The sequence below is a fragment of the Mesoplodon densirostris genome, chromosome 16 (genome assembly GCF_025265405.1).
Source record: "Mesoplodon densirostris isolate mMesDen1 chromosome 16, mMesDen1 primary haplotype, whole genome shotgun sequence".
Lineage (NCBI taxonomy): Eukaryota > Metazoa > Chordata > Mammalia > Artiodactyla > Ziphiidae > Mesoplodon > Mesoplodon densirostris.
The window spans coordinates 55,419,736-55,491,824 of NC_082676.1; the positions used below are offsets into that span (position 1 = coordinate 55,419,736).

At 40.5% G+C, this 72,089-nt stretch overlaps 1 protein-coding gene across 2 annotated transcripts; it reads right to left on the reverse strand.

Annotated features, from left to right (window-relative positions):
* Nucleotides 1-2,265: 2,265 nt before the first annotated feature.
* ERCC4 (ERCC excision repair 4, endonuclease catalytic subunit) lies at nucleotides 2,266-37,964 on the reverse strand. 2 transcript variants are annotated; one of them, XM_060078216.1, is made up of 11 exons: nucleotides 37,714-37,964; nucleotides 36,201-36,381; nucleotides 27,175-27,370; nucleotides 26,083-26,290; nucleotides 23,682-23,862; nucleotides 22,545-22,673; nucleotides 20,895-21,005; nucleotides 17,736-18,333; nucleotides 15,887-15,979; nucleotides 8,695-8,807; nucleotides 2,266-6,391 (listed from the first exon to the last, which is right to left on the reverse strand). In XM_060078216.1, the coding sequence occupies exons 1-11, from the start codon at nucleotides 37,918-37,920 to the stop codon at nucleotides 5,658-5,660; spliced, it is 2,751 nt and encodes a 916-aa protein (XP_059934199.1). In that variant the 5' UTR covers nucleotides 37,921-37,964; the 3' UTR covers nucleotides 2,266-5,657. The 2 variants fall into 2 exon arrangements, with proteins under 2 accessions (XP_059934199.1, XP_059934198.1); XM_060078215.1 differs by having other exon boundaries at nucleotides 20,895-21,026.
* Nucleotides 37,965-72,089: the final 34,125 nt, after the last annotated feature.

Genomic DNA, 72,089 nt, shown 5'->3' on the forward strand with positions numbered 1-72,089 from the left:
TTAAGAGTCATCTTGAATTCTATCTTCTCTCTGAGGCCATCCCTGCTCCCTACCATTGGATATGACATCTTCCTCTGGCCCCTGGAGCACCCTGTCTTGTGGCATTTTTATTATTCTACTTGCTCATGTTCTTCGTTTGACTTCTCTTTACTGCACGACTGAATGTCCTTGATGGCACGGACTGTTACAGCACTGAACCCAGAGAGTGCCCTCTGCCTTATGCAATACACGCTTTATGCCAAAACCAAACCTGCCTGGTCACGCTTCCCTTGGTCTACTGAGCTTTCTTCTTCCCTAAGCTTCTGCCGGGTGTCACTTTTCCCAGAAACAAAGTTGCACAGGGAAGCAAATCTCTTACTCAGTGAAAGCCATTCTCTCATTGACACCAAAATTATGGAGCTTATCATTACAGGAAAATTGTCCCCAAATATCATTTCAAATATACCGTGTCACCATTTCATCAGACCTAGTTTATTTACTATTTTCATGAACCCCAGGAAATTCCCTTGTTTGAAATCACAAGTTGATTTTGTTTACCTGTCTCCCAGGCCCTCAGGGAGCACTGTTCTTTCCATGTAGAAATACCTGCTTCATGCAAATGGATCCTTGGGAATATCTGAAACTTCTCTTTTTTCTCATTCATGAATCAAGTCTCTTTAACACTGATAATGTGACACAGAAAAGGAATTCAGATTAAAGATTCCATTGAGGTTTTATAAACAGAATGAGAAAGACAGGGCCACTGAACCAGCATCTTAAAATGTGTCTATAGTTCTTAAATATTTAATCAATTTATAGTTTTTAATATTAATGTCTTAGTTCCAAAGTACAGTTCTTAAATATATATATGTATATATATATGTAATAAAATCCACCTTCTAATTTACAAGGTTTCATTTTAGGATGAATGAGGCTGGAAATATGGATTCATCATTACATGGGAGCTCATGTTGGCAACACCATTTGCAAAGTACAATTTCAAAAGGTTAAAAACATGACTCTCATACAAATAGAAAAATAACAGAAGTCAAAGATTTTTTTCAATTCAATTAATGAGGAAACCAGTAAGATGTCAAGACTGATTCAAGAGAAAATTCAAGGACCTGGAAATTTGTAGTTGGTCAAAGGAATGCTGAATAAATCTGCTAGCAAATGCAAAACTGGTTAATGTCCCACCAGGCAATATTCTTTGTGGTGTTACTGTACAAGAATCATTTGTAATGTTATCAGTTTTCTGCAAATTAACCCCTATTCTTATAAGCTTGCAAAATAGCCTTCCTAATCAGTCAGCAAAACGTTCCCAGCCCTAGAAAATCAGATAATCCCCGGGGAAGCAGAGATCACTAGGCAACATCCAGGGCTACAGAGTAAGGGTACTCAGTACTCTCTTGGACCTCTTTCCAAGTTTTGCATACCTGCTCTTGACACTCTTCTCTGACAGGCATGGAAACAAACCAATCTGCTTTTTCTGTATTTGTCATTAGATTTATGAAAGGGGACACAAAGCACAGTCTCCCACTCTCCACCGGCCCTCCTTTGCCTCCCGTTTTTCATCATGGGCTGTGGAGTCAAACTGCTTGAGTTCCAATCATGGTTCCACCATTTACTACTGGGTGACCTTGGAAAAATTACTTAACCTCTCTGTGCCTCAGTTTCATCGTTGTAAAAGAGGATTTTAAGTAATAGTACCTTTATGGCTTTACCATGAGGATTAAATGAGATAAAGCACAAATGCTAATAAATGTGAGTTATATTACTACTGAGTAAGGGTTCATCATTCTACCAGAGTATTCAGACATTAAAACATTTTGAGAAATAAACTGTCTGACACCTTATGTTAAAGAGGGTTTCGGTTCTACATTTCAAAGCAGAAGCAAAATACTTAAATCATTGAAATGAGTCAATTAGTAAACTAATGATTAACTTGTTTAAGAGGCTACAATAAATTTGCAATGTGTTAAAAGAGTAATTTACTTCTTTTAACTTTAAAAGGAACGTTAAAGGAACAAAAATGTATGAGTCAGGGGTGGCAGGAAATTAATCTTTGTTGAGTTAAGGTGTCCCAGGCATTATACTTGCCCCATATTCATTACATTGACAACAAATGAGTATTTTCAGAAGGAGAATGGATTTCCCCCCTCCTTAAGGACACATGCTACAAAATGAAAAACGGTAAAGGAAAATAACCAAAAGAAAAATACTCCGATGCCTTAGAAACCGGGTTTACCAAGCAAGTCAAATGCCAAAGCAGTGGTTCAAAGCGCATTTCAGCTTTAATCGTTTACTCTGCGTAAAAAAAACCAATTAAATATTCTCTGAATTTTAAATTATATTTACCAACACACTGGTAACTATAATGTACTGGGAATATATTCCCTTTCACTATACATGGTTATTTTTATTTTGCCCACAGAATGCTGAGAATACTGAATAAATACACGTTATTAAAACACACACAAACAACTCTGTTACAAATTGATGTAAATGGTTAGGTCTCCCTCCCATACAAATTTTGGCTTATATACCCTTACATCAAAAAAACAACAGTGGTGTAGGCCACCAAATACCCATGGATAAAGATGGTAACTTAAGCACTGAAGTCCAGAATCAGACAGGAAATAGCTATAAACCAAAATAGAAAGCAAAATAATGAAGAGAAGTGACAACTCATATCAAAGTCTGGGTAAATTTTAATATGCCCAAGCCTGAGAAAAGAATTTTCCCAAAATGTTGGTTCTTAAGGGGACATTTGTAGGTTAAACTGAACAAAAAAGAAAAGGGAATTTCCCTAAAGTTTTCTGAGCCAAAAGAATATCAAATTATGCTTGAAAAACTAAAGCAAAGACTAATAATTCCTGTCTTTCTCCCCTCACCCACTTCTCCAGATTTGCTTCAGTGTAGGTTTTCCTGCTGGAGGCCATTTATTAACTCTGTATTCTGTTATCTCAACACAACTGAATCTAGACTTAACCCTCTGTGTCTCAGTGGGTTGATAAATGAGACAATTATTTTCAGTCCCTCATGAGCTGGGAAACTGCATTCTGGATGTGCCCAAACATACGTAGACATATAGACATACTAAGCCTCAGATTAAAGAAACAGTAACTACTGCCAAAAGGATATTATTTACGGTCACTATTAAAAATGATTTCTTCTTATATAACTTTAAGAAAGTATCAAGAGAGACACTGTGAGTTAACACTGAAAACGACTTCTCACAATATTTCATATGCTCAAAGTTTTATGCAAAAAACTTGTAACCTAGAATAATGTTGGTCTCAAGTTTTTAAAAAAGGTTTTTAAAAAGCTAAGCTTGAGTTCATAAGTAAACTGGATGTTCGTGATTTTGAAAGAAAAAGGCAAAGTTAATAAAATGATGCTAGAAAATAAAGTGATATAGTTTTTTCAACTGCATGCATTTCTAGTTCTTTGCCAAAGATTCTTAGATTGTAAAAATTTTAAAAGAATTTGGCAAAAGTAAATACATGATGGTTGTATTAAAGGGTTTCCACAACTGGAGACACTAAAATATATTTATTTAGTTGGGAGAGGAAGTGGCAGTGAGAGCCTTTCAACTATAATGACCATTTTAGAGTTCATTAGACACTATCATTCATAATTCAAACACACATGAGCTGGTGCACTGTCTTAAGATGTCTAGTAGGTACAACAGGAGGTAAGAGAATTTGGGAGCCAGAAGACACTGGCTCTCTAAATACAACTAAGACTGTTTTCTATGTTGTAGCAGATAACAAGGACTGTTTAAGATGGTAGCTTTGAGAGCTTATTTTTGAAAACTTAACTTGGAGTGAAACCCTTATCAAAGAACGTGCTCTGTTAGGATTTTCCTCTTACGTAATGAAAGAACAATAAAAGGCAGGTGGAATTATACCAGGAGAAAAAAACAGAAATTACATCTCTCAAGCAGAAGTGCTAGGATAGAGTGAAGCAAAATTATAATAACCATTACTATTTGAGGTGGTGTCTATTTAAATGTACTTTTAACTATGACTGAATGCTTAAAGAAAGAAATGTATACAAAAGTGAAAGTTAACATATGAGCCTGACATTTTTGTTTTCCTGTTCTCAAGGGTATATTTTTAACCCTGGGACAAAATTAGTAGCCCAAATCTTTATTCTGCCTTAAACTAATTTTTGTTTCTTGTCTTCTTCTCTCCTCTCCAAGTCACTCTACAGAGTTAGATGATAACAAATATGGTTCCTTGATACCCCTTAATTCATTCTTGTGGTAGCCTTGTATAGAGTTCAAAAGCCATACACTTCAACATATGTCGACATACCAAGAAATCAAGATGAAAGGTTCGGTTTGGAGATGACAGTTGAAAGACTTCTGTTAAAGTTGAAGACCATTTTGCGTTATATGGTCCACTGTTGACTCTGAGTTCCAACAGTGTAACAAATAAAAACACGGCCAACAAAATATGACCCTATGTGATGCAGCCAGCGGAACTGATGTCTACAGCAGCTCTTGAGGTAGAAAACTTACTACTCATCATTAAATATGTGAATAATACCTAAGTTAATAATGTTTCAATATAAAAGTTTAAAAATTGCACAAAGATGTTGTGAATGTCCTGTACGTATACTTCAGTAAGGACCAGAAGGTTTGGAATGAGACTGTTTTCTTTATGGATTTTCAAATATATATATATTTCTTTAGGATTTTTATATATGCTATGCATTGATCTTCCATCTCCTTACAACCCTTCTGACTCAACTCAAGGAAGGAAAATCAAACCTTAAAAGCTGTGGGTCCCTCCTTTGCTTGTGTGCCAGTCCCCACACAGAGGTGCAGGAGGCTGCTCTGGAACAGGGACGTGGCGGGGCAGAGACCCGGGGGAGGACCTGAGCTGGGGGTCCCAGGACAGGTGAGGAGAGGCTGGGAAGGAGGAAGTCTAAGAGACTCTGCTGGGACTTAGGAGGATAAACAGCTATAATAACGGAGCATTTTCAGGGCTCCTCTTCACCCATGCCATCCAATTCTGTAAATCGGTAATTCATTTTATGTTTTAAAAATACTGGTTTTGAACAATCCAGTTATAGTTATAGTACGTGCTACATATCTTCAGGTGATCAGAAGACCGATCGGCCGGTTTTAGAAGTGGCTGCCTTTCTTAAATTAGCAGTAGGAAGTCCCCATGAATTTATCCCCGAGGCAGACAGGTGGGAGAAGCATGCAGCTGAGGAAAACCTGGAGGGGAGAACAGGTCGGGAATGGCAGAGATGTTCCCTTCTCAGTGTCCTGGGAGCCCCTCTGTAGACAGAGGGTAAGAACACGATGGTGCGTTTTCAGTCTGTGGAGGAAACCTAAGTTTCTGCATGTTTCAGAAATGGCCTTCTATAAACACTGCAGACACTTTCCCTGATCCTGACAACACCTCATGTAAATGGAACATACTGGACCTGGCATGGATGGTGCAGGGAAGGAGGAGAGCAGGCGTGGGAAGTAAAAATGACTCCTGAACGCAAAGTTCAGAGCCCAGCCTTGGCCTCTGGTCCCCTGACCCAGGAAACAGCCTAATCATTCAGACTGGCAGAGAATAAGCTACTGGCCTAATAATTAATAAAGACCTGTGAGGGCAGGCAAGGAGCAGCTGAGAAGCATAGTCACGGGATAAGAAAACAGGCACCACCATTCATTTTCCCATTTTCCCTTTGGAGATGACCTCTGCGTAGGAGGTGTGAATGAAGTCATAGAGCTGCCTGGCGTTTGCCGCATTCCCCAGCAAGAGCACCAGCTTGTCGAGGGACAGGCTTGCTAATTCGGCGATGTTCTTAATGTTGGTCATCAGGGAGCGACAGTTTTTGGCATTTACCCCTGGCATTTTTAACAAGAAGTCCTGGGGACCGGGATTATACTTCTCTGCTTCGGGGAGGGTCTCGGAATCGGCTGTCACGGCCATGGCCGTCGCCGCGTCCGGCTGTGGCTTGTTCTGCTTCAGCCCCTCAAACAGCTCCGCGGTGGCGTGTGGGGAGGGGCACCAGAGGATCCGGAGCCTGGGGAAGTGCAGCGTAAGGAGCGTGAGCTTGGAGCTGATGTCATTGCCGGAGATCTCCTGATGGAAGGCACCTCGGGACATGAGAGAGAAAGGCTTAGTGGGGTCGAACTCGATCAGAAGCACCGGCCGCTTGTAGTAGCGGGACATGGAGATACACTGGCTGTAGAGGCGGCCATTGTTCAAAGAGCCGATCAAATCGCTGACGCTCTTGCGCTCCACGCACATTTCTGGAGTCAGAACGTAGTCTCCGACCTCTAAGGTCACTGGCTCAATGTCGATGCCCCGACGGTGGATCAGAGATGGGAGTTCGCTTCGAAACTCGCGCATGTCCACAACGATACTTTGCTGGGTACCATTCTGTTCCTGGCCGCCTATGAAGAAAAAGAAGCACTTTAAGTAATGTCACTGAGGAGTAACTCTCAAAGATGGAAGAGCACAAAGTTAAAAATCTATGTTTCTGCTGTTAATCTCCGATGCCTGGTTACACAGTATGACATGTTATTCCACACTTTTCCGTATTATAAAAAGGTTTATTTACAGTTTAAGGCTATTTCCCTTAAACTAAATAGAGCTGGTAGGAAGTTGGGGTCTCTTGGTACTTCCTTACTTAGAATTCACAAATACCAGCATTTGCCATCATCTTCCCTCTGTGGTTCCTCTATGGCAGCGGTCCCCAACCTTTCTGGCACCAGGGACTGGTTTCATGGAAGACAGTTTTTCCACGGATGGGGGTGGGGTGTGTGGGTGCTTGCGGGGGCTGGCTCAGGCGGTGATGTGAGCCACGGGGAGCCATGGGGAGCGGCAGAGGAAGCTCCACTCACCTGCCGCTCACCTCCTGCTGTGCGGCCCAGTTCCTAACAGGCTGCAGACCAGTATCGGTCCGTGGCCCAGGGGTTGGGGACCCCTGCTTTACGGTCCCTCACTGTTGCACTGACCACATTTTACTGATCATCGTCGTCCCAATTCCTAGGACATAGTAGATGCTTAGAAATGTTCTCTGAATAAACTGCCTTGTTGACTGCTGTGAAAAAATTTGGAGCTTTTAGTGCTTGTATCAACAAGTCCAGAGATGGGAAAATGGGAGAAGCTGGGAAAAACAAGTGCACAGAGCTTCTCCCACTAACGTGCATATGAATCACTTGGGATGGAGTTAAAGTACCTATTGTTTCTGTAGGTCTGGAATAGGGTCAAAAACCCTGCATTTCTAACAGGCTCCCACGTGATGCCAACACTGCTGGTTGAAGGACTCAAAAGTGCTGTTGTAGGCAGAATAGTGGCCCCCTGATGATGTCCATGTCCTAATCCTTGAAACCTGTAAATATGTTACTTTACACGGCAAAGGTGACTTTGGAAATGTGATTAAATTAAGGCTCTCAAGATTGGGAGATTATTCTGTATTATCCAGGTAGGCCCAAGGGTCCTTATAATGAAAGAGGGAAGCAGGAAGCTCAGAGTTGGAGCTGTTGACCTTGAAGTGGGAGGAAGGAGCCATGGGCCAAGGGATGTAGGTGGCCTGGATAACCTGGAAGAGGAAGGGGTTCTCCCCTGCAGCCTCCAGGGGGATCTCAGCCCTGCACACACCTTCATTTGAGCTCAGTGAAACCCATTTGGACTTTGGATTGTAAGATAATAATTGTTAGATAATAAATGTGTGTTGTTTCCAGACACTAAGTTTGTGGCAATTTGTTACAGCAGCAAAGGAAAGCTAACACAAGCGCTTAGAGGACTGAACTCGAAAGGGCAGATTTCTGTGAACAGCTTTCCGTGTGGTACCTACTTGCTCCAAACTACCTTATTCATATTGCCTGACATCCTGTTGTTCTGCATGACATGTCCCCAACCTATTTGAGTTAATAAGAATCTTCTTCAAAAGATACTCTGAGGCAGTGTTTCCCAATACGGTCCAAGGACCACGTCCATCAGACGCTGACCCCATTTCAGATCTATTGATTTGGAATTTCTATGGACTGGGGTCCGTGAATCTACAGTTTTAACAAGCATCAGAGGCTATTCTTAAGTACGCTAAATTCTGAGACCCACTGCTTTAACTGCGCTAGACCCCACCAAAGGAGAAAAGGGCTCAACTGTATTGTTTTTCCCACGCCTCTTGGCTGAAAGCAGCTGCTGACATGGGGAAACGGGGCCTGGGGCGCGGGACATGGCTAACCCTGTACCATGGTGCACGTGGCATCCAGCAGGTCTTGGTGGAAGCCACTGCTGGGATGCTGCATGGCAGTGAGAATACCACACACCTGGGATCTGGAAAAGCACCAAGAAGCAACCAACAAACACAGATATGGAAGTGGGAACGCACCCCAAACAATTCTGACTCTTTATCTATGGGCAAACTGGCCTCTTCAGGTAAAGGTAAGAACCTAATCACCACTTACAAAAGTTTCTTGGCAAAAGTACATTCTGAATCTCAACCAATGCTGGAGTGTAATTGATTTCCAATGCCGGTGCGTAGATCACAACCCCACTTATCTTACAGGTGAGGAGCCCGAGATCCAGGAAGGACACGTGGCTAGTAAACAGCCAGCTGAGACCAGGGTATGGGAGCAGACAGCCACGTTTAAGAGCTTATTGAGAAAAACCAAGCTTCTGCAGAGAAACTCTGGAATCTCACAGCCTCCTGCACAGGCAGCAGGAGTGTTCGGCAAAGGGCAGGACTCACCGGCTTTGCGTGTGTCGGTGGGAGCACCTGCAGATACACAGCCTCTTACGAGGTCGAGGTTCGTTTCATCTCTGCCTTCTCTTTCTTCAGGGACAACCATGCTAGCCTTTTCCCTGTGGGTGGGAGAAAAACATCTTCAACATTTCTGAGCTAATTTCAAAATTCCAGATTTTAATCTCTTGTAAATTATAATATACAAAATGATCTATGTAACTGTAGTGGTAAAAGAGAATACAGGAAACATTAGAATATGCACAGTCAAGTGATGTGTAAAGGAAGCAGAGTTTCTTGGTTGGGCACTCCTGCTCATCTTCCAGAGTTAAAAAAATACTGTTATTTATTTTCTATTCTGTATGTCCTCTAAACACTTTGCAGCATGAAATAAGCATGTGAAAAATGCCACAGAGAGATTACTGAGACTTTTTATAAAAATGTGCTAGGGCTTCCCTGGTGGCGCAGTGGTTGAGAGTCCGCCTACCGATGCAGGGGACACGGGTTCGTGCCCTGGTCCGGGAAGATCCCACATGCCGCGCAGAGCGGCTAGGCCCGTGAGCCATGGCTGCTGAGCCTGCACGTCCGGAGCCTGTGCTCCGCAACAGGAGAGGCCACAGGAGTGAGAGGCCCGCGTACCGCAAAAAAAAAAAAAAAAAAAAAAAAAATGTGCTAAATGTGTTACTGAACATTGAAAAGGATTCAAATAATTTATATCCCAATATTTTCAGAGTAATCATAAATAGGATCGTTAAAAATCAATGATTAGGGACTTCCCTGGTGGCTCAGTGGTTAAGAATCTGCCTGCCAATGCAGGGAACACGGGTTTGAGCCCTGGTGCAGGAAGATCCCACATGCCGCAGAGCAACTAAGCCCGTGCACCACAACTACTGAGGCTGTGCTCTAGAGCCCATGAGCCACAACTACTGAGCCCATGTGCCACAACTACTGAAGCCCGTGTGCCTAGAGCCCGTGCTCCGCAACAAGAGAAGCCCCTGCTCGCCGCAACTAGAGAAAGCCCATGCACAGCAATGAAGACCCAACGCAGCCAAAAAAAAAAAAAAATAATAATAATAAAAAAATCAATGATTAAAAAAATGAAAACAATACATGGTTAAGCTTTGATTTAAAAAACTCCAGGTGGGAGGCCCCATTAAACACCCGCGGTTTTAAAGGAAAATCAAGATTAATATTAGAAAGCAAATTCCCAACAAAAGATTTAAACAAAAAAATCAACATCTCAGGTTATGCAGTAGAGCAGCATCAATTCACTCACTTGTGCGTTTACTTAAAACATTTACAAGGGCTCCCACATGCTGTGCGAGGTGTTTTGGATACAAATATGGTTACCCGATAATTCCTGTCTTCAAGGAAGCTCAGTATCTTAAACCCGGTAGATGACAAGCCTGTACAATCCTAACTGAGATTTGTAATCAAGAACCAGAATCATGGCAAGATCCTCAATAACCACAGGAAGAGTAGGCCAGGTGTGCCGTAGTCTTATTTTTCAAAACCAGTAAAAGATGCTATAATCAGTTCAGGAAAGAGCAAGCACTGTGTGTTCCTCTGTGCCAGGCTGACAGAAAAGATGTATAAGGCTGGGTCTCTGCCCTCGCTGGGCTTGCAACTGAGTTTCACGGCAACGTGAAAACCGTGGAGCTGACTGACTGCAATAAAAGAGGCTGGGGAAGGTGAAACAAGAGGAATCTTCATCAGCAACTAATGATTTCAACAAGGGCTCAAACAAAAAGGATTTCCAATGAAAGGAAATAAAATCAGATGGAGCAATTCCCCAACCACTCTGGATATGTGATGTTTTAGGGCAGGGTACCATGAAGAGATTCCACCAGAGAACAGAAACTCCAAGTTTAGGGCTTCCCTGGTGGCGCAGTGGTTGAGAGTCCGCCTGCCGATGCAGGGGACACGGGTTCATGTCCCGGTCCGGGAGGATCCCACATGCCGCGGAGCGGCTGGGCCTGTGAGCCATGGCCGCTGAGCCTGTGCGTCCGGAGTCTGTGCTCCACAACGGGAGAGGCCACAACACTGAGAGGCCCACGTACCGAAAAAAAAAAAAAAAAAAAAAAGAGAAACTCCAAGTTTAAATTCTTTACTATTTGAAACAACATACAAATGCAAAGTTATTATCAGTATAACATTTTATGGATAGACCGCAAGGAGGCAGGCAATAGTTCCAGTTCCGTGCTCCCTCGTCATTCTCAGTACCGGTGTCAACTGTTGCTGATGAAGGATTCTTTGCAGTGACAATGGCTCTGGCAGCCACTCATTACTGCCCCGTTACACCTACTAGACTCCAGCTGGGGGTAAGGGGCAAACCGTTCAAAAAACTTACTGCTCTTAAATTTCTTTTTCTTTTATATTTGGGATCAACATGGGGGATTTTTTTTCTTCATCTCCACTTAACTTACTGGCTAAGCTATCACACGTGAGGGCATCCTCATTTCCTGATTAAATTGTAACCATGGCTGTAGAGCACAGTGAGTTAGAATGCAGACTCTGGGCCCATGTTTCGTGAATTTGAAACCACTTGCTGGCTGTGTGACTTTAGGCAAGTTGTTTAATGGTTCTGTCCGTCAATTTCATCTGTAAAATGGGGATGATACTAAAATCTAACCTCAAAGAGACTGTTACAAGGATCACATAATATATGTAAGGCACTCAGAAGAGTGCCTGGCACATAGGAAGCACTATATAAATGTCAGCTGTTATTATAACCGTACTTTTCTTACATGTAGTAACCTCATCCCCTAATTATCCACGATTATGCTAAAAAACAGAAGATTTTCTTTCAAATGATTCCACAACTGTTTCAGTTAATACTGTTAAAAAACAGCTAGTTTACTATGAAATGTTATAACTGCAAACTGAATCTGAGAAAAAAATATACTCCTGAAATGAAACCAGGGTTGTGAAGAAAATAGCTAAGTCTTCCTAATCAGTAACTCAGATTAGTTTAACAGAAATTTGCCATACTTATATTCAGTCTCTTGCTTTCAACATTTGCATAATTTTTCAAGTTACTCTATGTGATAGACACAAAATAATAATTCAACAATTCAGGTCCCTATTTCCACTTCAAGTACTGTGGTTTCTTAATTTTGCTTTAACATCTTCAGTGATATTTGAATAGCTTGTACAACGTGATAACACAGGGAGGAGACACTGGACTAGAAGTCTCTTCAAATGGGCGTTTATTCAAGCCCTCATGCTAACCCATTTTGTGATCATATTTTCTAACTGTAAAATTTCAAATAAGCTAATAACCCTTTTCTTTGAAAAGTGGTGACCTCTCCAAAACTATGTATACTCAGAATGTTATTACTAATTTTTTGACGCAAGGAGCATTTTATTAGCAATACTTACAAGTGTAACCTTTTTTCTCTTTACTTGTCATTTGTGATCTACTGATCTCCGGTTTAGTCAAGCAGTCCTTTCACTGCCAGTTCGCCTGATTCATCCCTCTCTGGTTATTTTAAATAGTAGCATTGCTTTTGTTCTTACAACATCACTCATGGAGGTCCTGGCAAAAGCACATTCCCTCGGCCTCACATTAAATTTTTCTCTAAGTCCAGGCTTAGTGCAAATGCTCTTTCAGCCAATGCACCTCACATATATTTTGCTTTTCAAAACAAACACTTCTCAAATTCCCCAAGTTTTCTGGGAAAGTAAATATCTTAAGATTCTGAACGGCATAACTATCTGTGTAATATGGGAAGATCTAATATAATAAGTAGACAATCACCACTGAGAGGTTATAAAATTATGCCAGACCATAGATAAAATGACATCAAAACCTGGTATGGAAATTACTGTAGAGATTGAAACATAGGAGAAAGTCCGTATCCCCGGTTCTGCTGAGTGAAGTTTCCAGTATGTGCCAGGCTTACCCGAGCCCTGGCACTGAGCCCTTCTAGTGTAAAATCACTTGTATAAGCCGGGAATGGCATGTGGTCCCCGATACCTGTCTACAGTCCACTGACGGCACTCTTTTTCTAGGCCAGGTTCTGATGCCCCGGAGAAGAGGCAGTCACGGGAAGGAGGCCTGGAGCATAAAACTCACCTACTCCGAGCCTACCAGACCCCCTTGGCTACAACACTGTGCAGGAAACGGTTAAGGGAGCAGGCCTGGGCTGCTCAAACCCTGCACATTCCCAAGAAAGGCCTGTCTCCTCAGCTTGTCTTCCCAGAAGCCCTTGGCCAGCTTCTGGGAGTTGAGGTCTGAGCTCTTGGAATACAACGCCTGATAAGAGGGTTTTTATATGCCTGGGGCGACATGGCACCAGTGTGATCAGATGGTTTATGCCAACAGTGTGATTTCTAGTGAATACCTGTTTTTGCTCCAGGGAGCTGGAGTCTGTCACTTGAGTACTATGTCTATGTGACTGACTCCCAATAAAAACGCTGGACCCCACGTCTCGGGTAAGCCTTCCTGTGGACAACACTGAGCGTGTGCTGTCACACACTGCCACTGGGAGAATTAAGCACGTTCCTGCGACTTCACTGGGAGAGGACACTCGGCAGCTTACGCTGGATTTTCCTGGACTTGGCCCCATGTGTTCTTTCCTTTTGCTGATTTTACTGTGTCCTTTTCCCTGTAATAAACCGTAACTGTGAGAATACCAGTTTTTCTGACTCCTGTGGGTCCATCTGGTGAATCACTGAGCCTGAGGGTGGTCTTGGGGGCCCTCAACATGAACGCCAACAACTTAATCTGAATATTTTAGCTCCATATGCTCTTTTGTGATTTAGAGACAGTTACTTTAATCAGAGAAGCCTTAGGCAAAGGATATTTTAAAAAGAGTGAAGGAGCAATTAGGAGGTACTGGCCCACATCCAGTAGCACCAATTCTTTGATGCCATTTCCTCAGTATCTCTTAAATCTGTCCCCTTCTCTCCATCAACCTAATCTTGGCTGCCACCGGTTCTTATCAGACAATTGCAACAGCTTTCCTGACTATTTCCCTGCTCCATCCATTCCTCAGTTTGATGCCAGAGACAGCCTTTAAAAAATACTCTATGTCACTTTCCTAATTAGAACTCTTCAGTGCTGTCTTACTGGCTACAGAGTCAAGTTCTAAATCCTTAACAGGCCTTGTGCACCTCAGAGCTTTCACACACACCCGTGTTCAACAGAACCCCTGGCCCACCTTGTCCACTTAGCAACCAGCACACATGCTCCACGGGTCAGCTTAAAGGTCATTCCTTCAGTGATGCCGTCCCAGACATCCCACACTGGGTCAGATCTCTTTGACAGACTCTTGTAGGATACCCTTTTCTTTTACCTTGGCAGCCCACCGCCCTCTGCCCATGTCTATTTATGATATTATTCATAATCATTCAATCATTGTCTTTTCCACTAGGAGATAAGCTCTAGGAGGCAGGACAGAGTCTTTTTCTGCACCACTGTAACTCCAGCACTTTAACATTAGCACAGGGGTTGGCTCATAATAGATGCTCAAGAAATATGTTGACTGTTTGAGTCTTGGGAGATGAAGGTCTAGGAGACACAGAGAGGCGCTAAAAGCTCTAGACAAGAAGAGGTAGTCTGCATAACACCTGGTTTGTTATAACACTTTCTGGAATACTTTTTCAAAAAGCATATGTACACACATATAAACTATCCCACAGAGCACATTAATAAAAAATACATATCTATGAAATGCAAACAGATTCCCAGACATAGAGAACAGACTTCACAAAGGGGAGGGGGCTAGGGGAGGGAAGGATGGGGAATTTGGGATTAGCAGATGCAAACTAGTATATATATAGGATGGATAAACAACAAAGTCCTACTGTATAGCACAGGGAACTATATTCAATATCCTGTGATAAACTATAATGGAAAAGAATATGAAAAAGAATGTACATATATGTATAACTGATTCACTTTGTGTACAGCAGAAATTAACACAACATTGTAAATCAACTATGCTTCAATCAAAATTGAAAAAAAATATACATATTTTCATAAGCTGAAAGGACTGACCAATAAATGCAGGACCAATAGCTATAAGAATCCATGGCTAAGGCATGCCACAATCACAGAGGATAGAAAGGGAAGGGAACTGCCCACGAACCGTGCTGAGTTTCTTCAAAGGGACTCAATGACACTGATTCAATAAGCACTCCTGTTTCTGGGAACGCATGCCCTGGATGAACTGGGGTATCTGCATATTTTAAGCTTATACTGAGAGCCCACAGCCAGTGTTGAAGGATGGCCGTCCATTTTGAAATTCTGTCTAGGTCCTGGCTGGCTAACTGCCACTAAAAATGGTTTCTGCCCTCTGGCTGTCACTGATATGTTACCAATGTCTGAGGCTTGAAAGACTGGTCTGGCCCAGTCACTGCCAGGCCAGGCCATGGTCTCCTCCCGTCTAGCCTTTTCTCTGGCTCGGATCAAGGATGCCCTGTCCAGCCCCCGCCCTGGCTTCTGGGGCTCCTTAGAGAGCTTCTGATCCATCTTCTCTCACCAAGCTGCCATTTCCTTGATAACATCCCTTGGGGGAGGCTATTAGATTTCTCAATTGCTTGCAGGAGTAAGATGTAGCCATGTAGTCTGTGAATATCTCAATTAGAAACATTTTCCCTACATTAAACCAAAAGCTTTTTCTATTTGGATTTGGAACATTAAAGGCTACTCATTCTCAAAAAACACACATCTGTTCAGACCAATGTCACACCTTTAAAAAAATATTTTTTCCCAGAGTGATTCTATGGATCTCAACTGACCAGGTCATAAAAATATTTCCCAGTAAACAGTAAAGCAGTCACCCACCCATGGACAATGGAAATTTTACAAGGGAAAAAAAAATCATGATTCCAAGGGAAGGGAGAAATCTTGTACATGGGGGAGGGGGAGAGAGTGTTTCAGTTCTATTGCTGGTGTTTTATGTTATATTTCTTTATTAACATAAAAGCAGTTTTCTTCATATTTCTAATATTCTATTAAACCCCTGAAAAGCACCTGAAGATGGTAGAGAAGCAGGGGAAGAGAAAAGGAAGTGTGGATTGATGTGCATAAACCCTGGAGTGAATCAGACTACAGGTGTATCTTGATGTGACCCTCCCCAGCAGCTTCCTCTCTCCATCTTTCCTGAGGGCTAGTAGATATTCCCCCACTCAGAGAAGCCTCTGGATCTTCAAAGGCCTTTGAGTCCTTCATACTGATCTTCTACGTATTTACCTTATGAGTTTTTCAAAAGCTTCCTTTTCTTTCCGCAAAGCAGTGAGATAGCGTTGTTCCTCGGTTGAACCTCCGTATATAAGAAAGTAAACCCTGCAAGTTAAGACAGAACTCTTTTAGGCTGCAAACACATAATTTTTAATCCCTGGAAGGAAGAGCATGGCATTTGAAATCAGCAACCTAGAGTGTTCAAATAATAAATATTTGACTGAGAAGAAAAGGTTCCATTAATCACACACTTATTAAAATTAAGCAGCCTAAACCCCACCTGTTAAAGGTCTCATTACCACATGGGTTTTTTTTCCTTCTTCTTTCATCAAAAGGAGGAACAGAGTTTAGGTAAACACTGAAATATAACAAAGAGGGATAGAATAATTCTTTCTTCATAACTATAAACAAATCAGAAAACACAATCTTAGCGGCTTCTCTTTTTTCAATTTTTTCTTTGCATCTCTGCCAAACAATCGTTTAAAAAGTTGGATGGTGGTTATAAAGGCCAGCTTATGAAAGTTCATGTTAGTGAAAAATAAACAAATGAAATCTATATGACCTTTATCTTCCCAAGTAATTTCTCAGTTCCTTTTTATTCATGTCTTAACAGAACCGAGGCATCACACATTTTATATAAACACACACACAGAGAAGACATGGATTATATCAAGCTCCTCAAAAAATAATTTGACATATTCTCTTCTCTTAGAAAAGGCCAGCTTTCCTATCTTGTTGGTTGCTAAGAAGCTGAATGAAGCACCTCCTCTGCCCCTTTTCTTCACCTTCTATCAGAGACATTTTCCCTTTTTAGCCCTCGATTTTTCTTTTGGTCTTCATTTTCCTAGTTTATATTTCTTTGAAGTGCGGGCAGGGAAAAAACCATTGGCCAATGAGTCCAGAGACCTGAGCTCTTCCACGAATGTATCATGTGGCCAAGGGCAAGTCATTCACCATTTCTGGGCCTCAGTTTCCCATTGATGGATCAAGTGGTTGAACTCTGAGGTCCCTTCTTGTTCTGACCTTTTGTTTCTAAATATCACACTATTCCATATTCAGGCAACAGAGAACTTTTGTGCACACAAGCTATCTCCAATGTTGATCAACAGCAAAGTATGAAAAATTTATCAGCCTATAATTATTTCACCAGCTTTGTCTCATCTCTTCATCCTGCGTTATTTCTGGTCCACCTCCTCCATTCACCTCTACTCTGAAAGGTTGCATTCGTTAAACTGGCTAGAAAGGTTTCTTTTGGCTCTGCTTTTGGTTCAGGCTGAGTTCAGGATATTAACTTTGCCGTTTATTTCCCTCAGATAATTGGAGAGCCAGAACACTATATTCTTTGGGAGGCATCATTTTCTCATCTGATATTTCTTGAAACTCAAGAATACGTGGTACAATAATTCCCCAAATACTTTAGTTTTATGTGGCTGTAACTTAGAGTCACTTTTTCGGATTTACAAGAAAGACGTTTTAGAATTATGAAATTTAGCTGAGTCATAATTACATTAACATTTGGTAGAAGTTAGGATATTGTAAATTTCCTAGGCTTGTTCAGAGACGGTGCCCCATAGGCTACAACCGATGCATAAAGAATATGGCACAGAACAGCAGAAGGGCAAGTAACAAGAAGGGGGGCATTCCCTCAGATTCCTGGATCCACTGCAACATTCGACCTCCTTCCCATGCGTACTTCCCAGACTGATCAGAATGCCAAATAAGGTTTCATAAACTCAACCAACATCATAACAATGTAACGTTAAAGATAAGAAAGCCCATGGGCAACTGGTCTATCTGTGCTAAATCCTAAAGAACTGAAACTGAAGCCCAGAGATCGCAGTTCATATTCCTTACAACTTGCCTCAGGGGTTTCCCGGGCCGACTTGCCCTGTAAATTTCAAGCTGACGCACGAAGGTCAGCTCTGCGTCGTACAGGACCACGTATCTTGGCTCCACCTCGTGGAGCACCCGTGTCAGAGCGTAGGGGTCGCTGCAGCCCAGGAGTGGGTGGATAATGGTGAGGGGGTCTTTCATGATTCCGTACGCGGCATCTGAGGACACGTTTAAATCAAACTCCTCGTGTTTAATTTCTTCTAAGCAGCTTTCAGGGCTACTGCTTAGGTCTCTCGGACAGCCCTCCTCGACACCCCCCTCCTCCTCCAGTTCTTCCGATTGTTCCATCATCTGAGTTAAAGTCAGCCTTGGTTTCTTCTTTTTGAGAGCCCTCTCTTTGGCAGAAGCCCTGTCTTTGTTTCGGAGGCCTTTGGGCCTTCTGTTGGATTTCATAATTCTCTTTGAGCCATCCTCCTTCCTAAACCTCATCCACACGTCTTCAGCTTTGCTGTCCTTCTCAAAGGTTTTCCTGTAGAGCCTCAACAAGAAGGCCTCTGCTCCGACAGCGATGTACTCTCGCAGCTGGGAACAGGTCCTGTCGTCACTTGCGCAAATGAGAACGTGTCCTAAAATTAGAAACAGCGTTATGTCCTGATTACCTCACTTGTCGCCCTACCTTATGCGACCCCTCGTCCCTTCCCCCCAAGAGACACAGCTCACCCCTTGGCGCTAAAGATACTTTACAGTTTGTTTAAAAAGGGTCTCGGATACTCATCAAAGGCTTTCGCCTCTCTGGCAGGATTACTTAAATCTTCTGGGTAAAGGTGAAGCCAGAAATATTTAGTCTTAAGAAAGTATAGCTGTGGTATAATGGAGGCTTTAAAGAAGCTCTTTTTAATTAATAATTTTCCAGAGGATCTGGAAATAGATCTGGAAATACCAAAATAAATTCCAAATGGATTACAGTCAAATGTTAAATGATACATCATGAAAAAAAAGATGACTATTCTCCACCTCTCCATATGAGGATGATTTTCCAGGCTTACAAGCAATGGAAGAAATCTCAGAGAAGACTGATATCTGTGAGAAGATATCAACTGATCAATGAATTGACTGACTCTATGAGAATAAAAAACTGCATTAAAAAAAGCTAAAGACAGGCTGCTCCCAAGCCTTTTGAGATGGACCACATTTTGTCTATGGAATGTGCATCTCTAAATAAATCCACTTTTTCCTAAAAAAAAAAAAAAAGCTAAAGACAAAAAAACAACTTTATGTAACTATGATAAATGTTAATATCTTTAATATATAAAAAGCTGATACAAACTGAGGACATACTCTAAACCAGCAAAGGAAACTAAGACAATTCACAAAAGAAGAAATGCATCGGAGAAAAAACTGAGCTCCCCAAGCATCAAAATTTGAAACAAGATAACATTTTTCTCCAATTAAATGAATAAGATTGTTATACATATGTAATATATGTAGATACACACACAAATATATACAGAATCTCCAGTCATTGCTAGCTGGGTGAAAAAAGATAAGCTCTTATACTTCCAAAAGAAATGAAAATTGATAAAAACTTTCTATAAATCAATGGGGTAATATGTCTTGAGAACTTTAAAAATGTCAGTATCATTTGGCTCATTAATTCTATATCCAGAAATTATATCTACACATAACTTTAACAATGTGAAACAGAAAATACATGGAAGAAAACCAGGAAGGAAATATGCCAACGTTAACAGTGGCCGCTAGATGCAATTTTTTCCCCTTCTTTATTCTTTATGCTTTTTTTCTAAGTACACATGTATGACTTTGGGTCTTAAATCACAGCACCATAAGTTCTGGGATAATATCACAGCATAATTACTCATATAAGGATTATGTGCTTGCCTTTATTGCTTTAAAGGAGTTCAAAGTCTCAAAAGATTTTTTTTCTTAACATCTTCACTGGAGCACAATTGCCCCACAATAGTATGTCAGTTTCTGCTCCACAATAAAAGTGAATCAGCCACACACACTCACATCCCCTCCCTCCTGCGCCTCCCCACCACCCTCCCCATCCCACCCCTCCCTCCAGCTATCCATCTTACACTTGGTGGTGTGTATACATGTCCATGCCACTCTCTCACCTCGTCCCAGCCCACCCCTCCCCTTCCCCGTGTCCCCAAGTCCACTCTCCATGTCTGCGTCTCCACTCCTGTCCTGTCCCTAGGTTCCTCAGAACCACGCCTTTTTCTTTCTTTTTTCTATATTCCACACACATGCACCAGCACACGGCACCTGCTCCTCTCCCTCCGACCCACTTCACCCCGCATGACAGACTCGAGGGCCATCCACCCACCACAAACAGCTCAACTTCGTCTCCTCCCGTGGCTGAGCGACACTCCATTGTGTATATGTGCCACATACTCCCCTCAATAGATACTTTTTAAAATTTAGTTTTATTTTCTATCTGGTTTTATTTTTAAAACTTAATTCAGGTTCAGTCTACAGTTCAGGTTCAGTCTACTAGTATACTTGTGTTTGAAGAGAGTAGCCCCAAAACTTGAAATATTTTTAGCACTAAGTCAATGTCATTCCATAATACAGTTGAGGCTTCTTTGAAAAGACACTTGCTAAGAACCTAAAACTTAAGCCCATTAGCTTTCTCCTTGAGGATTCCAAATTTAAAGCCTGGTGAATACATATGCAGAGATTTTGCTGCAACTTTTTTTTTTAATTGAAGTATAGTTGATTTACAATGTTCTGTGAATTTCTGCTGTACAGCAAAGTGATTCAGTTATACACACACACACACACACACGTATTTTTTTTATCTTCTTTTCCATTACGGTTTATCACAGGATATTGAATATAGTTCCCTGTGCTATACAGTAGGACCTTGTTGTTTTTATCCATTCTATACATAATAGTTGATTAGTTGCATCTTTAAATAGAAATCCTGAGAACCCAACCAGTAAAACAACCTGCTTTCATGGATATACAGTGATTCAACCTGGAGAAAATCACATCGAATGAACAGATAGGCGCTTGTCACTAAGATTTCAGTGTTCATGTGGCATTTACTCTTCTACATTTGATAAAGAAGATAATAGTATAAATTATTTGTAAAGAGCTAATCAAAAAGACTCATTTGCTAGATTTTGAATGCAAATAGCATCATCTCCTTTTTTCCTACCTGGACCACCAAGGGCTTCACTCTCCTTATTCTCTGCCTCAATTTCTTTCAATACTTCCGAGAGTGCCTCCCATTTTGGGTTGCTTTCTAGGACCAGTTCCTTTCTTGTTTCTGTATAGAAATAAAAGACAACTTCATTCTATGTGATAATATTTATCTATAAAGTGTTCCAAAGGCTTTTAAAACAACGGATAACACAGGCATCATTCCATAAACCCACTCCTTTGAGCTTCCTTCATAATACTCTATAGATAGAATCTGCTTCTTTGAGAAAGGTCTCCTTATGGTCTAAATGAAGACGCTTCAAACCAACATTAACACAGGTTCCATAATGCCTTGAGAAAAAGTGATATGAGTGGTCACTAATAAGAGATGATTATGTGTTAGTTGTCAACTATGACATTATATATAAACTGCTACATAAAATAAAGGACTTGGTATTTCTTATTTCTAAAATAACAGTATTTATTATTTCTAAAATCCCCAAGATTTTCACAATCCTGAACATGGGATATAAGCAGACAACAATAAAACTTTTATTTTTGTAAGTACTCAAACATATTACTAATGTATTTAATTAAGTTTTGAAATAGACCTTTGAACTAGGCAGAAAGTAAACATTAACCCTATCCCATGCTTTAAAAAACCAACGATATTTATTATACCTACTAGATGAGTATGAAATAAAGCCCATTATTTGCCTCATTCTAGTATTTATGTCCCTTAAAAGCTAAAAGGGATGTTAAAATGACCCACTAAGACTTCAAGTGCCCAAATAGTAATTATTCCAAAGTTAAAAAAAATCTATAATTCTTATGTAGTAGTAAGAATACTCTTTTTTGCGTTATGTCTTAGTTGTGGCGTGCAGGATCTTTCGTTGCAGCACGCAGGCTCTTCACAGTGGTGCGCGGGCTTCTCTCTAGTTGTGGTGTGGGGGTTTTCTCTCTCTAGTTGTGGCGCATGGGCTCCAGAGCGCTTGGACTCTGTAGTTGGCGGCACACAGGCTCATTAGTTGAGGCGTGCGAGCTCAGTTGTGGCACGCAGGCTTAGTTGCCCCGTGGCATGTGGGAATCTTAGTTCCCTGACCAGGGACTGAACCCTCGTTCCCTGCATTGGAAGGCGGATTCTTTACCACTGGACCACCAGGGAAGTCCTAGCAAGAATACCCTTGATTGGGGCCTCCCTGGTGGCGCAGTGGTTGAGAGTCCGCCTGCCGATGCAGGGGATACGGGTTCGTGCCCCGGTCTGGGAGGATCCCATATGCCGCGGAGCGGCTGGGCCCGTGAGCCATGGCCGCTGGGCCTGCGCATCCGGAGCCTGTGCTCCGCAACGGGAGAGGCCACAACAGTGAGAGGCCCACATAACGCAAAAAGGAAAAAAAATAAAAAATAAAAAAAAAAAAAAAAAAAAAAAAAAAGAATACCCTTGATTGATATTTGGCATTTGTTATTTGGAATCCCCTGGCAATGAATCCATACCAAATACTTTTACCATATGTTATATATGTTACATGTAACATATAATTAACATGCAGTTACACGTTCTTCACACAGCTGAAGGAGATTTAAAGCTATACTGTAACTTGATAAGCATTTCCACACCAAATACTTAAATAAAAGACATGTTTGAAGACTTAAGCATACAAGATACCTTGCTCTTCTTTAATCTCCAGTTTTTCAGGCAGTTTGTCTTTTTTACTCATTTTAGCATCTGGAACATGATAAACCCTTGCTCGAGCATTTACAAACATTGAGGTGCTGGAGTCAAGAAACAGCCAACCTAATAAAAAAAGTTTAAAAAAAAAGCCTTCAATTTACAGTTTACTTCAGAGAATCTCTGAAGGTCATATGACCTGTTTATCAACCGGTCACCAGCTTATTCATCTCCCAACCACACCTTCTCCCTTGTTATGGCCTCTGTCACTGTTTGGCTAGACAGTGGTTTTCAAAGTGCAGCCTATAGACCCCTGGGGGCCCCCAAGATGTTTTTTTGGGGGGATGGGGGGTCTGTGACCTCAAAACTACTCTCATAATAATACTAACTCATTATGTGAATTTTTTCCACTGTGTTGACATTTCCAATAATGGTGCAAAAGCACTGGCGGGTATCACTGCTGGTGTCTAAGCACAGATGAAGGCAGTGGAACCCAAAGCGTACTAGCAGTCAATATGTTTCTCAATGCTATGCATTTGTAGTTTACTACTCAAGAATATTACTGGTGAAGCCGTTAAGAAACATTATTTGTATTAAATCTTGGCCCCAGGGCCCCTGGACCACACTTTAGAAAACACTGGTTTAGCCAGACAGTAAGAAAGATCACGGTAGTGGGGGAAGGATGTGACTGGTAAAAAAACAAGATGGTGGACAGCCGCGTATGTATGTTTCCCTACAAACCTCTTCTTCTCATTCATCACCACTTCAGCTGATGAAACTCCATATTCCCTTCCTGTTTCTTCAGGGAATATTAATTTTAAGTTCATAACAACTAAACTTCCAGAACACAACCTATTTCTAAGTTGGGGACTGCCTGTGATATATACAGTCTTTTCTAGAAATAAAATTGCTTGGAATGGATATGAATATTTATTATTATACAGAACAGAAGTAGGTAGAAACATTAGCTATCCATAAAACCTACATCCTTGTGCTATGAACATAAAACGTAATTTGAAATCTTAGTATACCATGTAGCTGAATATAGCACTCCTCACACCTGATTCCCCCCCAAAATCCAGTACTTTATTCAAATGAGCTCTTAGGATAAATATTAGTATTTTTATCTCCCACCTGAATTCTGACCAAATGCCTTCTCTGTTGCTCTGAGAGATTCCAGAAGATTAAGAAATGTGATGCAATCATACTGAGAGAGATATTGCAGCAAAGTTCGCAATATCTTCAAATCCTGAACCAAGGATTTGGTCTTGGCTCCAAGCTGGTGCCACAAAGGATCCAGATAATGGCGGATTGTCTAAAACAAGAAAAAAAATAGGACTGCTAAAAGATGTTCAATATAGCTATAATTAATACAAATTATACTTTCAACAAACATTATCCTTTGTATACATAAAAATGGTTAAAATGGTAAACTTTGTTATGTATATTTTGCCACAATAATAAAACATTATCTCCCGGGGAAGTGGATAGAAAATTTAAGTTCATAAGATTCTAATAATAATGTTTAATTTTTCAAGTATAAAGCAGAGTGTCATCACTAGAATCTTTATGATGAGATCGAGTCAATTCATAGTTACCCATATTTACATTATTAGGAGAAAAAAGGCCTGATAAACATCAGATGATCATTTATTTGCTTTTATGAAGAAGGAAAGCATGTAGCTCAGATACATTCAATTTCTGCCAAGTTTGGTAAAGACCCCATCCTGGGTGGATAGAGATGTGAGATCCAGCTGCACGAAGAAGCAGAGCACATAAACTAGGGAAACTACATGGAATCAAATTAAATAACAGTGGACCCTAGTCTGTTGGTATAATAAAATATTTAGTTTTTTTCTTTAAGTGTGATTCATGTATGGGAAAATATTTGTTAAATTAACAACTAACTAAATTTGAATACTTTTTAAGATCCTGAAAAGTTGCCTAAAACACAGAACAGCTTTATGTATATACTATGTAGGTATCTACATATCCACAGTTATATATATGCACATTTCCTTCACAAGCTGATTCTGTAACTAAAAGGGATAATGTAGCATGATTTGGAAGCAGTTTCACTACATGGCATCTTATCTAACATATTTAATACTGAGCAGGAGTAATATATATTTAGATGACCAAATAATCTATTGTCCAAACTGGAACTCTTGTGAAAATGAAATGATACTATTAATAATTACTCCAGGATAACAGGCAGATACTGGGACTGTCCTAGATAAACTGGGACATATAACTCTTTTGTATATCATCTTTTGTAAAAATCATCTACGTGCCTCTTTTGTAAAATCATCTACAAATTTTCTAACAAGTGCAAATTATGTCTATATTTTGTTTTGGTTACTAAAAGAACACCTAAAACAATACTTTGACTTTCACTGGCCAGGTGATGATAAACAGAAATTTAGTGCAAAACATATCTGGTTATATTTTGGTTTTCTAGGGACATATACATTCTACTAAAAGAATGTGAGAGGTATTTTTTTTGGTATACCACGCACTAAATTATAATAAACTCTACTTTAAAAACAGAGGCACACGGGCTTCCCTGGTGGCGCAGTGGTTGAGAGTCCGCCTACCGATGCAGGGAACACGGGTTCGTGCCCCGGTGCGGGAAGATCCCACATGCCGCGGAGCAGTTAGGCCCGTGAGCCATGGCCGCTGAGCCTGCGTGTCCGGAGCCTGTGCTCCGCAACGGGAGAGGCCACAACAGTGAGAGGCCCACGTACCGCAAAAAAAAAAAAAAAAAAAAAAAACAGAGGCACACAACACATGGAATTACTTTCATGTATCATTATTTCACAGTAAAATGACTTTGGAAGAATCAGAAAAATGAGGACTTAAATTTTCCTTTTTAAAAATCAATATGCATTACTTCCAGTGACAAAGAGGTTGATTCAGAGTTTGAAAGAAAAGAACTTGTTCTACCAAAATATGAAAAAAAAGCTGCCTGGAATTTTTTAAAAGTCAGAATTTTCTGTATGTACAATTCAATCTTAGACATTTACATATCGGAATTAATATTGATCTATGATGAAAAAATTAGATAAAAATTCCTTGCACTAAAGTCTTACCATTTTCTCAATTCAGAATGTAATTTTAAGACAGAGCAAGTTTCACATTCCTCAGTAATCAAAACTCATCCAAATTATTTTTATTCCAAATAAGAGATCATAAATTTTGAAGGATTCTTGTGTAAACTCTTCTATCTGTAGCTATCCAAATGTTGCCATTTCAGAGCAAAAGGTTATTCATCGTCCTCTTACATATACTTAAAATAAGAGATAATCACCATATAACTGCAAAAATCAGAGTTGTGCTTATATGCCAATCAATGTATTCTGCTACAAATTACTTTCCAGTAAACCAAAGAAACTATACTTTAAATCACCTCCAATTTAATTTTAAAATAACAGCAAATTCCTATTAAGAACATTGTAAATATTAAAATAACTTGCATTCTTAAAAATTACAACATAACAAATGGTGCTTAAAAAGGAAAAGAAATAAAGAGTACCTTGTCAAAAGGTTTTCCAATAGCATTTTCTAAAGATAAATCTTCAACTTCAAGTGACGGGTTATGGCATTTCAGTTCCTTTAGACATGCATTTAGAATGTCCAGAACAGCAGTCTGTATAGCAAGCATGGCAGGTGTCATAGAAACATGAATTTCTACGACTTCGGGTTTATGCTGTTCTAAAAATGAGTTTACTGCTACATGGAACCTAAAGAGACAAACATTTTTCAAATATTTTCTAGAGTTGCAAGAGCTATGTGTTTCTGGTCTCAGCTTAATACTCTAATAGCTTTTTGTAACTGCAATTAAGAAACAAAACGGAAAGCCAAATGACAGTGTTTTCAGGAATACTTTCAACCTCTATGAATGGGAAGTATTACTCAAATAAGGCAGGGATCAGCAAATAAAGGTCTGCGCTAAACCCAGTGCCTGTTTCTACAAATAGTCTTATTGGCACGTAGCCACGCCCATTGTTTATGTATTGTCTATGGCTGCTTTCACACTGTCACAGCAGAGTTGAATAACTGTGACAGGTGCATGGCCTGCAAAGCCTAAAATATTTACTCTCTGGCCCTTTACAGGAAAAGTATGTCAATCCCTGAAGTAAGGTATAATCAAAAAAGGAAAAACACTGCAATAACTACTCTCAAATACCATACAGTATAACCAAAATACATATTAGCATAGGTTGCAAAATGTTTTGAAAATTGACACCTTATGTTTTTCCTAGAAATTTACATAATTTTTTCAAAATCTTGGTGCTTTATTTCCCTCAAAGTGGAAGTTGGAATCTTAGCCAGTAAATCTGCAATTCACCTAAAGCTGTTGTGTATGTGAGCCTCTAGATCCCTGGGCGGTTTCACTAAATGTGCAAGAAAGTGATAGCCCTGGGCTACCAGAAAAATAACTATCAAACCTCTCTCTCCTGTTAAAAGAATCACAAATGTGGTGACCATTTATTTTTATTTGGATGTACTTGTTATGAACCTGACTAGCGTGTATCAAGTGCAATGACAGTAAATTTTACATTATAGTGCAAAATTAAATTATGGCAGGTTCTCTCGCAGAAACTGGTCACATAATGCTATTTACCTTGGCCACAGATACAGCTTCCTTACGAAAAGATTTCTCATCACTCTCTCCACATGACAAAAGCCGGTGTCAAAGGCAACAGCGTTGTCTGTGAAAGCTTTAATAAAACCACGTTTGTTTTTCTGTCGGAAGAGGCGCAAGATGAATGCTTCTTGACAAGACTCGATTATTCTGTGAGCTCTGTACACCAAGATGCCTGGGCAGGGGGTGGGTGGGGAGGAGGGCGGGAATCAAAATTTAAAGTACAGAAAAGACATGTCATTTTCATGCTCGCTTTCATTGATTCATCACAGTTTTCTTGAATGCCTACTTGAGCATGGGCAAGCTCTGTTCGAGGTTGGGGATACAACCATGAACAAAACACGTAAAGCTGTCCTGTGGCATTTACAATAAACAATACAAATAAGTAAAATATTTAGTAGGTTAGAAGGGATAAGTGCTGAGGAGAAAAAACGATCAGAGGAAGAAGAGAGGGAGTATGTGCGAGGGGTGGTAGTTTGCAATTTTCTTATTTAATCTTTTTAAAAATTGAAGTACAGTTGACGTACAATATAAGTTACAGATGTACGATATAGTGATTCACAATTTTTAAAGGTTATACTTCATTTATAGTTATTATAAAATATTGGCTATACTCCCCGTGTTGTACAATATAGCCTTGCGGCTTATAATAGTTTGTACCTCTTACTTCCCTACTCCTATCTGGCCCCTCCCCTTCCCTCTCCCCACTGGTAACCACTCATTTGTTCTCTGTATCTGTGGGTCTGCTTCTTTTTTGTTATATTCACTAGTTTGTTGTATTTTTTAGGGTTTGCAATTTTAGATAGGGTGACCTCACTGAGGTCTTAAGTGAGTAAAGCCTGGATGGAGACGAAGAGGTGAGCCTTGTGACCATGTGGGCCAAGGGAGTTCCGGGCAAGGGAATGTTAAGAGTAAAGGCCCTGGGGTGGGGCATGTCTGGCCTGGTGGAGGAAGAATTTCTGAAAGCAAAGCAGGTCACTCATTCTTTTAATATATGAATCAGATGTGAACTATGCAAAATAGCTGCCTTTCAGAAGTCTGGGCAACATCTCCATCACTTATTAGAAGAATTGAACTTTCAGAATCAGAGTATACTCAATTGAAAGGTAAATTAGTCCATCTGAAATAAAAATCTTTAATGAATATGCTTAAACATCTGTTTTGTGGGGTGGATGTGATAATGACACCCCTGAACCACAAAAACAAGGACAATCATATGTCTTTCCTTAATTATAAAATTAGAGCACTGGACCAGATGATCTCTCATACGTATGTATGATATACACATGCCATTGTGGTGCAGTGGGATTCATGGAAAATTAGGGAGAGACATGAGATAACATAAGAGTGCACAGGTGTCATTTCTGGATCAAAACCTCAATTATTCTATGACAACTCTCAGTCTTTTAGACCTAAACCACGCCAGTTACCATATATATTTGCTATAAATGCACTCACATGTTTTTGCTCCCATGCTCATCGCTCCTAGGATCTGGAAAATGACACCAATAGTAACCCAAGACTCCTAGTAATTCAATAGACTCAATTCAGATTCTACTACTTTGGTGTTTAAATTTTAGATTGAGGTGGATGGAGCTAAAATTTATTCTAGCTAAGCAAAATTGTTTTTCAAATATGGTAAGAATTAACAGTGCTGTTTAGGACTTTGTAGACAAAAGATTTTCAATAACACCAGTATGGGTACATAACTAATCTACTGCTCATAAAATATTCCGTACCTAGCAGGTAGGTTTTTCCAAGTACTCTATTGGGCCAGAGTTCCTGGACTGAAATATGACAAAGTTAGAAATAATAAAAATGGACTTCTAAAGAAAAGGTGAATCTCAAGTTAAGAAAATGGTGTGCTCCAAAATGTTGTCATTTCTTTTGGAATCTAGAAGAAGGAGGAGAAGAGAACTAACATTCTATCCCGGGCACTGGGGTTAGGTCCTTTTATAGACTTTTATTTCATTGAATCCTCACAATAACTCCATGGGATAGGTATTACTATGAGACCAGGAAAGGGAAGCAACTTGACCAAGGTCACTTCGCAAGTAAATGGCAGACCAAAGGTTCCAAATCATGAGTGTCTGAGAACAAAGCCATGTCCTTCCTGTTAAGTGACATCATCCGAGGACCACACTGCCCCCTTTAAAAAAATACAAGCAGGTTAGGTTTCTGGGGCAATTCTAGTCCCACATTTTTATGCTCCCACCACACTTTGTATCTCATGCTGCACTGTAATTACTTCTTTACACCTGTCTCCTCCACTAAATTGCTTGAGGACCAGAACATAAGCAGTCATCAGAGAATGTTTACTATGTGCCATGCGTGATGCTAAGAATTTTACATACATCATCTCAGTTCATCCTCACAACAGTCCTAGGAGGAAGGTACTATTACTGTCTCCAATTTACAGGTGTGAAAACCGAGTCATACAGAAATGAAGGAACTTGCCCAAGGTCACACAGCTGGTAGCTGGTGAAGGTGAGCTCAAACCCAGAAGTCACCTAACTCAGGAGAGCACCCTACTGTCCTGTCATCTTTCTGTCTTCAGCACCTACCTCATTCCTGCCAAATAAGGGACGGTTAGTAAACGAAATGTTTACTAACATTTAATGTTAATAATGTTGAATGAATATAAAGCTGAATTACAGCACTGGGTACACAAATCTAACATGTAACTTTTTTTTTAAAGTTTCCCATGGAAAGTGTGTTCTGAGTTCTATTTAGAGATGTCAGGATCTGTTTTAACAATGAAAGCATCCTCCTGCCCCATTCTTTTGAAAGTACAATCTGGGGAGATATTTTCACAGTTCTCCCACTATTGAGGAGTTGTGTTGGCAGGGACGCCTAGGGTGGGGTATGGTAGTGACATTGGGTAGTGACAGGGGAACAAGTTAGGGCTGGTACATTCAAGATTTTCTAGAGGGTTACATGTTTCTGGGACGCTCTGGTCCATAAGAGCTACGGTGAAAGTTCCTACAGGGGCTGGGGGGTTGAGGGGATAGAGGATGATCCCAGGGGGTGTAGCATTTGAAGAAATTCCTTTCTGCCACTCATTTACATTCCATTCTGCCAAGCAGAAATAACAGCTCCAGCTTCATTACTGGCTGGGACTTGATCAGAAACAGGAATGGCATTTTGCACTTTTTAATTAGGAACTACCTATAAACTATACTTCGGATATTTCTTTGATTCAGATTGCTCTCTGCCTAATTAGGTTGAAGTGTTACTTGGGGGGACACAGAGTAATACTGACATCTAGTGGTCATTTCAATACATTTTTTTTTCATTTTATCAACTGAAAAAATAAGGAAACATAAAGCTAAATTTATAAGAAAGCAGTCAACAGTAAAAGACTTTACAATGTATTAAGATTTCTGGTTATAAAGAGCCAATTTTTTGCTATTATTTATGATTTACTATGTACCAGGCAGTATACTAAGCAATTATTTATTTTATCTCATTTAATCCTTGATAACTTTACAAGGCACTATTTTCTCAATTTAAGCAATGAGAAAACTGAGGCTTGTGAAAATTAAGTACAGTAGCTTGCTTGTAAGCAGTGGCATTATCCTTCAAAGTCAAGGGAGTCTGACCTCAGCTGTACAGCCCTGCCAGTGCTTATAACAATGATAAATACAAAAGTATAACAAAACTTTCCAAGTATCAGTTCACCATGAACCATATAAAACATTCATTCATACATTTATGCATTAAATATTTCTTGAGGGTCTTCTAGGTTCAGGGCAATGTGATAGATATGGTAGGAAGGACAATTATGAATTCCAGAACCTCTCTGCCCTTCGAAAGTTCATTAAAAATTGTCGTACATACATGCATCACTCACCCAATATATATGTGTTTGGTACCTACTACGTACCAGTTAATTGTCCTGGGATGAACAAGTTGTTCCTTACTCTTAGGAAGCTTGTCATCTCATGAGCGAGACAGACAAATAAATAGGCAAATACAGTGTGGTGTTCTGAAGTGCTCTGACTGGGGAGAAGCATGGGGAAATCAGAAAAGGTTTCCAAAAGGACAAATAATAATGAAATATGACTCCTTTTCTATATTAATTCTGGCTAAAATTAAATCATTCTTCTCAAAATAATTAAGCAACTAATTGGTTTAATTTCAATCATGGGAGAGAGGGGGGATCAAGATGGTGGAGCAGGAAGACCCTGAGCTCACCACCCCCCACGAACACATCAAAACTACAACCACATACGGAGTAACTCTCTCCAAGAACGACCTGAAGCCTAGTAGAATGGCTCTTTTACAACAAAGGCTGTGAAGAAAGAACCCCATGGAGTCTGGTAGGATGGGAGGAAAAGAGATCTAGTTGGGACCCACGCCCCTGGTGGGCGACCCAGTAAAGGAGGGGGATGTCACAAGCTCAGGATCCTCCCTAAAGAGTGAGGGGTTTGAGCCCCACATCGATACCCCAGCCTGGGGTCCAGCACTGGGAAGACAGGCCCCCTTGGCTGGTTTGGAAGCCAGTGGGGCTAACCAGTGGGCTGTAGGAAACCAAGACTCCACTCCTGAAGAGAGTGAGTAAGCACAGACTTGTTTGCTCCCAGTCTCAGCAGAGGCAGCAGACTGAAAACTGCCTGGTGCTCTGGCGGCCCTGCCTGACCGCCCCAGCCTGCACCAAGCTCTTGCTCCAGCCCTATCCCCCACCAAGGGAGCTCTGCCAGTGGACCCTGGGAGAAGACGCGGCCTGTGCCCTCTTCAGATTCAGCTCTCCCACCAAAACCACTGGGCACACGCAGACTGCACAGGGACACTCCCACACAGGGACATGGATTCAAGACTGGGATAGGTAACTGTTTTGCCTAACTTCATAGGGACAAACAGAGAAAGTCAAATAAGATGAGAAGACAGAAGACTATGTTCCAAAAAATCCTGAGAAAAAACCCTAATGAACAGACATAAGTAATTTACATGATAAAGAGTTTAAAGCAAGAGTCATAAAAATGCTCACTGAACTTGGGAAAATAGAGGGATATAGTGAGAGCTTCAACAAAGAACTAGAAAAATTAAAAAAAAAACCAATCAGAACTGAAGAATACAATAACTAAAATGAAAAATACACTAGAAAGACTTAAGTCCTTACTTAGGTAAATTTAAGAACACTGCAATTGTATCAAGGATATTTTCCAACCACAACAGTATGAAATTACAAATCAATTTTGGGAAGAAAAATGGAAAAATACAAACACATGAAGACTAAATAAGATGCTACTAAAAAGCCAATGGGTCAACAAATAAATCAAATAGGAAATTAAAAGATACATTGAGAGGAATGAAAACAGAAACATAACTTTCCAGAATCTATCTGATGCAGTAAAAGCAGTTCTAAGAGGGAAGTTTACAGTGATACAGGCCTACCTCAAGAAACAAGAAAAAACTCAAATAAACAACCTAATTTTCTATTTAAAGGAATTGATCCTTTAGCCAGACTCATCAAGAAAAAAAGAGGAAGGGCCCAAATAAATAAATCAGAATTGAAAGAGACAAACTTACAACTGATATCACAGAAGTACAAATAATCATAAGAGAATATACTAAGAGTTATATGCCAACGAACTGGACAACCTATAAGCAATGTATAAACCCCTATAAACACACAATCTTCTAATACTGAATCAGGAAGAAATAAAATATCTAAAGAGACCAATTACTAGTAATAAATTGAATCACTAACAAAAAATCCCAACAAAGAAAAGTCCAGGACCAGATGACTTCACAGGAGAATTCCACCAAACACTTTAGGAGAGTTAATACCTATCCTTCTCAAACTATCCAAAAAATTGGAGAGGATAGAACACTTCCCAACTCATTCTATGAGCCCAGCATTATCCTGATACCAAAACCAGACAAAGATACTACAAAAAAAAGAAAATTAAGGGCCAATATCCCTGATGAACATAGATGTAAAATCCTCAACAAAATATTAGCAAACTGAATTCAACAATATATAAAAGGATCATACATCATGACCAAGTGGGATTTATTCCAGGGATGCAAGGATAGTTCAATATTGAACCTTGATTTGTGGATATTGAACCATTAACAAAATGAAGGATATAAATCACATAATCATTTCAACAGATACAGAAAAAGCATTTGACAAAATTCAACATCCATTCATGATAAAAACTCTCAACAAAGTTGGTATAGAGGGAACATATCTCAACATAATAAAAGCCGTTTATGACAAACCCACAGCTAATGTTATACTCAATGGTGAAAGCTAAAATCTTTTCCTCTAAGATCAGGGACACAACAAGGATGTCCACTCTCACCACTTCTATTTAACATAATATTGAAAGGCCTAGCCTCAGCAATCAGACAAGAAAAAGAAATAAAAGGCATCCAAATTGGAAGTGAAGAAGTGAAACTCACTGTTTGCAGATGACATACTATATATAGAAAACCCTTAAGACTCTGCCAAAAAACGATTAGAATATATAAATTCAGTAAACTCAGTAAAGTTGTAGAATATAAGATTAATATAGAAACCTGCTGTATTTCTATACACTAAGAATGAGGTATCAGAAACAGAAATCAAGAAACAATCCCATTTACAACTGAATGAAAAAGAATAAAATACCTAAGAATAAATTTAGGTATTAAATTAAATAAATTAAACTATTTATAAATTTAATAAGGAGGTGAAAGATCTGTACTCTGAAAACTATAAGACATTGATCAAAGAAATTGAAGACAATACAAATAAATGGAAATATATCCTTTGTTCACGAATTGGAAGAATATTGTTAAAATGTCCATATTACCCAAAGCAATCTACAGATTTAAGACAATCCTCATCAAAATAACTATGACATTTTTCATAGAACTAGAACAAATAATCCTAAATTTTGATTGGAATCACAAAAGACTCTAAATAGCCAAAGCAATCTTGAGAAAAAAGAACAACACTGCAGGTATCATGTTCCCTGACTTGAGACTATACTACAAAGTTACAGTAATCAAAACAGCATGTATTGCCCCCAAACCAGACACAGAGATCAACGGAACAGAATAGAAAGCTCCCAAATAAACTCATGCACATGATCAATTAATCTACGACAGAGTAGTCAAGAATATATAATGGGGGCTTCCCTGGTGGCACAGTGGTTGCGAGTCCGCCTGCCGATGCAGGGGACGCGGGTTCATGCCCCGGTCTGGGAAGATCCCACATGCCGCAGAGCGGCTGGGCCCGTGAGCCATGGCCGCTGAGCCTGCGCGTCCGGAGCCTGTGCTCCACAACGGGAGAGGCCACAGCAGTGAGAAGCCCGCATACCACAAAAAAAAAAAAAGAATATACAATGGGGAAAAGACAGTCTCTTCAATAACTGGTGTTGGGAAATCTGGACAACTACATGTACAAGAAAGAAATTAAAACATTTTTCTCACACCATATACAAAAATAAAGTCAAAATGGATTAGAGACCTAACTGTAAGACTTGAAACCGTAAAACTCCTAGGAGAAAACATAGGCAGTATGCTCTCTGACATCTGTCTTAGCAATAATTTTTGGATCTGTCTCCTTAGGCAAGGGAAACAAAAACAAAAATAATCAAACTAAAAAGCTTTTGCACAGCGAAGGAAACCAACCAACAAAATGAAATAGCAACCTACTGAATGGGAGAAGATATTTGCAAACAATGTGTTCAATAAGAGATTAATATCTAAAATATACCAAAAACTCATACAACTCAACATCAAAAAACCAAAGAACCTGATTAAAACATGGGCAGAGGATCTGAATAGGCATTTTTCCAAAGAAGACACACAGATGGCCAACAGACATGGACAATGAGATATCACCTCGCACCTCTCAGAATGTCTCTCATGAAAAAGACAAGAGATAACAAGTGTTTTTTGAGGGTGTGGAGAAAAAGGAACCCTCGTGTACTCTTGGTGGGAATGTAAATTGGTGCAGCCACTATGGAAAACAGTATGGAGGTTCCTCAGAAAACTAAAAAGAGAAGTACCATATGATTCAGCAATTCCACTCCTGGGTATTTATTTGAAGAAAACAAAAACATTAACTTAAAAAGATATATGCACCCCAATGTTCACAGAAGCATTATTTACAACAGCCAAGATATGGAAGCAACTAAAGTCTCCATGGATAGATGAATGGATAAAGAAGATGTGGAATATATATACAATGGAACATCACTCAGCCATAAAAAAGAATGAAATTTTGCCATGTGCCACAGCATGGACGGACCTGGAGGGTATTTTGCTAAATGAAGTAGTCAGACAGAGAAAGACAAATACTGTGTTTTCACTTTTATGTGGAATCTAAAAAAATAAAACAAAGGAAGAAATACAACAAAACAGAAACAGACAACGAACTAGTGGTTACCAGTGAGGAGAGGGATGGGGCGAGAGGCAAAAGGTGAAGGGGAGTAAGAGGTACAAACTATTAGGTATAAAATAAACAAGTTAAGGATGTAATGTACAGCACAGGGAATATAGTCAATATTTATAATAAATTTGTATGGAGCATAATCTATAAAAATACTGAATTACTATACACCTGAAACCAATATAATATTGTATGTTAACTATACTGAAAAAAATTGTTTTGAAAATTTCAAATCATGGGAAAAAATATTCTTTAAAGAGGAAAACCAAACTCTTTTAGGAAATATATAAAGAATATTTATAAACACTTCAAATCTGAGTAGTTTCTAAAAGCAAATGCCTGTCAATTACTAAGTATTGACTGAATATGAGCTTAGAAAACAAGGAAATGTCAATCTTACATTTAGTTTCTTACTCAGGCCATAAATATTTACTCAGCATCCAAAATGTGTCAGGTATTGTGTTAACATCTGGAAGCACAATGCTGAACAAAAACATCCAATGCTGTTCATAAGAAGGTTCTAGTTTAGAGTTTAGCAGAGGGAACAGACACATACAGAAAAAAAGAAAGTGCAAACGTATATACAAATAACAATAAGGCTTCAAATTCTTACCGGTAATTAAATCTGAAGGTATTCTATCAGTCAAGAAATCAACCACAAGTATTCGACTTGTTGCAAATATCACACCGCCTTGTGTGTACACCTCATAGCGATTGCTACTTGTGATTTCATTTGTTACTCGGCGAGGGAGATGTTCAACTCCTTCTAACTTCAGCTGATTGATAAAATATTCCTAAATTAAATCAAACTTGATTAGTAGACCGTTTAATAGAGGGCAGTTTTTATTAGGTTACCAGTATTTGTATTTAAAATGATATGCTGCCTTTTTCAGAGATCATGAACTTAATAATGAACATACAAACTAAATTACTACGTTACGCTGATCAACCAAACAATCGACATTTATCTAGGGTTTTGTTTTTGTTTTGGGGTTTGCACTAAGGACTCATTGCACTTGAGATGTTATTAGCAGTTTAACGACAACAAAAGACTTTTAAAATCCTGAGTTAAAAGACTTCTGCTACCTAGAAAATACTGCCCACCAGAGGCAACTCTGCAAGCAAGTGTAAATACCATGTGAGAAGATAATAAGGGAATCCTTTCCCCAGGTGGTGCTTTAGACTATTAGTTCTGTCCTGGTCCACCCTAGAGGGGATTTCATCATGTCAATGGGACCCTTGGTCCTTTAAGTTTGATACCACCTTTCCTGGGGGGCCCCGTGTTGTGCTAAGCTCTAGTCAAGCACTAGGGATACCTAGATGCATCAGTCAAGGAGTGTGTGGTCACTCTTCTCAGCTGGCATTTTCCTTCTGGCCATCTGCTCTAGATATCTAAGGGCTCATCAGAGTTGTCAGATCAAGCTGTGTCGCCTGTCACTACCCCTCAGCAAAGGTGTATCCCCCTTCTATCTTCCTCAGTGTTTTCCACTCTCCCTAACCCAGGTACCCTTCCCCAATACTCTCAGCTTCCAGCTCTCTTCCCTTCTGACCCTATGCCCCTCTTCCCACAGCCTGGGTGAACCCCCAGTCCCTCCTCTTCCCTTCAGGGTTCTCCCCAGCCTCAGCGTCTCCTTTCAGAAACGTCTCCTCCTAGAAACGTCTCCCCATTCCCTTCAGAGATTCCTCCATCCCCATCACTGTTCCCTTTTAGGGACCTCACTCCTCTACCTCCAGCCAGTCCCTTAGTACCCAACTTTAGGACTGCCTCGTTATTCCCTTCCACATCCTCCACCAGACAACTCCCCACCCTCTTCAGAGGCCTCCAATCCTTCCCACCTCCACGCTTCTCAAATGACTCCCCTACTCCTGAGACCCTCCAACCCTTTCAGGTCCTCGAACCCGTGTCAGGGTCCTGCCTCCTCCGTGGGACCCCGCCCACCGTCTCAGCGTCCCCGCACCCGCGTCAGGGGCCTGCATCTGTCTCAGGGACCCCTATTCAACGCCTTCCAGCCCGCGTCAGGGACCCGCATCGCCCTCACAAGCCTGGCCTCCGCGCCGAGGCCTGCGTCTGCTCCGGAGGCCCCCAGCGTTCCCAGGGTCCCCTCCCCCAGCGCGGGCGGCCGCACCTCTTCGGCTGGCTGCGTGTTGAGCACCAGCACCAGGCACGCCGGGTGGCAGTGCAGCCGGAGGAAGTGGTAGAGGAGCCGGTCCGCGCCGAGCCCGCGGGCGCACACCACCAGCCCGTCCGCCTCCAGTAGTTCCAGCACCAGCTGCCGCTCATACTCCAGCAGCGGCGCCATAGCTGTCTCTCGAGCCGGCAAGCCCGGTTCCATGGGCGCCCTTCAGGGCCGCGGCCGAACGTAGCCGAAGAGAGCCGAGTCCGAGACGAGAGCGGGCAGAACGCGGCCGAAGAGAGCCGAGCCCGAGAGGACGAGAGCCGGCCGAACGCAGCCGAAGAGAGCTGAGCCATAGAAGACGAGCGAGACCGAACTTTGCCGAAGAGGAGCCGAGATGAGCCGAGAGGAACCGAAGATTCGTAGAGTCGCGGGGAGGTGCTAGCGCTCCCAGCAGGTGTCTCTTCCAGGCTTCAGGCTGCGCCCCAGAGTCTTCAGTTATTTCACCTTGTCTGTACCTTCGATTTGAGAGTCAGGCGGCCTAGACCTAGACCTAGACCTGGACCTAGAACACAAGCTACCACAAAGCGAGAGAGGAGAATTAAACCCAAGGAGCTTGGTTCCCCGACCTTGACAATTGAAAAAGTTAATTGTCAATCTAAGGATTGCGCCTAGAATTGGTAGCACCTGCTTCCCAGGGTGAGGTTTGCTCCTTTCTTTTGCAATGGGCCCCTCTTTTAAAAAAATTTTGAATAAGCAGCATAGCTTACTAACTTTAGCTTCTTGTTTCTCTCGGAAAGTCTTGAATACAATTAGCTATGTGAAAAGTCGCAATCAGGTATTCCAGCGGCCGCCGCGTCCCGTCTTCCACTAGGGGGACACCTTCGGTAGTATCGGTTCTATACCTAGAAACGCATGTTAATTTCACTAGAGGAATTGTTCTGCGTCGACGTCCCTTTTCCCCAATCTTCATTGTTAGAAAATTAAAAATACTGTATAAGTAAGCAAAAATAAAAACCCCTTCTTATTCCATTACCCAGAAATAACCACTGTAACACCATGATATCTACACTTTTAGTCTTTTTTTTTTTTTGGTATATAAAATCTCTCCCACCACACAGAATTCTTATGCTGATGTAATAAGCAACCCTGACTTAAATCCCGGGTTTGTCACTCATTTGACAAGCCTCTGAACATGGTATTTAATATTCTTTTACAAAATCCTTTTATATGGCTGATGAGATTTCTGCAATGAGGATGTACCATACTTATTTACCCAGCTCCTTATTAGTGGACATTTAGTCTGTTTCCGTTCCCCCTGTCATATTATAAGTAATATTTCACTGAGTATCTTTGGACACAAATTCAACCATGCCCCTAAGATGCACTTTAGAAGTGGATACTTACTAGGATAAAGAGAACAAACATATATAAGGCTTTTCATTATATTCATAGTGCCACATTGCCCTCTAGAAAACCTGTACCAATTTGCATTCACATCAGAAGTTTACAAGAAGATCTGTTTCTCTACCTCTTACTGCTTAATCCAGTGTTTTACATTTACATTTTGTCAAGATTAAAACAATATATAGTGATTCCTAAATGCTGGTCAAACGGAAAACACTGGAGACATTCTCCATACAGCAGTTCCTATGAGACAGATATGAATCCCTCCACTTTTGCAACTGAGAAATGGAGGCTCAGGGAGGTTATGTGACTTGGGCAAGACCACCGAGCTAGTTAGTGTATTTCTTAGATTTAGTTCAGGACATGATAACATACATAGGGTATTCATGTTGAAGTGACAACGCTGAAATTCAAACATGATTCCGCAGCTGTGATATGCGAAGTAATGTCTCTCCAACAGTGTCCATGTCCTAATCCCTGGAACCTGTGAATATATTACCTTATGTGGCAAACAGGACCTTGCAGATGTGATTAAGTTAGAGATTTCAAGATGGGGAGATGATCTTGGATTATCAAGGTAGGCCCAATGTAATTACAACAGTCCATATAAGGGAAGAAGAGAGACAAGAGCGTCAGAGTCAGAGAAGGAGATGTGACAAGAAGCAGTGGTTGGAATGATGTGGAAGAGGCCACAAGCCAAAGAATGCAGCCTTTAGTAGATGAAAAAGGCAAGGAAATGAATTCTCCTGTAAAGCCCCCAGAAGGAACACATCCCTGCCAACCCATTTTGGACTTCTGACCCCCAGAATTGGAAGATAATGAACTGTTTTAAGCCACGACATTTGTGGTAATTTGTTACAGCAGCAACAGGAAACTAATACACAAACATTCACTATTTCTACTACACTGAGCTCTAAAGATGAAGTTCCCAGCTGGTGAAAACAAAACAAAACAAAGGAAAATAAAACAAAGCATATGGGAGTATATAATGAAACAATAATTTTGGAGGGTGCTTGGTCAATATTTATAGAAATTAAAATATCTATATAGATCCATATACACATGATATTTACCCCACAAATATTTATTTGGCACCCACTATGTGTCACTAAACAAAACAGGTAAAATCTGTGCCACCATAGAACTTATATTCTAATGGGGAACTTGTGTATGAAGGTGTTTATTCATCATATAATTTTGTGAACTATCATTATTTCTCAGGCATTTCTCCTGAATTTCCAATACTAGGAGACTAGTCAGAACTTCTTCCTGCATCCCATAAGTGGGATATCATACAACAGTTATAAGCTGTAGGTGACAAGATACCCAATCCATGCTATTACATACTAAAAAAGTAATTTCAAAACAATGATGTATAGGATGGTCCCATTTGTTTAAAAAAACAGCCAACAAACATTATTTCCTTATGACTGCATAGAAAAACTCTTAACAAAAGGAATTGCTTCTGGGGAGTTGAAATGGGTGGTTTGTGTAGGGTGAGACCTTTACATTTCAGTTTAATCCCTTCCACTCTGTTTGACTTTCTTACCATGAACTTATATTGCTTTTATAATGAAAACAAAAGAAAAAACTTCCCAGGTACTAAATAAATACTTCATCAGCACTGCATAGTATTACCTCGTGAATTCTAGATTTAATATGTGTGTGCTGGCCCACAATGTCAAAAGTTGGTATCTGGGGAAACAGACTTTTGTAAATTCTAACAGGTATCTAGACATTGTAGTTTTGTCTGTGGGCAAAAGTTTTCCACTTAAGGTAAAGGGTTCTTTTTTTTCCCCTATGTCACTGTCACAACAATTCTTCAAACATTTCCTTATTTTTAGATTGTTCTGATCATCAGAGCCATCTCCCCTCCAGATCACTTCGCAAGTTTCAGTTTTGCCCACAAGGACACACAGCTCAGGCAGCGGTCCTTTGGTCTTTGGCACTGGGCTGGGAGTGAGATTAAGCATCATTTTCCTCCTGACCGGAGGTAGAAACCAACACACCTCAGTTAACCCTATCTTGACTGCTGTACGTAGGCCACTGTAATTTCTCTTAGCATCCTTAGTCTTTCACATACATATGGGGAATGCCTACTAAATCTAGAGGCTGGGGAAAAGATAAAGAGAACTTTTCCTAGATTTAGTTCCTCTGCTAGGCCCAGATCACCACTGGGCCTCTTAGAGCTTACTTGTGTGGTCTAAGCGTTCAGGCTGTAAGTCAGAAATGAGACAGGCCTGGGACCTTGTCCCAGGTGCCTTTGCTGCAGTGTTGCAATGCTTGCACCTGGACATACCTCTCCTCCAGCAACAAAATACAAAGAAACTATATGGGACTAAAAATAACTGCATGTATGCACAGTTAGGGCAAATTCTGAACAAAGGATACAAAGAGACCAAAAAACCCAACTGCCACTTCTGAAGAGCCTGGAGCAAAAACAGGGTGTTGGGAGCAAAAGTAGGGTACTGAGCATGACCCCTGCACTCAGCATCACCAGAAGGGTGGGCAAAACACCTAAGGCAGCCCTCCTGCCCAATCCCTGGACACACCCCCACCCTCACCTCATATAAGGATCCAGCTCCCCCCACCCCCTTGGGGAGCAGCAAGTAAGGGAACCCGTTGCTTGTTCTTGCTCCCCGCTGTTGCAGCAGGGGCCCCAGTAAAGCCTTGCCTGAATTTCTTGTCTGGCCTCTGGTCAATTTCTATTGATTGGGGAAGGCCAAGAACCCTGGTCTGTATCAGAAAGACCTGGGCTTGAAAACCAGCACAGCTACCTACCAGCTGTGTGAACTATGTAAGTTATTTAACCTCTCTGTGCCTGAGTTGCCTCATCTTTAAAATGGGGCTGATGTAAAAAAGAATGAAATAATGCTATTTGCAGCAACATGATGGACCTAGAGATTATTATACTAAGTGAAGTAACTCAGACAGAGAAATATAAATACCATACGATATTACTTATATGTGGAATCTAAAATATGACACAAATGAAGTTATTTACAAGACAGAAACAGACTCACAGACATAGAAAACAAACATGGTTACCAAAGGGGAAAGAGGGTAAGGGATAAATTAGGAGTTTGGGATTAGCAGATACAAACCATTATATATAAAATAGATAAGCAACAAGGCCCTACTGTACAGCATGGGGAACAATTGGGTTGGCCAAAAAGTTCGTTTGGGATTTTCTGTAAGATGTTATGAAAACGAACTTTTTGGTCAACCCAATATATTCAATATCCTGTAATAAACCATAATGGAAAATAATCTGAAAAATAATATCTATATCTATATCTGAATCACTTTGCTGTATACCAGCAACTAACATAACATTGTAATCATTGTAAATCAACTATACAAAAAATAAATAAATAAAATAAAATAAAATGGGGCTGATAATACAACCTACCTCATGGGGTTGTTGTAGAAATTAATTGAGCCAAAGAATATAACAGGATATGAATATTCAACCAATTTAAAATCAGAAACTTAATGACAACTGCTTTAAGTGACCCAACCCATCCTAGGACCTGAGGCACATGTACTCTAAGGATGGAAACCAAACGTTCTGAGGCTCCTCCCTGCCCTTCAATAAGGGGAAAGTAACTTGTGGTTGCTAATCTTTTGGGTTCTGGCTTTAAAACACCTTAAGGGCTTCCCTGGTGGCGCAGTGGTTGAGAGTCCACCTGCCGATGCAGGGGACACGGGTTTGTGCCCCGGTCCGGGAAGATCCCACATGCCGCGGAGCGGCTGGGCCCGTGAGCCATGGTCGCTGAGCCTGCGTGTCCGGAGCCTGTGCTCCACAACGGGAGAGGCCACAACAGTGAGAGGCCCGCGTACCACACACACACACACACACACAAACACCTTAAGGATGATTGTGAGAGGAAAAGAAGATATTTACATGGAGGAATGAAGAGGGTGCAGGCTCAGAACTTGAGGGAAGACTGACTGGGGGTGTGTGGAATGAGGGGCAATCAAGGAGGTTTCTAGGTGGGGCCTGAAATCCTGGGACTGGCTCTCAGAAAAGATGTCCAGCCCACTGCCTGGAAGGACAGGACTAAAGGAAAAGGCCCACGAGGCCATGAGTCACAGGAACCTCCCACCCAGAGCCTACAGCCTTCCACTCACCACTCAGTCTATATGTCAGGGATGGGGTTTGCAATCTCAGCATCCTGTCCATGGCTCAGCCAAGCTGGCTCATGAAATTAATCCTCATAAATAGAATTACAATATATCTGTGGTATTAAAATATCATGGGGAAGTCAATTAGGAGAAGTAATGTCTTAAAAGGTAATGAACAAAAAGATTGAGAATCACTGCTCTAGAAGGTGCTTTTAATCATCACACAGGTTAGGACAGCCAATCAGCTAGAGAAGACAGGCAAGTGACTTAACCATTGTAAAAATAACTAAGTGATACTTATTGTAGGCTTGCTACATGCAGACACTATGGTCAGACTATTACATGCCTGTGCAGGGCATATCACTAAGCACCGTCCCAGCCCCAACTCGCTCTGTTCTGCTCCTTCCTCCCCTTAGATGGGAGTGGGGGCTCCCTCCACCAACACGATCCCCCCCCTTTGAGATCAAGGTGTCCTGGGGTGGTGTCCACTGAGATAACAAGGTAGGTACTGCTATGTTCACCTTATTTTACAGGTGAGGAGAAGAAGACATAGAAGTTAACTAGCTTGTCCAAGGCTACCCAGCTAATCATGGAGCATGGAACACAGTCCACCTGACTTCTAAACCTGTGTTCTTCACACCTACTGCCTCCTTAGATGCTTGACACTGGAAGGCCTTGAATGCCGTCCTGAGTTGTTTAGATTTGAACACATGGCTCAGATGGTTCCCATCCTTTCCACACTTAAGCATCCCTTTAACATAAACTCAAAATACTCTTGGATCGAAACTTCAGGAAGGCAGTCAGATTTTTTATGTCTGTTGGTTGGGACAATGCATTTAAAAAGTTACTATGAATTCAGCAATGCTTTCATATGACATTATTTCATATAGATTTTTGACTTATTAATTCCAACAGCATCTACAAACATTTGAAAAACTTTAGTATATGACCTCTATTACTGATTCTGTCTGTGGGCAATGGTTGGTACACACAGGACTGGGGAAGCAGTTGCAAAACCTGTAGAGTTCTGCTCACGACTTAAGGTCCGTGGGAGATCCATTGGTGTGTATCACACATATCAATTGTCTGAAAATGAAGTCACCTGCATACTAATGCTGTATTGTTAAGTCCACTAAAAGAAGACAGTATTTGGTTGACTAATTTTTACTCATAGAAGCAGAGGGAGTTTAATCATTAAACTAATCTTTTCTCTTGGAAATAAGGACTTTCGATGGCTTGTAATTAAAATAAAAATATTATTGCTGCTTTGACAAGCCATTCATCATTAACAGAAAAGGAAAAAAAAAAAGTAAGAATGATGTGGAACACAAAAAGCAATTACCTGCCCCTCTTTGCAACAAGTAGCCTTTTGTGAAAATGATAGTGGTTCCTATGGATTAGCAATTAACCTTTTGTAGGGATTTAGGAGGAACCCCATGGAGGCTTTCCCACAGGGAAAATAATACTTAAATCCGGCAAGTTTTGTGGAGTGTGTTTTTCCTTATTTTTGGAGACATTCTTTTTCCCTTACTGCACCCTCTGTCTTAGAATGCATTCTGAGAAGAAGCAGAGGACAGTGCAAAATAAAAATTCAGGGCATCTTGTTAAAAAATTGAGAATTTCAAGGTGGTGACAGCAGAGCATTCCACCAAGCATGGGGCCTTCCTGAGCCTGTGTGACTGTACAGGCCTTGGAACTGGCTCTGGCAAAGAGGTTTGACCTTGCAAATGACAATATTCTAAGCGTTATCTGGCTTTATTAGTAGGCACTGATGACTCTGCTGTTGTAATTCGTTTGCCTGATTTGGAGTTAGTCTTGTGGGGAAAAGTTGGGCTAGTGATGGGAGGGGCCATTTCCCTGGGGACCTATTCACAAGGGTCTTAAACGTAGACTTTTGATTTTTTTCTCCAAATGTGGTTCTACCTGCAGTCTTGTAGAAGAGGGCAAGGATGATAGAAGAAGACATTACATTTGGGTCTGATTATTGGACCACATTGCTTGTAGCGACCTTTGACTTAATATTAAAAGGAAATAAATCATGTAATTTTATTGTAGGACCTTGCCATTGGGGTGGGACATGTATACAGACTTAATTTTGTAATTTATAAGTAATACATAGCTATCATTTTAAGCATACTTGCAATAACACTATGATTATCCAAAAATCCCAAATAATAATATTTTACTGTAAAACATCCCCCCCCCAAACCCTGTGGTTTTTTATTAATCAAAAACAATTGATTTTGTTGAGTGTAAAAAGCAAGGTGCAGAACAATGTATAAAATATGCTACCTTTTGTGTAAGATAATTTTTGTGAATATAGATTTATGCTTGAATATACATAAAAAAATCTGGCAAGATATAAGAAACTAAGGTAGTTGGTTTTCTGTTAAAGGAAATTGGACAGATTGGATTCAGGATGAGAGGGAGATTTTTGTTTTTCATTGTTTATCTTTTAATTCTTTTTGCTATTTTGAATCATATAGTTTAAAAAAGTATAAAAAATAAATAAAATTAACAAATAAAAATGTAATTCAATAAAAGATAAATCAGTTATACTTTGACCTAAAGTTTGGGGTTAAAAGCATTAATTTAGTAAATAAATGAATCTAAATTATAGCCATTTGAAAAAAATCCCATTTTGTCATTTCTTCATGGCCTGGTCCTTTCTTGACCTCTGAGATGCTTGATTTGGAGTTTGCTTCTTATATTTTTCTAAGAAATGCCATCGGGTGAAGGTACTTTCCCAATAAAAAATAGGTTTAGGGAATTCAAAGCTGGCTCATTTCAAAAGTAGAATTGATTGTTATTTAACATAAATCTAATCAGGCCTAGTTTTGCCTCCACAGGGAGATATGATATACAGCATTGACATTTGGAGTGAGAATGATGTTTAGAAGTCAAGACAAGTGCTTGGAATAACAGAAAGGAGGAAATAGTATGATAGTTTGTGTATCATTTTGGTGGGAGAAATGAGATTGTGAATAGCTTATTCATGGAGATTATTCTTTAGGACTAATAAATCAAAAGGTTGGTTCTTTACCCAATCTTGAAAAAAGAATAAATGGCATTCTTTCTCTTTCCTCTCCTATGCCACTTCCAGATAAATCCTTGAATTTTTTAACCATATCAAAGTTTATCATACACTATAGTCAGTGCAGTGGATGCTGTGGTGTGCTTCCTCATACTCTATTCAAAGTAGAAATATTTATTTCCTCATCTGCTGGAAATGTTGGAGGCCAACAGTTCTCATCTGAGTCTCTAAGTCTTTCTCTCAGCTGAAGTGAGCTGCCTCATCCCTTCTCCTTCCTGGGGTTAGCCAGGTATGATTGGAATGGATATATTAGGTGTTTGCAAGAGCCCCACATTGTTTCCCTGGCCTGTGGAGTAAAAGCTACCATAGTGGGAGCAGGCCAACAGCAAGTGTCTAAAATGACCCTTCTCTCTCACTTCAGCCAGAATAGTATATAAAAAACAATATTGCAAGGATAGCAATCCCCATCATATCTTCATTTAATTCACTGGTCTCTCCTCTACAAAAGTCAGATGAATCCTGTTAGGCGAGAGTGGATACTGCAAACTCAACAAAGTAGTAGCCCCAGTTGCAGTGTGGGATGTTTTTGAAACCTACCTGCAAATTCTTTGACACTCTTCCATCAAGAGGTGTTCAGATCCCCTGTCCTTGAATCTAGAGGGGGCTTTGTGACTATCTTGATGATTAAAATGTGGCAGAAGTGATTCTGCTGCTTGACTTCCAAGGTTAGTTTAGTAAAGGCCATGTTGGTTTCTTTTGGGACACTCACTCTGGGAGCCTTCAGTTGCCATGTAACCAGTCTGGCTACCCTTGAGTCCACCATGTCAAAACACTACTTCGAGAGATGAGTGAGAGAGAGGGAGGAGAGGGGAAGAGAGAGAGAGAGAGAGAGAGAGAGAGAGAGAGAGAGAGAGAGAAATTGAGACTTGCCTGAGCAACCTTGGATGTTTCAACCTGTAGCTATTTGAGTCATCCCAGCCCAGGGACCAGACATATGAGTGAAAAAGGCTTTGTGATGACCTTGACCCCAGGCACTGACTAACTGTAACCACATGAGAGACCCTGATTGAGAACTGCCCTCCTGAGCTGAGCTGATCTCCAGAATTAGAGCAAAATAAATGCTTGTTATTGTTTTAAGGCATTGAATGGTTTGTTACAAGTAGGTAACTAGAACATAGCTGCTGTGCCAGATATGTTATCTTTTGCTGGAGGAGATCAATATGCCCTCAGGTACATGGCATGTGACTACTGATGGAAGAAATGTGCTGATTTTCACCCCTATTAGAAAGGAGGACCAGAAACAGTTTGTATTTACTTAGGATGGACAACAGTATACATTTATTTTCTTGCCCCAGTCTTATTAACTTTCCTTCTCTTTGTCAAAATATAGTCCCAAAGGTCCTTGGTCATCTGGACATCCCGTAGAACATCTTATTGGCTCACTCTACTGATGACATCATTGACATACCAAATGGGCAAGAAGTGGCAAGTACTTTGGAGGTGGTGGTATGATATCTATGTGTTGTAGCCTGTTTGGGCTGCTATAACGAGATACCACAGATTTGGTAGCTTATAAACAACAGAAATGTATTTCTCACTGAAGAAATCCTTGGGTGTCTTTTGATACTCATTGGCCCAATTTTGATGGCAATTTTGGTTGGCCTGAGAAACACATGTGACCAGGTGCTCAGACTCCTCAGATAAGAGGGTCTAGATTGCTCCACCAGATAAGCCATCTTGACCTGCAGAGGTGCTAGCCATGGGTGAGGGGAATCTAGAATGGCTGGTTGGAGGAGGGGGCATAAAGAGAAGTAGTTTTGGCACTGGGACCTGCTTTAGTGTTGGGGGCTATAGTTCATCACATTAATTATCCTGTGGAAATTTGCCCCAGGAAAAGAGACCCAACAGAATCCTGGAGAAGCTGCTCACAGACTTAATAATGTGAAACACATGGATCTGACAAGGGGTAGACTGTAGTGGATACTTTAATGTGCTGACCAGATCACTCCCTTCCAGGACTGAAACATTCATTCTCTCAGCTTCTGGGAATATTGGCAGTTGTAAGTTCTTGGCCGAGTTCCTTTCTAAGAATTGCCTTCAGCTAAAAAGAGGTGCTTTGCTCAAGATTACTCCATGGCTCTTTACAGGGGTGGCCACAACTAAGGACTGGTTGATGCAGGGGTCGCAAGTTCTCTTGCCCCAATTCAGGCCAACCCAGCTCCAGAACACCTTATAGGATCAGCTGAGGGTTTTGATGTGACCGCATCACAATTCAACTTCTCCTTTTGATCAGTCTTGCTTTCTTTACTTCCTTATAGGTGTTGAGAACACCCCAATGAATTTCCTGTATGGAAATCTTTTTCTCAAAGTCTGCTTCCTGGAGAACCTGACTTGTGACAGACAGGAAATGCATTTACCAATTATTAAGCACATTTTAACATTATTATACATATGTTTAGTGTACAAAAACGGGAAAATACAGAACAGTAAAAGGAAGAAGAGAAAAATTAACCATAACTATCTTTTTGTAGATAGCTTTTGCTTTTATTTAAATGATATTATACTTATCATATTGCTTTTCACCTAACAATATAATTTGGAGATCAGTGCTTGATCAGTGCTTAAGATAGGTGCTTGAGGGTGAGCAACTGAAATTGATTCTGTTTATTAAAAAGCAGAAAGCTTTTTGTTGAAAGCTATTCCGTGGTTCACAGAATTGCCAAGAAGGCTAGAGAATCAGGTTACTAAGAACAGAAACCAGGGAAATTAGGGACCAAGACCATAGGTAGAGCTACTCCCCAGGAGGAGTATGAGCCACTGTGTCCACCACTGGATGGTGGACACACTCTCCTCTGTCTCTGTTTCTTTGTATCACTTGTTTCACATCCAAAGCCCAAAATGGAGATGTCTGTCCATATCCCCAGCTGCTAGGATGTGGCAAAAGTGTGTAAATGGCCTTTTCATGGTCTGTAAAGAGATGTGACAGCCAGTCTCTGTCTCCTAGAAGTTCCTTTTCCTGCTTCCATCCTGTCTGTTAGAGGCTGTCCTCACGTGCTTGGTGATCACTGGCTCGCTGTTAATATTAAAGAGTGGGGCACCAAAGGGATGACTGAAAGCTCTGTGTGTGTGAGTGGGGCTGGTGGACTAATTGGTTTCATTGAGGGATCTCTGTACTTCACCTTCTCTAGGTCTTTCCTCTTAGGAAGTGTTGTTTCTTGGGAGAAGAATCCACCAGGTTTCTACCTGGGGACACATGAGTCTGGTTTCCAGAGCTCTGGGACTTGGCTGGGAGATTTCTGCAGAACAAAGTTTAATAATGGTCATGCCTTGCCTTTGGCTTTAGTGGAACTGTTTGTTTCCATTTTAAGATGTTTCTTCTGGTCTGGGGTAGTTTTCATATATGTTATTTCTCCTTTTTAGTAGTTTATTTAAATTCTGGAATGGACGTTGGATTTTATCAAATATTCTTAAACATCTATTGATATGATCATATAATTTTTTTCCTTGATTTATTGAAAAACGTTGAAATTTATATTTCCTAGTAACAATCCATTCTTGATTTCCATAAGCATTTTAGCTAACTGGATAACAGCACTTTTGGAAAGTCTATAACAATGTATCTGTGTAACCATGGCAGCCAAAAAGAAGCCTCATTCCAGGAGGTTCAGCCCAATGTACTGGCAAAAGCACAGGCCCTGGAACCAGACAGCCGTATCTTTGAGTCCTGCTTCTGCATCTTACTAATTATATGGCTGTGGCAAATTTCTTGATCCTCAGACTTTTCACCTGTGAAATGGGTATACAGAAATGAAAGTTAACTCATGGAAATGTTTTGAGGATTAACTGAGTTAATCTGCTGCATAGACAGAGCTCAGTAAATATTAGGGAAAAGATATTTTTGAATGAAGTGTATACCTGCAAGAACAGAGCAACTTGGTAACCATAGATGTCAAAAGACACTATGGAGGTAGTTTTGTTAGTGTGAGCTGAAGCTTCAAAGAGCTATATTTCATATCAAATTGTTAGCACTCTGAGAAAATACACATTTCTCCCCCAATCATTTTATTCACCACACATTTTATTCCTAACACCAGTTGCATATTAGAATAGATTATTAAAATTAAATAAAGAAATTATATTTAGATGAAACTTTTCCTTGTGTCTTCCTCCAGAAAAATTACTATCGTTCCAAGAAAGAAGATTTCAAATAAATGGAAATTGAATATTAACTTTTTGGGTGAATTTATTTTGAGTAAGCATTAAATCCAAGGGAAGGAACTGAAAAACAGACTTATGGATTCAATTCAGTTTAAATATAGATGCATTTTAGATTATATGTGTATGTATGTATATATATTGTATTGATCTATATGTAATATAGATTATGTATTATATATATTACAGATCTATATAGATCAATACATAATATCTATATAATATATACTGTAGATCAATGAGTTTGAGCTTTGTCAATATGTAGCACATACAGCATGTGTGAATATAGCTGCAAAAACTTATTCTTGATCTGTGTGCATATAATAATTAGTATGCTTTATTATTTTTGTTCTAATTGACTTGTGTAAATACAGATTTCCACCTTGATGAAATCAACAATAAGTTACGCAGGCTTTCTCATCTTTTCATATCCTATTCCCAAATATAACTCTACAAATATAGATAGTGTTTACCATCTTTCGGGATGTGAGCAATTGCTTGTCTATTTTGATGAAGGAAATAAATTACCTTCCCATAATATTAGTGTGAGTCCCTAATCTCATTAGGTAAAGAATTTAAAAGACTCCAAAATGATTCAAGACTAGTTAATAGCATCTTAATTATCTCACATCATTTTAGGAAATACAAAATGTCCCTCTGGGGTGTACTTTGTCTTGGTAGGAATAATGACGGATGAGGGTTTAGAGAATGGCTGTGCAGTTACGTAGCAAATTCTTCAAAAAGAAATACATGTGACGACTAAAGTCAGATCTGTTGACTGGACCCTGGAAAAGTGGCTTGTTGGAGGCCAGAGGGGAAAACCCTGGTTACCAGGAGGAAGAGGGATAGACGTTAGGGACAGGGTGGAGAGGGCCAGATGAACTGGCTTTCTCTTTAATAAAGCCACATTGGCCAGTTCCATTCTCTGGGAGGAATTTCGCTTACAGGATGAGGAGAAGGAAGAGTGGGGGAAAGGCTGCCTAAAGTTGAATGTGGCAGAGGTGAACCATGTTTTACTCAAACTCTGAACCAGACAGACACACCACTGACACCAGACACAATGGCTTTGACATCGCTGCTCATCACCACAGATGTGCAAGCACATAAGAAAAACCAACTGGTATATGAAAGAATATCAGATTTCAAAAGAGGGGGATCAAACTCAACAATCAGAACAAAAATTGCCTGGTGAGCTAGAGGTGCTGCAAGAAATGGGAGAATACTCAATTTTTAGAATTTTTCTAAATTATGTTTTAACACAATTCTTTGGAGCATTGCATTGTAAACATTATATTTGCGGGTGATCTTAAAGAGGAAAGAGGTGGAGATTGGGAAGGGTTGTATGGAGAAAACATACACAATGGATAAATTAAAATCTGTGATGACAGAATCATGTATTTATAGGTTGTCTGTTGCAGAAAATGGAATCAGTGAAGGGGGAGACATGCTCTAAAATTTCTCCCAAAACTCAGAAGAAGAAGATAAAGACATGGACATTGACTTAAGAAAAGATAAAGGAAATGTAGGACAGAGGGAGAAGAATGAGAAGAATTCCAGAAGGAACAAATAGTAAATAGAGAAGGAATATTTTAAATAAATAATAGAAGATACTTTGATTTTTAGCTGAATAAAGATTTAGGTATTAAATTTATGGTTTACTAAGCATGGGCAAAAATTGACTAATGAAAATAGACTAACAAAGAGTGTAACCCATATAGTATTGAGTCTAAGAGGGTTTCATGCTTGATATTTTTCAGAGGTGTTGATAGAAGGGTTTGCAGAATGATGACACTACTGCCATATGGTAGACAGAAACTGTAAGGTGTATCTTGATTCCAGAGGGTATAAAAATGCAAAAAAAATCATCTTTAATCAATGAAGTAAGCTAATCTAGTGAAATGTTTGCATTTTAAGGAGAAGAAAAAGAATATGAAGAGCACTACTTATTAAGGAAAAAAGATAAGGTTAAGATTTTTCTTATCTGCAAACCAATGGTCAAAGACAATGGAGCAACTTGCACAGAACTTGGAGAGGATAAGATATTGCATTAAGATCGTGATACCTGCCTCCTCTGCTGTTCATGTGAGAATGCAACAGAAAGACATTCTCAGACATGCTCAAGATGTATACCCTTAACATACACTTCCTGAAAATAATTACCTGCCATCATATTTCAGACAACCAAAAAATGAATCAAATTAAAGAAACCAAATATGTGGAATTCATGGTATAAAACAATTGGTGGCAAATAATTAAATTACTAATGCTTACGTTAAATCTAAATAATTATTGCCCATATTACAGCACAAATATTTTTTAAAAATCTTTAAAGTGAAGCATGTAATGTGTAAGTGTATTAATCAGAGCTCTTCAGAGAAACAGAACCAATAGGATATGTGTGTGTATGGGTGTGTATATATATATTTATTTATTATAATGAATTGGCTCACCTGATTATGGATTCTGGCCAGGTTCAAATCTGTAGTGTGGGCCAGCAGGCTGAAGATCCAGGAAAATGAATGGTGCAGTTCCAGTTTGAAAGCAAGCAATCTGGAGATCTGGAAGAATCGATGGTCCAAATGAAGTCCAGAGGCAGTCTGCTGGAGAATTCCCTCTTACTACGGGGAAGGTTGTTCTTTGTTTTCTAGTCAAGCCTTCAGTTGATTGGATAGGGCTCACCTACATTATGGAGGGCAATCTTTTTACTCTATTGATTAAAATGTTAATTTTGTCCAAAAACAACCTCACAGAAACACCCAGAATAATGTTTGTCCAAATGTCTGGGTACCCAGGCTAACTGAAGTTGACACATAAATATTAACCATCACAATAAATGAAAGTTCTATAATGATCATAACCAAGATCTAAAAGGAGAAGTTGTATCCTTAAAACTGGGAAATGTTAAGGAGTAGACTGAAGGAAAGAAGTGTATACAGTGGTATGCTGGCAAACCAGATCTCCAAAGGTAGAGGTAAGAAGAGGTGTGTCCACTCAGCTCTGTGAGCCGGTAGAGGATGCCTCCAGCACAACCTGTCTATGCATGTGTGCTTACGTGCTGAATTCTCACCTACTCTATCTCTCATCCATGCTTCATTTTTGTTTGCATTTTCCTGATAGGTCTTCCTCAGTTACTTTACTCTTCCTTTCCAATATATATATATATATATATATATATATATATATATTTTTTTTTTTTTTTAAAGCAAAATAGAGGGGTTTTTTAAAGCAAAATAGCGTTTTAGTTTTTAAAACCTTATTTGAAATTCCTAACCATTTGACAGGGAAATTTAACCCATTTACTGTCACAATAAACATGTTTGGTCTTATATCTGATATTTTGTTTTATGGTTATTGCTTTTGTACTTCTATCTTTCAGAAATATGGATTTTCATTGCTTTTTTTTTCTTCTTCTATATTCTTGAGCATTTTCCAAATTTGTTCTTTATAGCACAGTTTTCTAGTGTCCTTTATGTTTTAAGTTATCTTCAGTGTGGATTTTAATTCTTCTACTAGAGTTTAGATTTCTTTGAGTTCTTTTTTTAAAATTTCATCTGGCTTTTTTTCTTTTGAGGCTCCCTACTTTTGTTTTATTGAGGATTTTTGATTCCTTATCTATCTATCTATCTATCTATCTATCTATCTATCTATCTACGTATCAGCTAAGGATAAATGTAAACTTACTTGCTATTTACCAACAAGTATTTTTAAAAATTCTTTCCGTTTCTTTTAGAAAATCACTTTTAAGTTATGCTTTTTCTCTGAGCCTTTAGGGTAATATTATCTTTCCTTACGTTTCAGTGCCTTTCTATAGGCCTCAAATGTGAATCATAATTTTTTTTTTTTTTTTTTTTGCGGTACGCGGGTCTCTCACTGTTGTGGCCTCTCCCGTTGCAGAGCACAGGCTCCAGACATGCAGGCTCAGCGGCCATGGCTCACGGGCCCAGCCGCTCCACGGCATGTGGGATCTTCCTGGACCGGGGCACGAACCCGTGTCCCCTGCATCGGCAGGCGGACTCTCAACCACTGCGCCACCAGGGAAGCCCTGAATCATAATTTTAAGGAAGCAAATCTTTGCATCATTTAACTAACTATTCCACCAAAATATTGCTTAGGAATAATAAGATCTGTGATATTTTATGGCAATGGATTATGGGTCCCAAGTTACAGAGAACTCACAAGAAAGTATATTCCATGTGTGTTTTTTGACGTCCCAGAATAAAAGTAGGTTTTTTTTTGTTTTTTGTTTTTTTTTTTTTTTTTGCAGTATGCGGGCCTCTCACTGTTGTGGCCTCTCCCATTGCAGAGCACAGGCTCCAGACGTGCAGGCCCAGCAGCCATGGCTCACAGGCCCAGCCACTCCGCGGCATGTGGGATCTTCCCGGACCGGGGCACGAACCCGTGTCCCCTGCATCGGCAGGCGGACTCTCAACCACTGTGCCACCAGGGAAGCCCTAAAAGTAGTTTTAAAATAACTTATGATCTCTAGAACTTATTCTCATCTACTGAGAAGAAAGTATAGACATAAGAGGGATTATTAGAAATTTATATAGATGGAAAATATTTGGTATAAAAATTACCTCATTTTGGTAGTGATGTTTTATTAAGTTAGAAAAATAAAATTTTATTTGAGGCTTCCCAATACCCTACTGAAAGTTTGATATTTTAATCTTAATTCATAACACTTTGGGTTTTAATGACATAAAGAAATTTGGATATTTACAAATTTGTTTCTTGGAGAACTCTCAAAAAAAGCCATGCTTTTTCGTAGTTGTCCTGCCTCTTCCTGCCTTTCTCAGGAACAGTGAATTTTAAGTGAATCAGTACCAGAAATTTATGAATATACAAATATCTATGCTCACACATCAGACTTAGCAAATCCTTTGTAAAAGCGGAACAACTTCATATGATATATGCAGTTTTCCAAATGTTGTTTGCTTCTAACACTTAGAAACAGTCTTAGAAGGCATATAGAAACAGTCTTAGAAGGCACATACATTTCAGGCACCAGGAGTGAGAAACACCTGCTGGTGTAGGAAGAGCCAGAGATACTTTATTTTGACTTTAGACCAGCTATCAATATTCGACAAGAGCACCTGTGCTGAGAATTAGTCAGATTCTGCTCTCAGGCACCGTGATGCGTGAGCCTGCGATGGTAACTCCTTCTGGTGAAAGTGTGCAGGCAAGGCGTGCTTGATTAATGGGCTTAAATATCATTCTTATATATCTGGAGGAATTTCTGCCAATATGATCTAGGTGAATGTGACCTAGAAGTTCCTCTTAATTTGCTGCTTTGGGGTAGCTCAGTGTCTAAAGTGGCAGTGTGCTCTGGGGACAGAACATGGACTTCAGTCATGTAGATCTGGACGGAGGTCCAGCATTGCCTTAATTAACCACGTGACCTTGAAAGGTCACGTAGCCATAATTTATTAAGCACTTTGCCTTCAGTCAGATTTCCCAGAAGCAGACCCTGGGATGAAGATCGCTGTGTGCATCAGCAAGAATTCAATCAGAGAGGCAGAACTACAGAGAGTAATATGGGAAAAATAATTTATTATAGGGTTGCAAAGTGGGACAACTGAGAAATTATAACCAGGAGCAATTTCTTCTCAGTCGCTGTGGCCTTATCTGTAAATTTGGGATAATAAAACCTTCCTCTTTGTTGTTGTGAGGGATGAATGAAGAAACATGTTAAACAGTGCAGAGTGGGTGCTCAGAAACAGCTAAAGCAAGTTCTAGGCAAAACCATTAACTAGATCAGTGGCTCCCAGAATCTCATTTTACAGACTGACACAGTAACTCTAAAAAATGGGAAAAGTTATGAGCAGGGGCCAATTTTTAATTTTGCCAGCTTATGACATTAAATAAGCACTTACTATGATCACCATAATTTCATAAAAGAAAAGACATTTTAAAACCAAAAAATGTAAAGCCATTGATTATTGTCAACCTAGCAATAATGATGGACCATACTGTCAATTTAGCTTTACTGTGACATGTTCCTTATTTTTTCCCTTATACCACACAGGCCAGTGGACAGTGTCATGGACAGGCTGGTGCACAGGTGCATTTTGAGGAACAACTGAACTGAGCAGCAACCGCATATAGTCTCCTCTCCACTTGCCTGCATCCTTTATTCCTCTCTGCTTCCTCCTCATTGGTTTTCAAGAAATCTATTGCCTTCCCTCCACCCACCAAAGGTATTCCATTGTGATAGGCACTATTTCCCATCCTCCTTCTCTTCCTGGGCAACTAAAAGACTACATTTCCTAGCCTCCTCTGGTTGACAGACATGTGACTAATTCTGACCAATGGGCTGGAAGTATACATATCATCTGTCACTCCTAGGTGAAAGCATTTAAGAGCCACTGTGTGATTCTCCATCTTCTTTCTCCCTCTGTAGTGAAATGTCTGTTGAAGTGGAAGTGCCACAGATGGAAGCAGCTACCACATGGAGGGTGGCTTCCCTGGAAAGCTGCCTAGACACAGAGAGCTTTGCAGGAGCAAGAAATAAACTTGTGTAAAACCCCTGAGATGTTGGTATTTCCTCTTACTGCAGCATAACTTGGTCTGCTCTACCCAACACCAGCACAGCACCAAGACCTATTTGACCCAAGCAAGCTCACATCTGATTTTGTTAATAATTACTGCATAGAAATAAATATCAGTCTGAAAAGAAAATAATTCCTGACTTTCAATTTTTTATTTTTTAAAACTCCAATACTTTCTTCCATCTGACCCACACTGGGAAACTATGTTGAATTCTCCTGTTAATGATCTAAATTAAAATATCATAACTTAGAGGAAAAAAATTCAGCCAGCCGTGAATTTCCTTTATTATTGACCAGATGTTTTGTAAAGCTGCTTTGTTTGTGGGCACTTTCAGAGAACCTGAATAAATGACTTCTCTTTTGCATTTCCCTCAGGGAATTGTTATTCTTTTAAAGCTCCTGTTACATAAGGTTTAAGATAAATACAGCATGATATGTTACTTCAGGTTGTTTTCAAACAGTGCAATTGACAGTTTGCTAATTAACTAGATCCATGCAAGCAGCCAAGACCATTAATTTGGATATTAAAAAATTAATTTGTTGATTACTACTCATTTGTTTTTTAGGCATTTGTATGTACATACTGAATTCTGGCCTCTGGTAAAAACAGTTGAAAAATGGCAAGTATGTGCCTGAAGTTTAGGATGCCTTGGATCCATACGAAGGGTTTTATTCTGAAAACAACTGTTGCATCCTCACATCCTCCTAATTATAGTCCAGTGGAAAGAGAATGTCTTTTTCCCATGAGCTTGGAGCAAATTCCAAGAGTCGCCCTAATTGGTCACTGAAACATTCTGGCTAGAAGAATGGAACCATGCTGATTGGCCAGGTCTCAGTCACATGCTTACTCCTGAATCAATCATCTAGAGCAGGAGGCAATAAATCACAGTCCAAGTTAATAAAGTTTTATTGGAACACAACCACATCTATCCATTTAGAGTGTTTCCTATGGCTGCTTTGATGCTTCAACGGCAGAACTGAGGAGTTGCAACAGAAACCATATGGTCCACAAAGTCCAAAATATCTATTGTCCAGCCCTTTACAGAAAAAGTTTGCCAACTCCAGGTCTAGGAGTGTATTAGTTTGCTTGGTCTGCCATACAAAGACACAGACTGGGTAGATCAAACTACAGAAATTTCTTCTCTCAAATTCTGGGGACTAGAAGTCTAAGAACAAGATGTCAGCAGGGTTGGTTTCTTCTGAGGCTTCTCTCCTTGGCATGTGGAGGGTTGTCTTCTCCCTGTGTCCTCAGATGGTCTTCCCTTTGTATGTGTCTGTGTCCAACTTTCTTCTTCCTTTTTTTTTTTTTTTTTTTTTGCGGTATGCAGGCCTCTCACTGTTGTGGCCTCTCCCGTTGCGGAGCACAGGCTCCAGACGCGCAGGCTCAGCGGCCATGGCTCACGGGCCCAGCCGCTCCGTGGCATGTGAGATCTTCCCAGACCGGGGCACGAACCCACGTCCCCTGCATCGGTAGGCGGACTCTCAACCACTGCGCCACCAGGGAAGCCCCCAACTTTCTTCTTTTTATAGGGATACCAGTCACATTGGATTAGAGCCAACGCTTATGAACTCATTTTAAACTAATTGTCTCTTTAAAGACCCCCATCTCCAAATCTAGTCACATTCTGAGGTCCTAGGGATTAGGACTCCAACATATGAATTTTTTTTGCAGGGTGGGCGGGGAACACAATTCAGTCCATGACAAGAAAAATATGGGCTCTGATAGGTCATGACTTGGGTCACATGTTCTACAGTGAGGGGAAGGCTAAGAGTGAGGGGAGGTAGTTTTTACGTGGAAACCAGGATGTTATCACCAAAATACAGGAGAATGGGTGCTGGGTGGTAAACAAATTGTTCAGTGATATATTATCATTGCTTTGAATCCTCTAGAAGAGGAAAATGTATGGGTCGATTGGAAAGAACACTGAAGAAAAAATTCATGTTGGGCGATGGGGTGACCTGACCTTCTGTAGAGATAATGAATCAAAACAATACGTTAGAGTAAAAAATATGTTTCTCTTCAAGTGCAAAATAAAACAGCAAACCAAAAGCTGTAAACACAACCCCCCACTCCCCTTTTTTTTTGCCACACAATTTTGAGCTATTGTCTCTGGCATTAAAGATCAAGGGAAAACAGAAAATGCACAAGATAAAGTGCTTACAAATGGTGGATTTACATTAGTTACATGGATCCCTGCCAGCACCCAAAGTCCATGTTAGCAAGTTGGCAAGGATTCTGATAATGGTAGACATGGAGGAGCAGGCTGACAAAAAAGAAAAAAAATCAGGCAAAAGGTACAGTTTGCTATGTCTGGGGAAAGAATTCTTGGCCCAAAAAGCCAGAAAGGGAAAAACAAGAATGACTCAGTCCCCAGTGGCTTGTTTTCTTCACAGTCTCGAAGGAGAAAATTATCCACATAAATTAGGAATGAACCATTGTAGTGGTTCTCAAAGTCTGGTAGCCAAAGCATCAGCATCAGCTCTACCTGGGACTTTTTAGGAATGCAGATCCTCAGGCTTTACCCCAGAATAACCAAATCAGGAGCTCTGGGGAAGGGCCCCAGCACTCTGTGTTTTTTAAAAAACCCTGGTGATTCTGATGCATGCCAAAGTTTAAGAACCACTGCGATAGTGAATTCATTTATATTCATAATAAAATCTTTATGCTAAGGATTGCTTTACCAGTTAGGATAAGGTTCAGCAGTTGAATGTAAAAGAAAACCAAAATAACAGTGGCTTAAATAAGGTAGGTGTTTATTTTTCTTGTACATAGAAGAAGTGCAGAGGTAGGAGTTTAGAACTGGTCATGTGGCTTCATAGTCATCAAGGACCTATGGTTCTTACATTTTTTTTCTCTACTAAAATGTCAGCTTTCATAGTCAAAGTGATTCATGGTTCAAAATGGCTGCTGGAACTCCTGCAATTACATCAGCTTTTCCAGGCAGGAGGTAGGAAGCAAGGGAGGAGAGAAAAAGGTACAGCTCCTAGATGAATCAGCCTTCTTTAAGAAGCCTTTCTGGAAACTCCACCCAACAAGTTATTCTTGTATAATATTCACTAACTCTGGTGGTTAAGAGAGGCCTGGAAATCTTCCTCCTGCTGGTTGCATTGGCCCCTGAAATAAAATTGAGGTTCTGTCCGTAGAGAAGAGAGGAAGCGAAAATTGGAAGAAGATAGTGGCTGTCTTTCTCCTTCCTTTTCTAGAAAGGTGATAAAGATTTGAACAGAGATTTGGAGAAGTTTTGGGGGAGAATTGCAGACCTGAGTTTGGGCAAGCCAGATCAGAAGCAGGGAGTATAACACCTGAAGGATTTTGCTACTTGTGAAGGGTTCATGTCTTTAGATGGCTTCCTTTTGCAACTCAAAGGAAAGCTCTAGCAGTGAGAACTTTAAACATTTCCTTCCTATATTAAAGTTTCCTTCTGCAACTGACCCAGGTCTTCAATAAAGAATGACGACAATACTGTATCTGCACACTTTGTGTTGGTGGCCTTGGGGAGAATGAAGGACACTGCAATAAGGGAAAGAGAAGTATTTCAATGCAGACAGACTTGAGAGTGACCATTATGCACCCAACTACTTGTGGGCAAAGTATGCAACACATTCTTCCCGAGGTATATGAGATGATTTTAGATAGTACACAAAAATAACATCAATAGCACCTAAAAATACTTAACTCAGTTGAATGAGTTGAAAAGCACACCCATTGCCCTTCCACCTTTCCTCCTTTCTTTTCTGCCTGATACATGAATGTGATATCTGGAGCTCTAGCAGCCATTTTTTGACCATTTTTCCACAACACTGATGATGGAAGCCATATGCTAAGGACAGCAGTGTAAAAAGAAAGCAGGAGCTTACTTTCATAATGTACATCTACTTCTAGCCTTAGTCTGTCTACCTCTGAATTTCTTCTATGTGTGAGAAAAATAAACCCCAAATTTGTTTAAGCCACTGTTATCTTTTAGAGATTTGTCTCTAGCTGCTGAATGCAATTCCTAACTGATGTAGAACCATCTTTTGCTATTTAGGAGTGTTATGTGCTTGTAGGCACATTAATCACTGTTGTAATTAATGTGAAAAACTGCAGTGCATTTATTAAGGGGAATTAGACTCTAACATTAAGCTGGTAATATCAATAATAGGCATTTGTAGTATGCTCTGAAGACAGCTGCAATCTGTCATTACCCTAATAGGAGATGACATTTCCAGTCGCAGCCAGGATCTTGGTGGCAGCTGTAGGATCTGTGTGCTGTTAGAGAGGCCATACGATCTTGGATGAATTGGTAATAACACTCACACTGCATCTGAGAGGTTTTCGTGCGTAAAATAGGGTGATTCGTTTAAATAAAAATGGTGCATGCCAAAGTGAGAAGCAGGCCACGGGGGCACTTTGAGTAGAGATATACAACCAACTGACTGTGAGTAAAAATGTAATGGGAGAAATCGTTGTATGTATCCAACCTGTGGCCAGGTTTCTTCTCATAAAGCAGAGGAGACGTACTCAAACTGCAACAGCAGGTGAAGAGGGATGAGTGGACCTTGCTTCTACTTCTCATAAAGTGCATCTCATGGTTGCTCTTGCCTCCAGGGGGGCAAAACCTGGTTCTTGAGTGGGGTGTGTAAACAAATCTTACTTTCCACATATGAGGCACAGATATAGTACACAAACTGATATATGTTATATGGGTGCTCATAACACCTATATATATATATATATATATATATATATATATATATATGTTATGAGCTCATAACATTTCATGGCAAGAGGGGAGATCAGAAAAAGAAATTCTAAATGGCTGCCTGGGAGTGACAATGAATACAAGATTGAAAAACACTGGTGTATCTAGTGTGCTAGGTTACATCATTGGTCCCATTTCTTCACTCCATGATCCCATTTCTTGACTTTGGGTTCAGCAGTGTCATTTGCTTTGGCCAATGGGGTTTCAGAGTTTGGGAAGTGAGCAGAGGCTTGCAGTGTGCTTGCATAGTTAGACTTGTCCTCTTGCATCCTGGTGACCATGAAACCACTGTCTTTTTAGTTTGGGCCCCTGTAACAAACCTGAACGGAACCTACCACCTGGAGGCATCCAGCCAGCTGCAGCCTAGATCAGCCAAACCACACCCAATCGGAAGACCCATGAACATGAAAAGAAATGCTTATTTTTGTAAGCCACTGAAATATTTTTTGGGGTGGGATTTGTTCTGCAGCATTATTATGGTAGTAATTACCAGATACATATGGGGGTCCCCCCAGTGGAGTCCTGATCCTTGAAATAATCAGTTCCACTTTTAAAATTTGGGGCTCATCACAACAGAATTTACCAAGCACTACTTTAAACTCGACAGAATCACCACCTCTGATGTAAAATCTGCCTTGCAGTATTTTTGCCTCTATTTCTAGCTCTGGTCTGGATTCCATTGGTGGCTGCCGCTAATTAGATTGAAGTGAACTATAATTTCATCAGGATGTTTGGAAGCTTTGTGGCTTTTGCTGGCTTCCTATTTATCTTTTGATGTTTTAATTCCTGCTTTGTCCTAGCATTCCTTTAAAGACATGATTTAGTTATGTTTTCATTCCATTCTCTCTGAAATTGGAAGGTTTTCTGGCTGGTGTGGGAAACTACAGGCTTTGGGTTAATAGGGCTGTCCAGTAATGCTTGTAAGTCAGATATGAGCTTTTACTTTAATTAATTAAGCATTATTTGGTCTAAGCTCCTTTTTTCCTTGTTGTGAGCAGGATGTGAGGTGAAAATCAGTTATTTGCCAGGATTCTTTTTCCTCTGTGTCTTCAAATATATGTAAATATCCCAAGACTTGGCTCAGTATAGACAAAACAGTTTTGCTTCAGATGTTTTTGGATGTCACATAGACACAACCCCATTATAGCATCTTTGAAGAGTCAATTTCAAGAAATTTTTCAAAGAAATTGCTGATGCATTGGCTTCTAAGAGGAGTTACTATTTATCACAAAATTTTATGGCCTTAAAATATTTTGTGTGCAATAGAGAAAAATATCATTAAGATAGATTATATTTAAAAATGCAATCAGTGAGTAGTCAAATGAACAAATGTATTTAAACCCTAGCCAATAAAACACAAGAGCATGATATATTGATTTTGCATTTCCTTCTAAGCACAATTATAACATAAAAGAAAATTCTCAATTAAATTCAAAATCACAATAACTATAACTTATGACTGGATTCATGTCATGGAAATGAAAGTATGGAGTCATAGAAGGAAAGGATGGTATTTGTATACTACCAATAATTTTTAAAGATAGAAGTATAAGAGCACAAATAAGCTTTGCTTTATCTTCTTGCAGTTTTTATATTAAGAAGCCAAACTTTTCTCATTTCCTAAATGCTTCTCTTGCAATGAGATGTTAGAAAACCTCATTTGTTTTTAAAGTTATTAGATTGGAGCTTTCTACCCTGCAGTTCAGTATTTCCTCAGCCTCCCAGCCTGCAGTCTCACTACTGTCCAATATTTTACTATTAAAAGTGTGGCCCACGGACCTGCAGCACTGGACTCACTTGGAAGCTTGATAGAAATGCAGAATCTCAGGCCCTGCCCTTGACATACTGTATCAGAATTTGCATTTTAACACAGTCCCCAGGGGATTTGTATGCACATTAAGTGAGGAGGACCAGAATCTATCTTTAGCTGGGTTGCCAGAACTAAGGCTGGGGCATCAACCACGTCACCCATTTGGTTCCTTCTATGCTCCTGGGCCCACCCATCCTTACATAAGGATACCTTTAAATGACAAGTGCTCTAAAACAAAAGCTCAGCCACATCCTTTGATTTGCATGGCCCTTAAACAGAGAGGAAGAGAACTTGGACTTGGCTCCAGTTCCCTGAAGGAGGTCTGCTAGGTGGGAGAGAGAATGGCCCCCTTACTACAAATTACTTTGTGTAGAGGAAAACTTGGCCTGAGTGGGCCTAGCTTGGGGTGCAGAGATCTGTATGGCAGCTGCCCCATGGTACTGTCCTGATCATCTTGGGGCCCAACATCCCCTGCAGTGTTGGCTGTCCTGAGGAGGAGTTGGCAGGGGAGACATCCAGGGTCTCTAGGGGCTGAGGAGCTCTTAAAGGGCTGAACTTAAGACACAGGCTGAACTTGAACCTTTTGGCTGTCTCATGTCTCATTTATTGAGCACCTACTATGTACCAGGCACCAATCAAGCTGCCTATGTACATCATCCCCTTTGGTTTGAATCCTTCTGAGAGGTAGCTTTTACTATTACCATTTTATAGACAAGGAAACTGAGGCTCAGAGAGCTTGAGTGGTTGTTCAAGAGTCATTGGCCCATAAGTGGAAGAGTGGGATTTGAATTCAGGATTGCCTGACACCAAACCCAGGCTCTTCTTATACCATAAAGAACTAAGTACCTGCTGTTTTCAGAGCAATGAACTAGGGGTTAGGGCTTCAGGCTTTGTGGATAAGGTTGTCCCGCCATACAAGGATGATAGTCAAGAGAGATGTGAAATGCAGGTTGCATTAATGGTAAACACTGTGCCCGATGCCTTCTCTCCTCTGTCCTCAGGACTGGACTTCCCTTGTATGTGTGTCTGGGTGAGAAAGTTCAAGAGGGCTTCCTGGACCATCCTCCCTAGAATTCATAGTGTCTGCTGTGTGAGCCACTCTGGGTCCACAGACCCCAACAGCCACTGGAGAAGGAGCCAGGTGCTGTTTTGACTTCTTGTCTCACGACATGGAAAGAGACGTAGGAAGTGGGAAGGGGCCCATCATGCATGGGCACAGAGGAGAAAGAGCAGGGGTCTGGCTGGTTCCTACCTTTATCACAGCATCTTGCTGACTTGTAAAATGTGACTGCAGACTGTCTCAAGCTGTCACCATCCAATCAGCAAGTCCTCCTCCCATAGGGTTGGCATGAACAGAAGGGACAGAATTGTTGCAGAGAGAGTCAAGTGTCCTACTCTCTTAAGGCTTGAGGCATAAACATTCCCTCCTCCCCAAACAGGGCCCTTGGGGGCAATGACAAAGATGCTGAAGACATATGCTCTACCCTGAGAAATGTTGGCTCCAGTTGGAAAGCAGGCCATGGGGTGCTGCAACCTGCTGGTGCCAGCTTGCGAGAACCAATGTATTTGCCTTTTCTCAACTCTGCATCTGTTGATGTCGTGATGGTAGTGTTTACACCACAGAAACTGGCAAATGCTACACACCGGGGCATCCTCTCCCCAGAGAGCCAGTTGTTAAACATTTACCAGCACCCCTCTGAGAGTAGATATGTACAAACACAAAAGATCCAGAGTTGAGCTAGAGTAATTCATCAATAAGTTATATCTAGTATTCAAGTGAAATCCTCTCACAACCCATATGTAGCAAGAGAAATTTCTCAAACAGATTTCTAAACTCTGGCAACTGGTCTTCCGTGTTTTTCAAAAATAATTCCAGTGAATTCAGGGTTTGTGGTGATGGAAATTGACATGGGTGATCCATCAGACATTGAAAGGGGTTAGAATAGGGGTTATCACCCTGGAGCCCACCTCAGAATCCCCCGGTGGGAACTCAGATGGCTAGTCTTCACCTCCAGAGTTTCAGATGCAGTAGCTCTGAGCTGAGGCCTGCGATTTTGAATTTCTAATATGTTCTCAAGTGATGCTGCTGCGGCTGGTCTGGGGACCGCTCTTCGGGCTTTGATAATGGCTAAGTTAGAGGCAGGGATCAATTCCGAAGCACCTCAGCGAGAATGTGAGTGAGGCCAGGGTTAGAAGGAGGGGAGTGGTCTGAAGGCAAAATGAAGGAGTGAAGGAAGCACTCCATTTATTAAGCACCTATAATGCGCTGGACATTAAGTGTAAAGTATTTTATATATATTGTTTCCTTCAGCAGCCTCTCTCATGAGTAAATGCATTCAGAGAGGATGTCATGGAAACAAACACAAAGATCTGGGGAAGTGACTTCCCTGGCGGTCCAGTGGTTAAAACTCCGCGTTTCCACTGCAGGGGTCGTGGGTTCGATCCCTGGTTGGGAAAATAAGATCCCACAAGCCACAAGGCAAGGCCAAAAAAAGATCTGGGCGAATGACCGTTTTACTCCACTGCAGACAACTGAAGATGGCAGAGCTAAGGAAGGAGAAATTAGAGTTTCATTTTCCTCCTGATGCCTGAGCTTGGATAATTATGTCATAATCTGTTTGAGATGGGCAAAACACAAAGCAGAAGCTGATGAAATGTGCCCTGTCTTGAATGTCCGCCAAAAGAAGGGAGGTAGTTTCAATTTCCCAGTGCCTGGTCCCAAGGCGCCCGCGTCCGGGCAGAGCAGGTGCCGCTCGAAGGAAAGGGAGGGTGGGCTGGGAAGAGCTGCAAATCTGGCACCTGATGAGCATCCTTTTCAATCACCACTGCACTCAAGCTTTATGCTATTCCTTTTAATTTTCTCAGTACTGTAACTGTAAATGAAAAGCAATATTGCACCACATCCAATTATAACCAGATTCCTGTCCCCTAGGACTCATCAAGGAGAAAAAAGTGTATTCATGGCTATGAGGAGCCATTAATCTCTGCACTTATGGCTCTACACATGGTTATACAGCAGCTGCAGGACTGGGACTCTTTCCCTCTCTTTTCTTTCTCCAGCGAGATGCACTTTATCGAGTCCCAGCTGGGTGTTTTATTATAAATTAGGCCCTGAAATATTGGCTTCATAAGTACCTTGGTTAGAAGCCACTAAATAAGATTTCTTCTTTGGTCTCCTACCCTGGGATCATCCATCCTTTCCAGTGGGATGTCTCATTTTCATGAAACTTCTCTTTGACAGTCAAAAGCAGTGCTTATTTGGGGGGAAGCAGAAAGGAGGCAAAGTGTCCTTGGAAAATGGGGAAATGAAACATTTTGTGGTTTTATGTGTGACTAATCGCTCTTCTGGATTTATTAGGAATCAACTACAAGTCACATTTCTCTAACTTCTTATCTAGATCATTACTTCTATACTCTTTCTGCTACTTAATGTAAGTTAATACTTATACATGAATACTTAATGTATTACCACTTCAATACTTAATGTAGTAATACTTAGTATATTAATATTTAATGTATTAGTTATCCTTCACTGCATAGCAATAATACCAAGAACTAAGGAGCTTAAAACAACTCACATTTACTATCTTACAGTGTCTCTGGCTGAGGAGTCTGGACACAGCATAGCTGGGTCTTCTGTAAGGCTGTGATCAAGATGTCAGCTGGGGCTGTGGCTTCATCTGCAGCTCGACTGGAGAAGGATCCATTTCCAAGCACATTGTTGTTGGAAGAATTTGGTTCCTTGCTATGGGACTAATAATGGCTTCAGTTTCTTGTCTTCAGTTCCTAGAGGCTGCCTGTAATTCCTTTCAACATAGAGTTTCCCAGCACAGTCATTTGCTTCCTCTATGCCAACAAAGGAGAGAGAGATGCCAGCAAGACAGGTGCTGAAAGCTTCTGTTCATGCATAGCCTCTTGCCTTTGCCATATCCTTTTGATTAGAAGCAAGTCTCAGGTCATGTCTACACTTAAGGGGAGGAGGACAAGGATGTGAACATCAGGAGGCAGGGATGATTGGGGTTACCCTAAGAATTTGTCTGCTGCAACAAGAGTCATTAAAAATGATGATAATAAAAATAGCAATAATAACTATTATTATTTTGTATCTAAACCACACATTAACCTTCAAAGTATGTATTTGGGGAAGAAGGGTTGGAATAGGTTCACCAGATGGAGAAATGGGGGAAGCAATTTACATGAATAAGGGAAATATGGACATGGGTATTCCATACAGAGTCTGGAACTCAGTGGAGAGTTCACGTGGGTGAGTCTTTGGTGTACCACGTGAGAAGGTTTGTACATGCCATGTTAATAAGAGGTCTGCCCTATACCTATAGGTTAACAGGGAGATTTAAAAGAATTTATAGAGAAAGAACTTATGGTTACCTGGGGAGAAGGGTCGGGGGGAGGGATAGATTGGGAGTTTGGGATTGACGTGTACACGCTGCTATATTTAAAATAAATAACCAGTGGGAATGTAAATTGATACAGCCACTATGGAGAACAGTACGGAGGTTCCTTAAAAAACTAAAAATAGAACCACCATATGACCCAGTAATCCCACTACTGGGCATATACCCTGAGAAAACCATAATTCAAAAAGAGTCATGTACCATAATGTTTCCTGCAGCTCTATTTACAATGGCCAGGACATGGAAGCCACCTAAGTGTCCATCGACAGATGAATGGATAAAGAAGACGTGTATACACATATATACAAGGGAATATTACTTAGCCATAAAAAGAAACAAAATTGAGTTATTTATAGTGAGGTGGATGGACCTAGAGTCTGTCATACAGAGTGAAGTAAGTCAGAAAAGAAAAACAAATACCGTATGCTAACACATATATATGGAATCTGAAAAAAAAATTTCTGAAGAACTTAAGGGCAGGACAAGAATAAAGACACAGATGTAGAGAATGGACTTGAGGACACGGTGAGGGGGAAGGGTAAGCTGGGATGAAGTGAGAGAGTAACATTGACATATATACACTATCAAATGTAAAAGAGATAGCTAGTGGGAAGCAGCTGCATAGCACAGGGAGATCAGCTCGGTGCTCTGTGTCCCCCTAAAGGGGGGGGATAGGGAGGATGAGAGAGAGACGCAAGAGGGAGGAGATATGGGGATACATGTAAACATATAGTTGATTCACTTTGTTGTACAGCAGAAACTAACACACCATTGTAAAGCAATTATACTCTAATAAAGTTGTTTAAAAATGTATGTTTAATTAAAAAAATAAATAAATAGAATAAAATAGATAACCAACAAGGACCTACTGTAAAATAAATAAATAAATAAAAAATAAAATGAAACAGATAATATAAAATAATGAAACAAACAAAACTATTGCTATTAGTTTTATGTGGATATGAATATTTCATGTTGTAGAATAAATCTAAACCCAAACTTCAAAAGGAAAAAGAAAAGATTTTAAAGCAGAGCTTCTATGTTTGTACAAGTATCTTTCTTACTTCCATATTTCTAAATAATATGATTACTATTCTACTTTTGATTTATCAATTTGAAACATCAGTCTTTGATTTTCCACTATTGTAGAGGAGAATTTGGGTCTTTTACAACTTTTTGTCATCATCCTCCCCAAACTGTTATTTTATGATTTTTAAAAATTAAATCAGGGCTTCCCTGGTGGCGCAGTGGTTGGGAGTCCGCCTGCCGATGCGGGGGACGCGGGTTCGTGCCCCTGTCTGGGGGGATCCCACATGCCGCAGAGCGGCTGGGCCCGTGAGCCATGGCCCCTGAGCCTGCGCGTCTGGAGCCTGTGCTCCGCAACAGGAGAGGCCACAACAGTGAGAGGCCCGCGTACCGCAAAAAAAAAAAAAAAAAAAAAAAAAAAAAATTAAATCAATAGTCAGGCTTTATAAAATGGCTATTATGTAAAATTGTTCACCAATGAGTTAAATTTGCGGGGGCATATTTCCCACTTCCTGACCCTAGCTCCCATAAACAAAATCCAAATAGTGGGATTCAGGGCAGTGCACATCAGTGGTGGGGTTGGCTCCAAGCTCTGCACAGCCCTTCCTGAAGATCAGCCTTCTGTCACTCTGCTCCCAAGGAAACTGTGCATATCAAACCAGTGACTTCATGTGGGAGGTGGGAGACCATGTCAAACGGTTTCACTTCCCCACTCCACCTGTCAAAAGGAAAATCATCAACTCCTCACCTCTCATTTCTAATAGCACCCTTGCTTGGAGCCACTTCAAAGAAGGAGGCTGCTGGCTGTCCTCCCTCATCCCTTTCAGAGAAACTTTAATCAGGGTTTATTTGCTCAAGGACTCTTGAGACCAACAGCTTTGTCAGTTCTCAGCATGCCGTCCTTCCTTCCCACCTCTCTCAAACCACTGAGGCTTGCACTGTTGGACAGGCTTTCCTGACCATCAGGGACAATTTCTGCCTCTTGTGAAATGACCCCCTTCAAATGGAGCAGCATGCGGGACAAATCATGGTCATTGTTTCATCCCTGCCTTTTTTAACTGGCAGGTGGGGAAAGCAGGAGAGCTGAAAATGAGAAGGCAGATGCTGGCAGGACAGACTGGTGGGAAGGATATGGAAAACTTTGACTTCATAATTGTCATGGCTCCTATGACCAGACCTCCGTTGTAGCTATTGCACTGTAAATCAAGACAAAGACCACTGAGATGAGAGAATAAAGTGATTGGTCTATTTATAGAACCTGCTCATTTGGGGCCACATCTTGAACTCAAAGTTGGGCTGGAAAGCTCACTCAGGCGGTGTGCATTTCTTGTGAAGACTTGTCTAAAACTTTTAAAATTCTGATGTGATCATCCTTGCAAAACTCCAAATGTCTATATGTTTTATTCCCCCATCAATGAGAAACAGGAACAAGAGCAGTAAAGATAAATTGCCTTATAACTATTGGTGCCTGGGAGGCATCTCTGACTTGGGAAAATGAGGCACATGCCTCGCATCAGGAGAGCTTAGGATCTTAACCCAGCTTTCAGGACATGGGGTGAGAGCAGTGGGCTCAGGGCCCACACTGTGACTCCCATCACAGGCAGCTTTTTCAATGTATTACTGAAAAGTTGAACCTCAGATGAAAACCCATATTAGAAGAATCCCTGATGCATTTCTTAGATCACTAGCATTTGTGGCAGTGGGGGCAGGGAACCATTAAAGTGGCAGAGTGGTGTCAGAATTGGGAAAAGCCTTACACTCCCTGAATCACCCAGGGAGAACCCCTTGCATTAGGAAGAATTCCAACATCTCACCACATGGGGCTCATGAAATGTCCTGGCCCAAGCCTTACTCAGAGAGAGAGGCTTTCACAAAGATTTTATAGGTTCCAAATTATGATAGTATCCAAAGTCCTCTCCCAAGAATTCTTTTTCCTTCTCAGTATAACATGGTAGTCTCCCATTCATTTGTGATCAGGGTTAGTTGGGGTGGTGGGGGCAGGGAGGGACATTTATCAGAAGAGACCCTGACCTTTTGGCCTGAGCAATTTGGTATTCCAACTAAACCCTGAATAAGATCCTTTGGCACCCTTGACAAACTTCAGAAGCTCTAATTCTAGATTTTATAAATAAGTGTACCAATTGGGAATGTGTTTGGCTGCATGTAACAAATAGTGGCTTAAACACTGTAACTGTGTTTCCTGTGACAAAAAGCCCAGACATAAGCAGTCCAAAGAGAGTACATACAGTTCTACTATAAGAGGACATATGCACTAAAAATCACTGCATTATACAAAATTGCACAATAGAAACCACAAACTTAGGGGAAAGATGAGATTGCGGCACAATATTCAAAAACATCATCAGGAACACATTAATATAAGACAGAAACTCAGTAAAATAAGTTATAATAGTAACATGTTAATGGTTAAGAAATACATAAATAATATTATAAATATGGCACTTTCCTTGAAAAAGGGCTGAAGCTTGCTTGTGGAAATGGGTGTTGGACAGATACACAGCTCCGTTCAGCTAGGTGTAGTATTCTGCATTTATCTGGTGATTATCATGGATGAAATTACATACAAGCAAAAGTGACATTTGCACTATGCTCAGGTTGTTCCCTATGATATCAGTCACATTGGAACAAATACAAAACAAGCATTATAGCAGAATTAACTCTACAGCTGCTCAAGGAAGTCATCCAAGAACCAGGCTCCTTCTATCTTCCTGCTCTGAAAACTTGTGTGTGTGACTTTTGTCCTCATGACCTCAAAAAGGCTGCTGGACTTCCAGGTACTATTCTACATTCCAGGCAGAAAGAAGGGAGGATAAAGTGTAAAGGGAGAAAGTACTTTCTCTTGAGAATCTTTGCTTGGGAAGGGGCACTCTCCCCAGGGCCATCCATCCATATCCGTTGTCTAAAATGATACCACACAGCCATCTCTAGCTGCAAGGGAGTCTGAGAAGGTGAATATTTTAGACAAGTACATTGCTAGTTAGTACTCTATCATTATCACCTACAGGTTTGTTGAGCGAGTTGTAACAGGTCCAAGTTCTGGAGATA

Excerpts from the sequence above, each read along its gene's own strand:
- ERCC4 (XM_060078215.1), bottom strand. The coding sequence starts at position 37,920 with ATGGAACCGGGCTTGCCGGCTCGAGAGACAGCTATGGCGCCGCTGCTG. Across the intron at positions 22,674-23,681 it reads GGCATTTGGTCAGAATTCAG|GTTGGCTGTTTCTTGACTCC; the intron begins GTGGGAGATAAA and ends TTTTTTTATTAG. Across the intron at positions 15,980-17,735 it reads CGGCCCGGGAAACCCCTGAG|GGTTTACTTTCTTATATACG; the intron begins GCAAGTTGTAAG and ends CTTAACTTGCAG.